Source organism: Oryza brachyantha, chromosome 1, assembly GCF_000231095.2.
Source record: "Oryza brachyantha chromosome 1, ObraRS2, whole genome shotgun sequence".
Classification (NCBI taxonomy): Eukaryota; Viridiplantae; Streptophyta; class Magnoliopsida; order Poales; family Poaceae; genus Oryza; species Oryza brachyantha.
In genome coordinates, this window is record NC_023163.2 from 15,432,813 (window position 1) to 15,488,867 (window position 56,055).

The 56,055-nt window shown below is 41.0% G+C and overlaps 4 protein-coding genes across 5 annotated transcripts in view; 1 reads left to right on the forward strand and 3 right to left on the reverse strand.

The window, feature by feature from the left end:
• LOC107304901 (probable high-affinity nitrate transporter 2.4) overlaps nt 1-2,009 on the reverse strand; it is a 3,930-nt gene extending 1,921 nt beyond the window's left edge. Inside the window, exon 1 of the mRNA XM_015840916.2 lies at nt 730-2,009. Coding sequence (XP_015696402.2) covers nt 730-1,883 — 1,154 coding nt within the window. The 5' untranslated portion in view covers nt 1,884-2,009. The remainder of the gene's footprint in view (nt 1-729) is intronic.
• Nucleotides 2,010-9,248: 7,239 nt separating this feature from the next.
• LOC102721039 (cysteine-rich receptor-like protein kinase 2) lies at nt 9,249-14,370 on the reverse strand. The gene is made up of 7 exons (XM_040525692.1): nt 13,355-14,370; nt 12,324-12,449; nt 12,107-12,243; nt 11,638-11,848; nt 11,062-11,296; nt 10,825-10,975; nt 9,249-10,091 (listed from the first exon to the last, which is right to left on the reverse strand). Exons 1-7 carry the CDS (start codon nt 14,112-14,114, stop codon nt 9,765-9,767), a joined length of 1,947 nt encoding a protein of 648 aa, XP_040381626.1. The 5' UTR covers nt 14,115-14,370; the 3' UTR covers nt 9,249-9,764.
• Nucleotides 14,371-18,147: 3,777 nt separating this feature from the next.
• On the forward strand, nt 18,148-21,302 carry LOC102721327 (polygalacturonase At1g48100-like). The gene is made up of 8 exons (XM_015840964.2): nt 18,148-18,306; nt 18,437-18,565; nt 18,709-18,879; nt 19,033-19,062; nt 19,192-19,399; nt 19,868-19,949; nt 20,041-20,149; nt 20,757-21,302. The coding sequence occupies exons 1-8, from the start codon at nt 18,148-18,150 to the stop codon at nt 21,159-21,161; spliced, it is 1,293 nt and encodes a 430-aa protein (XP_015696450.2). The 3' UTR covers nt 21,162-21,302.
• A 508-nt stretch (nt 21,303-21,810) lies between these two features.
• On the reverse strand, nt 21,811-37,423 carry LOC102721607 (protein MICRORCHIDIA 6-like). Of its 2 annotated transcripts, none has more exons than XM_040521435.1 (19): nt 36,891-37,423; nt 36,737-36,811; nt 36,108-36,142; nt 35,934-36,012; nt 35,744-35,833; nt 35,579-35,654; nt 35,048-35,126; nt 34,823-34,957; nt 34,234-34,332; nt 33,205-33,306; nt 32,960-33,109; nt 31,235-31,327; nt 29,777-29,828; nt 29,570-29,681; nt 26,741-26,931; nt 26,569-26,636; nt 25,828-25,904; nt 24,603-24,645; nt 21,811-22,499 (listed from the first exon to the last, which is right to left on the reverse strand). In XM_040521435.1, the coding sequence occupies exons 1-19, from the start codon at nt 37,279-37,281 to the stop codon at nt 22,404-22,406; spliced, it is 2,043 nt and encodes a 680-aa protein (XP_040377369.1). In that variant the 5' UTR covers nt 37,282-37,423; the 3' UTR covers nt 21,811-22,403. The 2 variants fall into 2 exon arrangements, with proteins under 2 accessions (XP_040377369.1, XP_015688978.2); XM_015833492.2 differs by having other exon boundaries at nt 32,960-33,106; nt 36,891-37,422.
• Nucleotides 37,424-56,055: the final 18,632 nt, after the last annotated feature.

Consider the following 56,055-nt stretch of genomic DNA (forward strand, 5'->3'; position numbering starts at 1 on the left):
ATGTAACGTCAGTAATAAACTCTTGATGGACAGTATCAATCAATAGCAGGAAAATAAGAGAAATCAATCGGACAGATCATATAAGTAAAAAAAGAAAAGAATTTTTTAATCGGACAACTATAAGAGAAAAAAAATAAAAAAGAGTCCATGGACAAATAAATATTGGATTAAAAATTTTAAATAATTAATATTGAGGGAAAAGTTCATCTATAAATACAATTTATGAATAAAAATAAAGAAAAAATAAAAAGAGTATGGGTAAACACAGTTTACAAAAAATCAAATCTCGATTAAAAATTTTAAAATAATTGATATTGAGGGAAGAGTCCATCTATAAATACAATTTGGAAAGATCTAAAATTTTAGTTAAAAATTAGAAAAAAATAAGAGAAAAAGTCAATATATAAATGCAATTTAAAAATATATAAATTTTGAATTAAAATTTAAATATTTTGTAGAGAAGATATAAGTATAAGTATAGTTTAGAATACGGGCAATTGAGGTTCTATGTAACAACATAATTTAGAAAAAAATAAATTTAAATTAACAATTAAAAACTAATTATTATCCAGATAAGATTCTCTATATAACTACAATTTATATCCATGCTAGCTCCGCAATATGTGCGGCTCACGGTTCTATGCGCAATATTCGTGGCCCCTTTAGTTAATTGAGCCAATTGTAAGTAATAAACAGTAATTAATTGAGAAGATTGTTTGATTAATTTACCTTTTGCAGACGAAGGGAACGACGCCGAAGGTGAGGCCGGAGGCGGCCTGGACGAACGCCGCGCACGCCACCAGCGCGGCCACGGTCGCCGCCAGCGACGGCGCCTCCGCGGCGCCCATCCTGCCGACCATCACGCAGAGCAGCGCGCCGGCGCTCTGCACGGCCCACAGCGCCCACAGCCTCCCGCGCACCCCGAACCGCTTCGCCATCTCGTCGGAGGCGACCCCTCCGGCCGGCCGCGCCACCGCGTTCATGGCGCCGAAGCACGCCGCGGCGGCGCCCGCGGCCTCCATGGGGAGGCGGAACCTCTTGCGGAAGAAGTCGGCCGCCACGTTCTCCATGATCAGCTCGACGCCGTAACAGTAGCCGTATGTGAAGCCCAGCACCCACGCGCGGTAGTCGCTGACGCCGCCGCGCACCACCGCCCAGAAGCTCTTCCGTTTGCCGCCACCTCCGCCGGCGCCGGAGCCGCAACCGCGCGGGAGGTCGTAGGGGAAGGCGAGCACGGCGAGGCCGGTGGTGATGAGCATGGCGCAGGGGAGGAGGTAGGTGACGCGCCACGCGACGGTGACGGGGACGCCGAGGCGGAGCACGACGGCGTTGTAGGCGACCGGCATGACGACCTGCACGGCGGCGCTGCCGACGTTGGCCCACCCGGCGGCGACGGCGTTGGCGAGGCCGACGGCGGAGGGCGCGAAGACCCGCGACATCCAGTGCTGGTTCGCGACGAAGTTGGCGAGCGACAGCCCCGCCACGAAGCGGAGCGCGACGAACCCGGCGGGGGAGGACGCGGACACGGCGGCGAGCGCCAGCGCGAGCGCGCACGCGAGGCTGGCCACTCCGGACGCGCGGCGCGGGCCGAGGAGGTCGCACGCGGGGCCCATCGCGAGCCGCCCCACCAGCGTCGCCGACAGCGAGGCCACGGCGGCGGCCGAGGCGTCGGACGGCGCCAGCACGAGCGCGGGCCGCAGCGCCGGGAGGATGGGCGGCGCGGCGAAGGCGGCGAAGAAGCAGGCGAAGAGGGACAGCCACGCCAGGTGGAACGCCTGCGTGTGCGGCCGCGCCAGCGCCGTCGGCCGCAGCGCCGTCGCCCTGCCCTCGGCGTCGACACCGTAGTCGTCGTAGTACTCCTCTACCACCTTTTTGCTGGCCATGGTGGCAGAGGTAGCTCGCGTGGGATTCGTGGTGGAAAGCGAAGCAGTCAGAAGCTAGCTAGATGGGTGGCCAATTAGGGGAGAGGTTTAGATTCCAGGTGGTGGTGCGAGTGTGTCGTTTAAATAACTGTATTCACTTGGTTTCGCCTTTCGCGTGACAAAACTTTCTTACGAAACATAGATTTATATATATGCTAATTAATATTTAGATATACATATAAACTATATATAAGGATATACAAATAAATAGTTAAACTTAAGCCCCCGTTACCTATTAAAGTTACTGAAACCTACTGTAACCATATAAAATTTTATAATAAAGATTAATAAAAAAGAGCTAAAATCTAGTTTAACTTATTCCGACCACATTCGCCACGCAGCTGTGCGAATTGCATGGAAGGATGTAACTGGAAGCGGGTCGCCGCATGCATATGGGAGCGTGGCTCCCTGATGATATCAAAGCGGGAGGGCTGCAATTAGCGCTGGGGCCTAGCGTAATTACCTGATAAATCATGACCGGATGGAGGTTACGACGACATTTTTTCGGCAGAGTTTTTTTTTACGTCTTTCATGAGTAGCATGGAAGCACGGGAAGGGAAAGTATTCTGATCCCGGAAGAGGATATCCTCTCGTCTCTTTCCTGCTATCTAAATAGTTATTAAAAAATTTAAAAAAATTATAAAGATAGATTAATATAAGATATATCACTACACAAACATATAAGTTTAAATATGACTTCTATAATCCATACCAAAAATAACAAATTGAACTCTGAATATTATATGTATAATCATGATCATATTTGTTATTTTTGCTATGGATCGTAGAAGTTATATTTGAACTTACATATTTGTGTAGTGATATATCTTATATTAATCTATCTTCATAATTTTTTTCAAAATTTTTAATGACTATTTGGATAGCATGCAATAAACAAGAGGATATCCTCTCGAGGGTTTAAAATTCACTCCCCGAAAACAATAAGGTTGAAGCTTGAGATAGCATATGCTCTCACCGTTTTAAATGTAAACCATTAAAAATAAATAAAATTGGCCACTATAATATCTCGAATGGAATATTTCGAGTCAACATTAATATTTGAAATAATATAGAAGTACTTATATTTTCCAAACAAGTATAGTACAACATATTGTTTTACCTTACTGACGTATAGAAAATATTGTTCAACATATTGTACTGAAAATACTTTACACATGATGATTTTATTCGTCTCGTCGTTAATTTCTTATCACGTCCAATCCTCTCACTGAAAGTGGCCTGATGGAATGATCGACCGTGACTTGTTAGGCTACTGGCGTGTGCGGTGTGTAGAGGGCGCCAGCGTGCACCGTCCAAAAGTTTGGACGTGTCTACGTCGACCACTCTCGAAAATATCTGTTTATGGAATAAGTATTTTCATGGGTTTGGGTTAGAGTCATGATGCACATGATCATGCTATATTAAATTTTAAATTCTACCATATTCTACCCCTTGAGAGGAGATAAAAAGTTTTTTTTAACTACCCTAGTTTTGTTCGTATATAGGAATTAATTAAGCTGACTTCCCATTAAGACACATACAAAGATATTTATTAGCTGACTCTCTCAATCGCTACATAAGCAAATTTGGTGACGTGAAGGAAAGAGAGGGAAGAAAAGAGAAAAGTTATTGTCATGCATAACAACGGCTTAGAGTCGACTCTTCGCATTTATTAAAGGAAACTTTCTTGCATGAGTGTGTATAAAAAGAAAATTAACGTAATAAAAAATATTTTATTGCACTAATGAAAAAACCACATCTGACTTTACCTTTATACGTATCATTATAAATAGACTCTTGTTGCTGACGTAGCTTTAGATAGAGCCCACAATAAGCTCTACCATTAAACATGTCCTAATCCTTCTGCCATTTTATGTTCAATGGCTTCCATATACAAATAATAAAACTAAGCACTCGCATCCACACAACTCCTACCGCCTACGAAGCACGCTCATAAGGGCACGCACAACGCTTGCGTTGGAGACAACATTTTTGTTAAAAAGAACCTCAGCTTGTGCTGTAGCTGGTCGTCCCGTCGTCTCATCAAGCAACGACGCCGGCTAGTGCTCCAAAGCTGAATAGATGAGTTTAGCTCTATTGCATAGCTCGTAGACAATGAAATTTAATAATTTATTTATAGTTAATCTTAACTATAAAAATATTAAATAACTTATATACAATGAAATAGACTCTGGGTTATACGACTTGTCTTTTTAACTGTCTATATGATAGATTCAAGATGCTTAGAGACAACCCTATACTTGGATTGAACATGGCCTAACGAACTACTATGATTAATTTCAGACACATTAGAACTCGATCGATCAGGTAAAATATCCTCTGCATCATTATTTATTAACCATTTAATTTGGTGATGCAATGATTACTCCTAATAGGTATAATAGTCACTTATTTCGGGACAATAAAGGTTTCTAACAATTAATCCAAAAAACAGTTTTTATTAACCTTCCCTTCCTTCCCCTCGTGCAAATTAATTGCATGGCAAGGATTGCAATCTTTCCCTAGCATTTTGGTTCTTCCATTGAAACTCAAATTTAAACTCCACCATTAAACATAGCTGCTTCATTCCTTGTACATGTTAATCTCCTTTGCAGTACGCATGCATCGTTCTTTGATTACGTAGGCAGCTAGCCATGCATGCACACTATTATACACTAATAATACGATTGGCGTGGGTGCCTTGTCACCGTAGTTAATCTAAATCGGCTGACCTAACGACAGTTGCATTAATAATGGTTTCTATAATCATTAAATAGCTTGCCACGTAAATAAAATAATGGCATGGCAACATAATTAATGAAGAAAGAGACGAAAGAACTTAGAAATAGTTTCCTCAAGAAGAAATCAAGTATTCTCTTCATCCAATACATCAAGAAACCATAAATTATCATTGGGGAGAAACCACTAGTTTCTAATGAGTATGTGTCATGCTCACTGTTGGTGGAAGAATATAGAGTTAGAAGAAAGAAATAGAAAATAATTATTACTCCAAGACATCTCTATTGTGAAAGAACACAGTAAAACACAGACGTTCACACATCCTAGAGAGATTGACGAAGTCACCATAGGCGTCTCTTGGAGTTAAACACAGGGCCTCAAGTGCTACTAAGGCCTTTGTAACCACTAGGCTACATGCTCTTTCACCCCCTAAGAGTAACTTCCAGAACCCTCTTCTCCTCTTGTGCGCCAATCAAACCAGAGTCACTTAATTAATCTCGGATTAAACCCAAGCTAATCAAAGCTGATATATTAGCGCTGCCACGCAGGGCCCCACGAGGGCGCCGGCGGTGGGCCCAGGAGAGCGCGGAGCCACCAGCTCAGCATCTGGGCGGTGGGGCCCACGGGTCTCTCCGCGAGGCCCAGGGGTTGGGCGCTCGGTTCCCCGCGTACTGGGTAGCCCGAGGGGATCTCGGGCGGTCAGGGGATATTTGGACGCGGAGAAATTCCCTGAATCTTTTTGGCTGCTTCCTTCCTTCCCATGAATCTTTTGCTGCTAGCCTGCAACCTGCCTCCTCGGTGTGCCGTTTGGGCAAGTTTACACACGACTTGCTTCATTTAGTCGTGACAAATTATCGATGATGATGAATGTTGGTTTCATCGCCCTTTTCAATCTGGTTTACTTTCTTTTTTTTTCCTATCATTTTGAGTACTCCCCTATAATATATCCATCAATTCAATTGATGGAGCATACAAATGTATAAAGAAAAGAACAACTCTGATGATAGTTTTATTTAAAAAAAACAAGCCACTTGATTTTTTTTGTTTTATAAAAGCAATGATTTTTGCGTGATGTGTGATACGGAGGACGGATGCCTACACTTCTAAACAGTAGAGATAAAGATCACGAGTGAAACTAGGAATATGTTAGCGAGAGGTATGGTTATCTAGTAGTATATATATGTTTAAAGAGATGGAGGACTCTTAATAGATTTATGATCCCAATAAATCTGGTCACTAGTGTATTTGTAATATCGTGTACCATCGAGCTAGGATGGAAGATCTAGGTGTATCGACAATAGATGTGTCTAAAACATGAATTAAGTAAAATGAAACCAAAGTTACCAACAGTAGGTCATTTAGGAACACGGTTAATGACTGCAAATGGTGTAATGACACATCGTAGAGCTCGTTGAAAAGCATGGGTTTAGGACGAGAGGATCATCGCAAGTTAATATAAAAGTACTTTAGAGTTATGTATGGATACTAATAACTAGGGTAGATGAAACCAATGGTTTTTCTATCGTGGTTATAGCAATAACTATAATTATCACAGCGAGAAGCCATCTAAAACTAAAAAAAACCACGATAAATCGTGTTCTAATAGATAGTGGTTTTGAAACTCTTCGTGGTAATTTAAACACGGCTAATAACAAAGTTAGTAGATTAACATGGAATAAACCTCATGACTTGTGGAGAAGAGGTATAATGTAAGAACTTTATTTGTGTAAGTTTGTCATTGGTTATAAAGAAAATGCAAGTATAGACAGTGGTGGATGTAGCAAATGATCTAGGGGTATAAATAAAGGAGGCGACTACGTGGCTACCGGTGTCGAGATAGGGTTAGCGCGCACAGATAGAAAAGCACGTTGCGCGCACGCCACGCGTGGTCGCTGTCCCCTTTCTATGAAAAAAAATAAATAAATTACATTTCAAAAAAGGAAAATCACGTGATATCACCGGGCAGCAGCCAAAAATAGGGGGGAAAAACCTTTATTGTACCATTTTTTCTTATTATAGAAATTTCTAACAAATTACTCATCCAATTTATGATCCGATTACACCTAACAATTAAATATTTATAACAAGATCTCACATGATTATGTTTTTATGAAAAATACAAATTACTTTTATAATATACCTAAATTACTTTTAGATTCCATTAAATTACTTCATAGTCATAAAAGTAAATTTAGTAAAGCCTGAAAACTATTTATATTTATTATACATGTAACTTAAAATAAAAGTAAAGTAACTTGTTACGGTATTAAAAGAAATCTATTATGGAGGTAAAAACATAAGTCTATCTAAAAATTAGATTTAATTAATATATCATAGTTACCCCACAACTGGTTTACTTCTAATGTCATGACAAGTTACTTTCTTTTTGTTTTAAGTTACTTCTATAATATATGTAAATTAATTTTATGTTATATTAAATTTAAGAAGTAACTTAAAATAAAAGTAAATTAACTTGTTACGACATTAAAAAATATGTTACGCAGGTAAAACCATAAATCTATCTAAAAATTAGATTTAATCAATATATCATGGTAACCCCATAATGGATTACTTCTTATATCATGACAAGTTAATTTCTTTTTGTTTTAATTTACTTCTATAATATATGTAAATTACTTTTATGTTGTATTAAATTTATTTTTATATGTCTAAAATATAATTTAACGAAATCTAAAAAGTAATTTGGATATATTGTAAAAGGAATTTATAATTTTTTCATCAAAATATAATCATATGAGATCTTGTTATAAAGTTTAATTGTTACAAACACAACAGCGTACTCGGATCGTTGTTCGGATAAGTAGTTTAAGAGAAAATTGTATTTGGAGCATAGGAGGATTTTTAGGTTGGTTGAATAGCCTCGGTCTTCTGACTAGATAGGTTGCTTTCTTATTTTGCTGGTCTGGCCTCTCGCTCAAGATCGGACAGCCAAGGGTTCGTCGCTCGTTAAGGCTAAATCATGCTCGTACACCATTTAGATTTTACGATAAATAAACTAGATAGAGCTTTAGCCTATTTTTTATTAATCTTTGGTATAAAATTTTAGAAAGAGACCGTGACAGATTTAGCGAATGAGGGCCCGTACAAAGGTGCTTATAAGCTGACTCTCTTAGTCACTACGTAAGTAAATTTGGTGACGTGGAGGAAAGAGAGAAGGAGAGAGAAAAGCTGTTGCCATGCATGGCAACGGCTTAGAGTCGGCTCTTAGTATTTATTAAAGAAAACTTTAATGCATAGCAATGTATAAAAAGGAAACTAGCTTAATAAAAAGTATTTTATTGCATACCGTGATTCGCGTAACTATAGCAACCGAATTGAACCAAAGCTTCTCGTCGCACATGGGATCAAACCAACCCATCAGCACAAGCTCGTACAATCGCAACCGTTCGTGCTCTGCAACGGCGAGGATTCAGCGAACCGCCGGTGTAACGTACGAGAGAGACGGGCCGCGCCAAGAAGAAGATGCGGACAAGCTTGAGGATGGCGGCGCCGCCGCTGCCGCAGAAGTCGCAGTCGACCCGCAGCCGGGGGATTCTGGCGCGAGCTGCTCCTGCTGTGCTCGGCGGCGAGCCACGCCATGAGCTTCGACCACGACTTCGAGCAGTGGGCGCCGAGGAAGGTATTCGTGGACATGACGATCTGTCGGGTAGAGGACCTTGGACTCCTCGACGCGCCGGCGCCGGAGAAGACGCTTCCGGCGGCGAAGAAGAAGCCTAAGATCGTGGGCTCAAACCAACGGGAGAGGGGTGTTCAAGATTCTAGAACGTTCTAGAGGGTTCTGTCCACCGCCTATCGCCTTTGTTTGATATTATATGCATGATTCATGCATATAAGATCAAAGAGCAAAATTAAGGCCAATCTTTCATGGTGGTGATTAGAGCGATTAGGTCCCTTAAGAACCATATATCTTCAAATCAATGTTGCTTAAAATAACTTATAGGTAAAACTTTTATATTTTTACGATACTTAGGAAAGCACTAGTAGTATATCTAAAAAATTTTAGTAACTAGAGATACCAAATTTTGGACCATAACATCCAGAACATCTCAAGGACTATAAAAGTAGTTCCTCAAAAAAAAAAGACTATAAAAGTACCCAAAACTTTTATATCTATTCTATTTATGGTTTTAAAAATAAAGATAGAGACTAGACTAGATGAAAAAAAAATCCTACAATCAACTCTAAAATTAAGTGCTTAGATGTTCTCGAACAACCATGTAGAGAAGATGTGAGAAACCTAGTAAAACACTTGCAGGAACCTGTATCCAACCAGGTAATGATGAGTTGCTAGATCGATTGGTATGCTCTTTAGCTTTCCATTACCTGAAGTTATCTTCACCTGGCTTAAGGGGGTGTTTGATTGCTGCCCTGGCCTGGAACCCCTTGCTCATGCAGGTCGATCCGACCACAAACGAACCGAAATCAGATGCCTGAGCCAGGCGAGATTTTGAGAGCAGCAAGCAAACACACCCTTAGTCACATCCTTACGAATCACTGAATCATATGCCTTATGTGTCAGCTCGAGTGCTCCCAATTGTTCCAAGCAGGTCAATTATTTGTGATTTTTGCCAAAAAAAAAAAAACAGAGATTGTTTGCTGCAAGGTTTCATGTTCCATTGTTGAATCACTTACAGCAGAACGCACGGTTCATCCAAATGAACTGTGTGTTTAGGACCAATACAACAGAGTGTGCCGGTCTCGGCAAAATACAGCTACAGTGATATTCAGAAACAAAGACACCATGTATAGCTGCGAGTCTTCTGCTACTTTAACAGTAATATCTTACACACAAATTAAGCCAGATTGGGTTCTTCATCTACTTCTTTTCCTAAAAGCAAAGCCAAGAACACCAACTTCATTATTCATTTGTGAGTTCATTCATTAGCACATCACAGATTTACAAATATCTGCAAATGACTGAAAACCTATATAGGGATCTATTTGTAAACTATGTACAAGTATGGCAATAAAACATTTTTGAAGATTGTATCCACTACTAATATCGAGAACTTTGGATCACACAAAGCTTTAATTCGTGCTGATATATTCCTAGGAATTTTAATAAAAAGACAGAAGGTGAGTTTATCTTCCACTTTGGTAGGACCGAGATGAACCTGATAGTGAAAGGGCAGAATGCGTGGACAACAACCGTGACTGCTCAGCTTTTTTGATGTCCTCAAAGACCTCGACATCCAAAAATGGAGGGTCACTCAAGATAATCTCCACATCATGCCTGTGGCTTCTCAGCAACTCTACAACCTTTGTCATTGTAGGCCTGTCGCCAGGGTTCGCTTGGGTGCATGACAGTCCAATCTGCAGGACATGAATGAACTCATCCCTGATAGTATCGTCATACATGCTCCGGTCAGCGATTATTTCTATCGTGCTGTTCTTGTAGTGGTTCCATACCTTGAATGTGAAGAAGATACTCACATTAAACATATTGCAATATGGTAGCTTATGACCGACAGAAATTAAAAGATAAAAATGAACTTGCCAATGTCACCCAAAAAAGAACATTGAAAAAGTCAAGAGGCCAGGGTTTTTAATCAGTGCAGCAAGTCGCCGGCGCAACTGGTGCAGCAAATCAAAGAGGAAATTGCAGAATGGCGTTTTGCGGGAGTCTTGCGCGAATGCCGCGAGTAGTCCGCATGAGGTAGTTTGCTGGGCGGCCTGCGCGCCCCCCCCCCCCTAATCTGCCTATAATGTCATGCAATGACTGTACATTCTAAAGCTTAATGAAATTTGGTTGGCCTCCTTTTCGGCCAACCCGGCAAAAAAAAAGTCAAGAGGCCAGCATTAGTGATGGCTGTGTTGCTAGTTTTCACTAAAGTAGTAGACTACATGCACCTACATTTCTTAGTTGTCTGGTTCTTCTAGTGCAGTTGATCCCTCAGTTCTAAACATGATTCTGTTGTGGATTTTGCCACATTTACCAATTTTTCAAACATTTTATTGAGGAGCTGAAAAACAGCAAGTTGAATGCTAAGTGTATTTCTGTATTGATTCATTCCACAGTTACCGTTTCAACCTTGATATCCATATTAATCCAAAAAAAAACAGTGACATTGAATACCAATAGCATCATGTTTTCCAGACCTGAATAAGAAGTTAAAACAATATGGTTAGAAAGAGACAGTACCTTTGTTAACAACATGTGACCTCCATGTGAGCCAATCGAACCGCTACATCTTTGCCCTGTTACAAGCTCAAGAACCAGAATGCCATAGCTGTAGACATCAGCCTTCTCCGTAAGATGGCCATGAGCCAAATATTCAGGAGCCATGTAGCCTCTGCAACAAGCCAACAATCTTCTTGAGTGAGCTTAAAAATTTATTAAGATACAAAGCTGGGCAAGAATATGAAAAACTAGGCTCACAGTGTTCCAGCAACACCCGTGGTGAGATGAGTTCTGTCCTCTGCAAAAGCTCTTGCAAGGCCAAAATCCGTTATCTTGGGCTTGAACTTATCATCTAATAAAATATTACTAGCTTTGATATCTCTGTGGATAATCCTTGTTTCTGACTCCTCATGGAGATAAGAAAGTCCCTCCGCTATGCCTTGAATTATATCAACCCTCAAATTCCAGGTTAAATGTCTGCTACGACTTGCATCTGGGTGCACACGATAAGAAAATTAATTATCATAATTTATAAAATACCCACTCAGATTTTAAGTGAAAGCAAATATCTTATTATTCTGTATTTGGTGCAAGAACAAGAGTGCATTTTCCATGAAATTTATGTATGATAAATTACAGACGATAGTTGAAATACAATGGATAGGACGGTAAACAGACTGAATAATGAAGATCTAATCATCTCAATAGAAACAACCATACAGGATAAAAGCAATTACTTTTGCATTCAGTTTTTTACATTCTCAAAAGAATGCAAGCACATATATGGAAAATGAAGCTCCAAATATAAGAAACAGCATCAAGCAAGAGACTTACTAAATAAAAAAAGATCAAGGCTCTTGTTGAAGTAGTATTCATAAACAAGCAAGCTCTCTGGACCATTTACGCTGCAACCAAGCAGCTTTACTAGATTTTTATGACGAACTTGACTTATGAGTTCAACTTCATTGAAAAACTGATCAACCCACTCCCTTCTATTTAAGAATAGCCTCTTCACAGCAACTTCTTTTCCATCCAAAAGAACAGCCTACAGAGAATGTCAGATGTATCAGTATGTGGAACTACGAAAATTCCGGTATCATTTCTCCCCATTAGTAAATCCAAAAGGTACTTTTTACTTCCTCCGTTTCACAACATAAGTCTTTCTAGCCTTGGCTAGATTCGTATGGATGCTAATAAATCTAGACATATATATAAATTATATACATTAATCAATTGATGATTCTAGATAAGAGTAGAAAATCTTACAATATGAAACGGAGGTAGTAATAGTTTTTTATTGTACCTTGTATACTGCTCCGTAGGTCCCTTGACCAAGTTTGTTTGCTGGATCAAAATAGTTTGTTGCTTTCTTTAACTCTTCATATTTGAAATTTAAACTAGATTGTGCAATTCTGACAGGAACTCCATCTCCATAAATATCTGTAGTTCATTATAAATATGGCAGGTATGAAGAAGAATGCCACTTCAAAATTATGCATGTTTCAATCTGACACACTAACCTATGAATGACTTGGACCTTTTCTTGTTCTTAAATATCTTCTTCTTCCAGGCCAGAAAAATAATCAAAACAATAACAAAAGCACCAAGGATAGAACCCAACACTATCCAAACAACGTCATTGTTTCCTGCACATTTGAGGGGAGATAATTATTAATGGAAGAACAAAAAAGAATGACTCGATCAGTACACGGAGAACCGGAGCAGTTATTTGGTGTGTTTTGGTCAAATTAAGCTATCCAAGGAACATTTCGGAAAAAAATAAAAGCTGATAACACAAACCTGAATCATTCATGGGTGCTCCATGTAGCAGATTATAAAACAACAGCACAAAATGGTGGAGTATTAATAGAGACTCAAAAGCAAATATTCCTTTTCTAATGATCCAGGAAACCAACATGCAAACAGATGAAGAATCATAGCGGACGAGATTTTTAATACCTATGCACTTTTCATATAAATTTGTGTTTTTTTATCCAGCTCTGTATGTCTGTATATGACTTAAATGAAATCTACGAATTTTTTGACAGTTCCATCGAGAGAACCTAGCAAATGATTAGGTGAGGTCAAACTGACCAAAAACCGGTTGGTTTGTTCCTGGTTTTGATAACTGATACTGCCGGTTTTGACATCGGACAAACCTGCGCGCTAATGAATTCTAGACGTCAAAGAAAATTCTGTTTAGCTTTAGACAATCCTAGAGTATTCAGTCAACAAAGTGAGCATACAGATATTTGTTCCTACACTTTAGTCAAACATTCCCTTTTACTACTAATTTAACACTGTAAGCCGCTGGGAATTGTCAAGATTGGGTGGCGTCGAGGTGAAATTCAAGTTCAAGAATGCTGCAAAGTGGCAACCAGAGAAGTCAATTATGTCGTCTGAGCCATCTTTTTCGAAGCCAATGTGGCATGTAGAAGCTAAAGCGCTTGAACAGTGTGACACTGTGACCTTCCGAAATCGAAATCGAAATGGAAAGAATTGAATGAAAAAAAAAAGGAATTTGAAATCGAATCGAATTGCGGTGCATTACTTGATGATCCCGACCCAGTTGTGGCGTTGAGATTCCAGAAGAGCCGCGTGGAGTAGCGCAGGTAGCAGCCGGTGTAGAGCGCGCGCCCCTCCGTGGCCGCCGGCGCGCACCCGGCCGCTGCGCCCGCCGCGGCGCGGAGGCACTGGCCGCAGGCCGTGTCGTTGAGGCTCCCCCAGCACTGCGCGAGCGCGAACGCCGCCGCGCCGCCGACGGCCGCTGAGCCCACCGCGTACCCGTTGCCTCCCGGCGCCGCGGCGACGGCGGTGACGTTGGCGAGCGCGGCGCGCACCGCGTCGGCGAACCCGCGCGGGCTTGGGCCGGTGTAGTTGCCCGCCCCGTCGCCGCCGCACCTGACGGCGTCGTCGGGACCGACGGCCTCGGCGAAGAAGGAGTAGTTGGCGTAGCGGCCGAAGCAGCCGTCGAGGTAGAGCCTCCCGCCGGCGCGCGGGTAGCACTTGGGGAGGAGGGACCTGACCTCGGCGAAGCAGAGCTTGCAGTCGACGCGGGAGAGGTCGCGGAGGCACTGGCCGAGGCCGAAGACGGCGTTGGGCCCCGCTGACCCCACCGCCGACGTGCCGAAGCCGTTGGCGCTGACGTTGCTGTTGAGGTCGTCCATCGCCGGCACGAAGTTGACCGCCAGCGCCGGGCCCGACACCGCGCCGCCCGGCGCGCACGCCTGCCCCGCCACCGACGTCCGCGGGTCCCCCTCGGCGCCGCCGCACGCCGCCAGGAGAAGCACCAGGGCAGCGAGCGCGGCCATCCTTACCCGCTCTGTAACTGCACGCCTACTATAGTTGGGTACTTGGGTATATGACCGCGCGCACCGGAGAGAGACGTCTCTCGGCCGGATTGTGCAGCGAAGGTCAGCGAGGGGGGCCGGTGGAGCGATGGCGACCGACGGCGGCGGCGGGCCAATAAATGAGCGGCGGCGAAAATGATAGCGTAGGACGGTAGAGGGGGCGAGGGCTATGTAGGCGGCGACCGAGCGAGACGTTGCCGGAAACAGAGATATTGTCGCGGAAGAACATGGAGTCAATCCCGAGAAATGGTTTGTCGAAATACTGCTTCACGCGATGGCAACCTTAAAATACCACTCCGAATTCTTACCGTTTGTTTTGCTAAGGCCCTGGTAGATGGCAAAATTTTTCAGAAAATGAGTCACATCGGACCGAATATCGGAAGCCGTTTTCAGACATGAATGAAAAAAACGAATTTCACAGCTCGGCTGGAAACCACGAGACGAATTTTTTGAGCCTAATTAAGCTGTCATTAGCACATATTGGTTACTGCAGCACTTATGGCTAATCGTGGACTAATTAAGCTTAAAAAATTCGTCTCAAGATTTCTCCCATAACTGTGCAATTAGTTTTTTCACTTATGTTTAATGCTCTATTTAAATATCCAAAAATTCGATGTGATGTTTTTGGGAACTAAACAAATCTAACTTGCCTCAATTTTATCCTTCTTTTCACACATTGATTGACGAAAGTGCCCCTAGAGCTACTACTCCTTGTATCATTGACCAGTCCAGGAGAGGCCGCCGCTTTCCTCCACCAACGAGAGGATGCCTCATCTCTCTTCTAACACATAACCAACGAGGAGAGGCCACTACTTTCATCTATCGGCGGCGTACATCGGTGCCGCTGCTTCCCCTTTGCGGCGGCGAACGACAGATGTTGCTGCGGGATCGACGAAGACAACATCGGTATCGCCTGTGTCGGCTGGAGGAGCGGTGGAGGCGGCAGCAAGGAGGAGGTAATGTTGGAGTCCGTCGTGGGAACAACGGAGGCTACGGCGAGGGCACGAGCTACAGACACGAGGGCGGGTGCGGTGATTGTCTTGAACAGTCTCAGTTTGGTCCGATCTTCTAAGATTATTCCCAGTAAATTAAGCAAGATTTTTTATAGATTTTATTTGACTACCAATTGATCATAGCCGATGATCTTTGCCAACCCACATGACCATCCGCCCTCTTGCCGACGGTCCCGGCGGGCTCCACCGACACCCCGGCAATGCACCCATCCGCCACCCCGCCGCCGCCAGAGTAAGCCTACCAATGGATTTCAATCCAATCCAAATCCACCTCAATCCATCAATTTACTAATTAGTCTACCAAACCAATCTGCACCAATTATTTTTCATTGGGATCCAATCCAACCTTAATTCTAGTCTAACCTGCACCAAACCATTTGCTTAAAATGGATCCAACTCACTCTAGCAGAATGGATGCGCCCATTTGGTATGTATAAACTCGACCTAAAATTTTAAAACTCACGTTAACGCTATAAAAATTTATCAAATTTGACTGAAAATTTGGTGAGATGATTTATTATGTATAAAAACAACTTTGTGCAAATTTTGATCATTTTCTACATGTGGGTATCACGTATGTCTATTCTCTTATATATTAGGTACCCAATTAAAGGATTCATTTGTCCTCTACGGGTTAAGTCCATTTAAAACCTGAAATCACCTAACCAAATCCAGTCCATACCAATTCATTTATCTTTATAACCCAATCCAATCTAAACTTTTTGGAGTAATAATCCATTTGCATCCAACCAAAGACTATCCAAATTAAAACCCAACCCGTTTAACCCATTTCTATCCAACCCATTAATAAGCCTACGCCAGAGGAAGAGGAGGAGCACCACTCACTGACCATCGCAATCTGCAGACCTCCCTCACCACACTGATCCATCGCCGAGATCGCAACTCCTGCGCGGCAAAAAGAAAAAAGAAAACACATTACTATACCGTCAAAGCGCTATTCTACTCAGATCCTCAAAAGAACCGGGAGATCTTTTGAACTTCCACGGAAAAAATAACAGATTGCGGACCAACTGTTGCTTTTATCAAATAATTTATCCCAAACTATTGGATAAAGAGTAGATTTTGTTCCATAATTTTTTGAGACTTGCCAAAATACCATATTTGAGTAGATGGTATTTAGAAGCGTGGAGATCTCAACCATAATCCAATGAATAAGGCGGAAAAAACGGGAAAGTGAGATGGATTTGAGACGGACGCGTGCCAAGCTGAACATTGTGGAGATTATTGCGCGTGATTGAATCATCGTGGCCATACTTTCCAGAGACTACTAAACGATATAATTTATTAAAAATACTTATGTATAGGTTTGTTAAAAAATACATTTGTTTAACTATCTAATATTAAACACTTAATTAATCTTTCTCTAATACTATAATTTCAAAATAAATGGTTTATTTTATTTTGTTAGGACAGAAGTCCGATCAAAGATTACTTTGCTAGGATATAATTTGTATGACACAAAATTGATACTGAAAATACATTATACTTTTGTGGCCGCGTTCGCTACTAAGTCAAGATAACTTAATCTACTCGTTTTCCGCGTGCACGCTTCTCGAATTGCTAAACAGTGTATTTTTTATAAAAATTTTCTATAGAAAAGTTATTTTAAAATCATATTAATCTACTTTATATTTTTGATAATTAATATTAATTAATCATGTATTAATCTATTACTATCTTTTTCGTGCCAAGTAAATTAAAGTATCTACCCCTCTACAGAACACATCCTGTATCACATAACTAATATATTAATAAAGTAATATTAATCAAACACTTGTCCTAGTGAAATAATACACACTTGAAATGGATTGAGTAAAATATCTCTCATGCAGAAGGTCAGCTTGGTTGCTCATGAAGAACAAGAGGGACTTAAATTGTGGTCAAAGGTGAAAAGGTATATTTATAAACGAAAATTAATTCTTAAATAAAACTTTTATATATGTGTTCTTAATAATTTAAAAAACAAAGGTTAAAAAGTAAAATATAATAAAAAAATATCAAAATCAACTCTAAACTTGAGATTAAAAATTTAAATTTTAGCTGATAAAAATAACGATAAAGCGGAAAGATAAGGATGCAATACCGCTGAAATAGGCATGCCACTGGTAACAGAAACTGACACCCAAAGACGTTACTAATTACAAGCCACAGTATAGCTTTCTCAAGATAGATTCTTTTTTTTTATGGGCCTGTAGCCTAGTGGTTATAAAGGGCTTAGTAGAATTTTTCAGGATTCTAACAACTTTGTGCTTGCAGTGGAAGACGACGTCGTTAGCAAAGTGCCTGTGGTGACTTCATTATTCTGGAGTTTGCCGGCAGTCTTCGGAGGTGTTCGTAGGAGTAGGATTTGCGTACGTGCCTTCTCAGGGAGAGTGTGCGTGCGTTGTAAGCGTCTGCGTTTTAATGTGTTTAAAGAAAACGAATCTGAGTCTCTTTTCCTCTGCGTGATTAATTGTATATCATATTTGGTGCATACATACTGAGTCTCTTTTCGCAACTCCCGATGCATCTTTCTGCTCCCAATCTGCTACTAATCCCTTTTTGCTCACCAGCATCTCTCACACATGAGGCCCATCGCTGCTGACATACATGCGAAATCGTTTTTAATAACCAACTAATCAAGCAGATCACTTGACACAACATGCGGTTAATTATATTATTATATTTCTTAATTTCTTTGCAGGTGCCAAAGCTGATGGCAGTATGGTACCTAGTATTTGTCTAATGAACCCAATCGCATGCATGCTTGTAAATCAGAGGAGAACGCATGCATGCGACACAATTTCTCTTCAAAGTTAATTTGATCTTCTCCTTCTTTTCTCGTGTTTGTTATCTTCTCCCAACTTTTGCATCATGGCTGCCATGAGCTTGAGGAGTAATATGTATGTATATTGTTGAGCTCAGAGCAGCAGATCGATCGAACCTGTAAGAGCAGCAGCGGTGGTTAGCCTATGGAGAAGATGCGCCGCTTCTCACCGGCCGGCGTGTTGGTCGCCGCCGGTGCAATGCTGACGCTTTGCCTGGCGGCGCCGGCGGCGAGGTCGGCCGGCGGCGGCAGAACGACGGTGAGCGTCTCGTCGTTCGGAGCCGTCGGGAATGGTGTCGCCGACGATTCAGAGGTAATGTAATAATGCTTCTTTCGTCGTTAAGTTGCTGCATGGACACTGACACTGACACTGTCGTCGTGCATGATCTGAAATTCAGTTCTTTTTTTTTTTGGGTTATGGCAATTCGGTTGCCTGCCTGCAGGCACTTGTAAGAGCATGGAGAGTGGCATGCCGAATTCCTCGAGCAACCGTGCTGCTGCCATCGGGACACAGGTTCTTGTTCTCACCGGTCACTCTCCAGGGCCCCTGCAACACAAAACTCACACTCCAGGTTGCTGCTGCTAGTTTTCCTGCATCAAAATCCTGCATTTTTACTCCTGTGTTTTCCTCTTGCAAAAAAAAAAATCACTTTTCTTATGGTTAATTAGATACTACTGTAATTGAGCAATGTGTGTTTTTTTGTAATCCTTGCAGATAGATGGTGATGTGTTGGCTCCTCCAGGTATGGGTTACTGGCCAAGGGCCAGGAGGCCTCTGCAGTGGCTCAACTTCAAGTGGCTGAATGGTTTCACCATCCAAGGCACTGGCACTGTTGATGGCCAGAGTACTTCACTGACAAATCATTCACCGGCTAATGTTTCTCAGGTTTGGAATTGGGTTTCAAGTGAAGCTTCAATGCTTTCAACATCCAGGATAGATATACTGGAGAAATGTTTTTACAAGCATTGAGAATGAGATAGCACAAAATTAATATTTGGCATATCTCATACTATATAACTTTTCTTTTATCTTTTGCAGCACTGGTATGTGTCGGGAGTGAAGCCTACGGTATGACAAGACAACAAACTACAAATTACTATCTCCTTTTCTAGCACCAAATTTCTGAAGAAACACAGACGTACATAGCATGACATGCACTGTATATTTCTTTTTTGTTAAAAATAAATAAATCTGCAGCTCATAAGGTTTTACAGCAGCTTCAATGTGAGCGTGCGCAACATACGCGTGACCAACAGCCCACAGTGCCACCTGAAATTCGACAGCTCCGGCGGCATCACGGTGAAGAACATCACCATTTCTTCCCCCGGCGACAGCCTCAACACCGATGGCATCCATCTCCAGAACACCAGGGATGTTGACATCAGGAGCTCCAGCATCGGCTGCGGTAATTAAACTGCACAACTAAACTTACTCGCTCCAGTTTCATAATGCTTGTTGTTTTGAATAATGATACGGTTTCCAAAATAATTAGCGTCAATTACTATTTCTATTATAATGTATATAAAAATATTAATAAATATGTAATTGTATTGAAGAACATTTCAAGATATATATATATATATATATTATGCATGCTTCGAAGTTAAATATTTTTAAAATCGTTTATGGTTAAAAAGATAAGTATTATGAAACCTGAAGAAGTACAAGAATCTGATTCAGATGCAATGGCAATATCGGAATGTCTGATAAAAGAGTTTTTTTACTATCCTTAAAAAAATACCTTAATGTGCCATCCTTTTCAATGTAAAAAGTGTGGTATCTTGAGGTATCAAAAATTTATACTAAAATTTTTGATATTTTAAGATATTTTTCAAGTATGATAAAAAAAAAACCCCGATGAAAACGACCGCAGGTGATGACTGCATATCGATACAAACAGGATGCTCGAATGTTCACATGAAGAATATCAACTGCAATCCCGGCCATGGAATCAGGTAAGTCATACCATGACGTTTTGGTTTTTTAATGTGACGAAATCTTGTTTAGTGTGTTTTGGGGGTCATTTTTGGGTCTGAATGTTTGCAGCTTAGGAGGACTAGGAAAGGATAACAGCTTGGCATGCGTCTCTGATGTGTTAGCAGACCACATCAACGTGGAGAACGCCTTGTATGGGGTCAGAATCAAGACATGGCAGGTAGAACAATCTACAAATTCTTAGAGGATTTACAATTCTTTCAAAACAAATATCTATATTTTGTACTCCTTTAAAAGAAAGTGGCAGTCCCCCAACTACTATTGTGAATTTTGTAAATTACCCTTGAGCTTCATAATATTAAAAAAACAATTAAAGCAAAATGGAACTATGTTTCTTTCCTATTACAAGATTATGGGCAAATATATAATGTTTTATCCGTAGCTAGCATAGGCATTCAACTAGTTTTTTTTTAGAAAAAAGGAACGATAGCTTCTTACAAAACAATTCTATGGTTTCTTTCAAAAAAAATCTACAAATTCAGATGTACTCCCTCGGCTTTTTTTTTACGCCTCTGACTTTTGCGTTTGTGTTTGATCATTTATTTTATTTAAAATTTTATATAACTATTAATTATTTTGTTATACTTTGATTTATTACTAAAGAAACTTTAAGCATGATTAATAATCTTATACATTTAAAATTTTAAATAAGTTGAACGGCTAACCGTAAATTCAAAAGTTAACGGCTTTAAATAAAGAAGCAAAGGGGTTAAGGGGGTATATTTTTTGTGAATTCACTGCGAAAATGATCCAGCAAAATGACGCAGGGAGGCAAGGGCACGGTGAGGAACGTCACCTTCTCCAACGTGCGGGTGGCGAACGTCGCGACGCCGATCGCCATCGACCAGTTCTACTGCGACGCCGGCCGGTGCGGGAACAGGACCGACGCCGTGGAGATCACCGGCGTGGCGTACCGGCGCGTCGTGGGGACGTACACGTACCAGCCGGTGCACCTGGCCTGCAGCGACGCCCGCCCGTGCACGGGCGTCAGCATGGCCGACGTCCGCCTCTCGCCGGCGAGCGGCTCCGCCGCAGGCGCCCTGCGGCGGCCGCTCTGCTGGAAGTCGTACGGCGAGGCGGCGGGGATGATCGAGCCGGCGGCCATCGGCTGCCTGCAGAGGAGCGACGGCTTCGTGACGCCCTTCACCGAGCCTTTTAACTACACTTGCTGAATGCTTTGTTCCAGCAAGGAAGTGTCTCTGCTTCGCTGACCAGAGCTTGTTTTCAGCAAGATATTTGATCTGTTAATCACAGTTTTGTTGCTACTTTGACACCATAATTTGGCACTCAATGTGTAAGGTGATATTTGGGAATGAGCCTACAAAGCATTACATGAAGGTGACTACGATATCATATTTCAGATCACATTGCTAAGCAGGAAAGCAGGAGCCATGAAGATACCAAACGAGAGATACGGATTGAGCGTGGATTCTAAGCTCTCGAGGAGACATCGCCTCGTCGGCTTTTCGTCTATTACATGCTATCTAAATAATCATTAAAAATGTATAAAAAATTATGAAGATATATTAATATGTGATATATCACTACACAAACATGTAAGTTAAAATATGACTTTTACCATCCATAATAAAAATAAATAGTATGCTTGTGTGGTGATATATCACATATTAATCTATCTTTATAATTTTTTTATATTTTTAATGACTATTTGAATATCATACAATAATAAGAAAACATCCACCCGAGAGGTTAAAACAGTTTTCATGACGGATTACATCAACTTGTCAATAGAAGGACAGACAGACAAATCCATATAAGCAGCAAACATGGTCACTTGGGCAGCGTTTTCAGCTTCTGTAAAAGGGTTGACGTCACAAATTGGCAATGGTTGCAACTGAAGCCTGTAAAAGGGCCAATTATCACAGCAACAAAACAACTTACAGGACACAGGTTAAACTGTGTGAACACTTTCGGCTATATCTACGAATTACGATGCACTGCATCTACATTGATAGCCTCTGATTTATGGAACACAATAATGACATGCCACTCGACAAACTTTGGCCTTAAAAAGGGGTTGTATAGGTGATACACTGCATAAAAATAAATGTTTTTGTTTGCTCAACCCACTATGACGCAAATGGCAGATCAAAATCTACCATTCACTTTTGCAATTGACAGACGAAACAGATGTGTATTAACTGAAAATGGGGAATCAGCAGGTCAACATCATGAAACCACTGCTGTACATACAGATATTGTTACAACAGTTGTACATGCTCAGGCAGCTCAGCTCTAAACCAAAATTGTACATCCCTACCAATTGAAATGTAAGCTGAAGACGTCATTTGTCCAAGGAACAGTTCTTCCATAATCATCACAATCCTCACAAGAACAGTCAGGCAAGAAGCAAGACGAGAAGCACCTTAGCCAAGTAAAGAAGAAACAGTCCACTATTTCTCTGTCTTCACATCTAACGACCTGAGCTCTTGTAATAATTGGTCATATTTCTTTCTTTCCTCAGCAATTTGAGATCGGAGTTTTTGTTCCTAAAGAAGAGAGGACCATTTCATTTATTCTATCAGTCATTCTCAACAATAATTAGTTATAATGAGAACATTGAAGAAATATGTACAAGGGGCATCAAATAGTCTAAAATGTCAAATAATAATGCTTCTGATTGCATTTAGATATGCATTTAGGTTTAAAATTAAGAGAACCTGTATGTGAACTGATTTTGTTTAGTTATGCGGTTCAGGTACCGTCACAATGTGGGTATTGGAGGTTTTTGGTGTTCTTGTGTTTCTTTAAGCTGTAAACGTTGAATGTTTGGTTGCACTTTTTTTCATGAATAATGGGCCATAAGGTGTTGCCTTTCAATTTAATAACAATATGCCTTATTTCTGATTGGGAAATAGTTGTCACTAATTTTCTGAAGAGATGATTAGGTTATAAAAAACATAAGGTCTGGTGTTACTTAATAGGCGTTGGAAAGCCAATCGTTTGGACTGTCGAGGTCTTGATCATCCCAATCAATGCCCGCTTAATAGTGTTAGCCTAAACGGTAAACTCTAGTCGGGCGGTTACCCACTGTCTAGCGTTTAAACGGATTAAACGCCGTTTAAACGGATTAAACATTTTAAACGGTTTTTCTACTTTTTGCACAAAAAATGTCAAAAATACATGATCTAGAACAATATCCTGGATTCAGACCTGGAGCAGCAAGAACTGAACAGAGCAGGGGGGCGTGAAGAGGAACTGGAGCAGGAGCAGCAACACCTGGATTCAGACTTCAGAGCAGCCGGTCGTGAGGAGCAAAGGGGCGGTGCTGTGCTGGCCATGGGGAGTGAAGCAAAGGGGCACCGCCGCCACGCCAGCCGTGAGGCCATGAGGACAAGGCGGAGCAGAGCCGTGCCCGCCATGGGGTAAGAAGCAAAGGAGCGGCGTCGCGCCGGCCGTGGTTAGGGCATGAGGACAAGATCGAGATGAGAAAAAAAGTCGTCTGTGCGAGAAGAGGGAAAAAGTGTGTTCTGTGCGGCGGTTGAAACCCTAGCACCCTCTAGTGCAATTTTTGGCTCCTGCCCAGCCTAGCGCGATGCGCGATCTGGTCATGAAATTTTGGTTCGCCAAGTCGGCGTTTAGTCCTCTCTCCCACCGTTTAAACGGGCCGAATACCGTTTCGTTTTGCCCGTTTAAACGGTTTCGACCCGTTTAAACGGTCGCCCCATTTAAATCAGTGTTTAGGCCCTAAACGAGACAGATTTGCTCCGTCTACTGTTTAGATGCCGTTTAAACGGACTAAACGGCCGTTTAGGCGAACACTGGCACTTATTATGTGATCAGGAGGAAAACATGCAGCATTTGCTTAAGACAGTCATTGGTGGGATTGTAAGTTGCAATAGCAAATATCAGGGCCAGATGAACTCAACTCCATTAATTGGTGCAGAGAAGTGTTGCAGCAAGTAGAAGCAACACCGGAAAGGTTTCAATTCCTTGGTTGTGTTGGTGGCTTGATCGTAATGGAAGCATAGGAATGGATGTCACTATTGAGGGGACATTGCCTAATTGCAATGTTATCATGCAGGACATTAGGGATGAGGCCATATTATGGTGTATGGCGAGGGCCAAAGGCCTTAGTAGCTTTTGACTGTAGATATCGCTGATCATGGTCCTTTTGAATATTTTGGCAAGCCCTTTTGGACTAAACCTTGCCCTAATTGTCTTGTTTGAGTCTTCTTAGACTTTACATGTGGGCTCAGTGGTATTTCCAAACTTTCATGTGGTTTCTCTTTCCTATGCAACCAGAAATGAATATTCTACTGAGCATGGTGTCCACAAACTAATTTCCATGTTTACATAGTGTCGTCTCCCAAAAAAGTCACTTCGTGTGGTGTCCTACAGCTAAAACCGCAAAGTCAAAGATTTCGAGTAGCAAATTTTTCCTATAATGATGCGCAGCTCTCCTGTGTTGAAGAAAAAGAAAGAAAAATGGTAGAAATTCTGCCTACGTTTTCACCGTGAATCTCCCTTCCCCACAGCAATAATATTTTAGAAGCTCGGATAAAACATCATGGGAGAAATTATGCATCCTAATTCCTAATTAATATGTGGTGAAGTCAACGGTGAGACACTAGTTGAATAAAAGATAATACCTTCAGAGCAAGTTGTTTTGCGGACTCCTCGTATTGTAAGCATCTGAAAAAAATTACAGGTTAAACAACATAATATACAAGCAGGATGCGCAGCTTTGTCATTATTGAAACTTTTGTCTCAGAAACCAAACAATAAAATAGTAGTACCTCCTTCACAAATCACAATGTAAGACTTTTTAACATTACCTAGATTCATATAGATGCTAATGAATCTAGACATATATACAAATAATATACATTGATTAATAGATGAATATAGACAGCTAAAAAAGTCTTACAATACAAAACGGAGAGAGCAGTAAGTATTTGAACTTATATTACACAGAAGAACAGTAGTAGACAACTGGACTTTTCCAGCGTGCAGCTGTTAAGCATTAATTAAGCTATTATTAAATAATCAATAGGTAATCAACTGACTTTTTACACCTAAAGCAGGTTACATTAGCAGATTTTACTTTGTAGTGTTTCTTTAAGAGGTAGTTTGAACTTTGATGAAGCCTCGTCTTTTTGTTCTCCCTGCTGGAGTTGGTTGCTCAACTCTTCACTCTATTTGTATCTCCCGAAGAGTACATTCTCACTCTAGAGTCTAGACTCTAAAGCTCGCTGCACACAGGCACTAATGCAAAAGGGAAGGACCACAAGGGATGGACAAAAAAAATATCATTTTGTCTGTTACTCCCATGCAAACAGGCCAACAACTAAACAAGTGCAGAGTTAATCACTTAACAGACAAATGCATGCAGACAGCAGCTACCTTGATTGACTTTCTATGCCATCAATGCTATTACATGCAACATGAAGTGCTCGGTTAAACTACCAAACTCGATTCTATCCTATGTATGAAATGTACTCGCATGAATTCAAGACAGAGACCCAAGCTACTCAACAATTCCTATATCTGCATGTAAATCAAGAACAGCATGCAAGAAAGAACAAACTTAGCATATGAATGTGTGCATCGGATGAAAGGATCATGCACTGACTTAACAAAATGTGATAAGTTGATTCCAAACACTTCTGACAGCTTTCCATTTCTCCTATTGGTAAAGGGTTCATGGGTTCATATTCCTCAACTACTATATCATCCATAACAAGATGAACCATATGCAGGCAAAGACCTGTAACTCAATTGCTTTTAATGAAGTACTTGTTCCTTAGAGAATGGCAAAATTACAATACAGCAAAAGGAAGCACAAAATGTGCAAGTTTGGGATATTGTACTTACTCGCCACGTAACTTGTCATTCTCCAGTGTCAAAGTCCTGTATTCGTTAAACCGTCTCCGTTGAGAAACATCTGAGGGCTGTCAAAAGAGGACAGAAAATTAGTTGTGTAACAATATTCAGCAATTTATAGGCATTCCTGCCCGCACACTGCGTATGATTAAAAAACTAGTAAAGATTTTTAGGTTTCTCCCACTTGGTTGGGATGGCCCATATCTCCTTGCTTTTCTTCTTCTCTTCTTTGGCTTACCAGATTTTTAGTGAATTTGGGGTGTTCAAAACCTGTAGCTTAACATTACACAAGCCCCCAAAACCTTGTAATTTGTGAAATTTAATCTTAAAACAAAACCTGCTTCTATGATGGTAGAAAAGCTGGCAAGCGTAGGCACAGTCCATGGAGTGTTATGGTACTATTTAAAATCTCAACTTCAAGCTCAAGTGTTAATCAGACAAAATATGTCAATGGTTTGATGCATTTTACTTTTCTATTACCATTTACCATAATTTTCACATGTTAATGGATTTGAACTTGAAATTTATTTTGGGAATGTGTGTTGTTACTTTTCAACTTATCTAAGCAAGTTGCATGATTACACCCTAAGAGTGACTTACACCTCATATGACAACATAGTGTTTTCAGGTAAGGTAAAAGTTTTCATATCTAATCATAGTTAACCAAATAAGGTTTAGATATTCAATAAATCATCAGTTAATAGTTTCCACTGCTTGTCAGCTGATACTTACAACTCCATCTTGGTCGGCACTGTCTGTCTTGGATCCAAGGGCATCAAAATTTCTCTTTAATCCCATTTCTGTTAAATGTCAGAAAAACATTGACACCACAATGGATAATTAAAGGAATGGACCTGAAAAAAATCAATTATTTGCTCTTTTGACACCAAATAAAAATTATTACGTTTTTGCCTTAATACTGGGTTCATAAATGTAGGGACAGCAGATCTGCTTGTCGGAATATCAGCAGCCAATAGCTGACGTGGAGCACTTGGCGGGGAACTGCCAGCATTCATCTGATTGGCACGATAAAGTGCACGGGATGCTTTAGGTAATTTTTTGTTGTCATAACCAATACGATGGCAATGCAGGTCCCTACAAATATAATTAGTTAAGAGCATGGAAGTCTGAGTGACAAAAATCACCATTCCAAATAAAGAACTACAGCACAACAGTAACACACCAAACACCAATAGATAAATTAAAATTAAGAGATTTCATAGTAGTTATCACAAAGTTGTATAGAAATCCCAGAGGATGATATCAACAACTAGTGGGTGTTGCATCGCAAATGAATTATTTTTTGGTTTTGTTCAATATTGGAGCTAAAAATAGATGTAATAGACTATTGGATATTTTTTTTTACATGACAGATAGCTGCCTATCTCTACTACTTAAAAACGGAGTCGTCCTCCTTCCCCTCTTTCTACGCACGGCGCGTGTACTCTCAAAAAAAGAACGACACACAAAAAGAAAATAACCACACACAGCAAAAAAGAAAAAAAAACAACTGCCCAGTGCCCACCAAAACCGGAAGGCCTCTACGGATGCACGCACGTGCATGGTAAAAAAGGGGAAAAATAATTAAAAAAAGAACGAAAATGCCCAACAAATAAGGATAATTAAAAAAAGAACGAAAATGCCCAACAAATAAGGAACAAACAAACAAATCGCATACCATATATCCAAAAAAAAGTACGAATGCAACTGCCAAAATAAACCCACGTAAAGAAAAAAAGAAAAAAAACGCAGATCACATGATTCTTTCTCATCCCTACCCTTCTATGCACAGCTGGTGTTCATCTAAAATAAACCCATTTTGACACAAAAAAGAAAAAAAAAACAAAATAATCCCCATATCAAGGGCATATCGTAGTTGTCGATCCGAATGAGGGTTGTTGTCTACCGTTGCCGTTTGGAGTTGTGGCAGCGGCATGGAGTTCCACGGTGCCATGGCTACCAAAGCTGCACGATAGCTTGCAGGCAACGTGTCGCCGCCGTCGCCATCAATCTGATCTGGAGGAGCTCCCTCTCAGGTGGTGTGCCGTCAATCATCAAGAGGGTCATGTCCACCTCTTCATACGATTGCTTCTTTTTACTAAGAAATTCTATTATATATAGTATTAAATGATATATTTATATTATATGATTGTTTATGGATGTGAAATGTTTTATATGTTATTTTTTGTTACATATTATCCATATTATTTTTCCTTTGTGTTATAAATTTATGCTTTGAGTAAACTATTTCGTTGTTAAATATAGCCCCGTTGCAACGCATGGCATGTAACTAGTTAGGTGAAAACAATAGTGCTGTGCCCATCAGTCTCGATCCCAAGTTTAGTTACCTGATTATTTACTGTCAGACCCATGGTCCTGCCACCTTGCAGGACAAATATGCTGAAACCCTGCTGGGCATACATTTTCTCTACTTTAATGGTTGTGGGTAGTTCAACTTTATCACGTAAATGTTAGTATGCGTTAACAAATATTACTACTATAATTAAGTAAAAGAGCAACTAGCCAGCCTTTGGAAAGGGCAAGGCTGGTATTAAGGAAGTTGGTGAAATTAAATGGGAGGAGATTGTGATTTGTTAAGAAGAGAAAGTAGGTGGGAAACTTTAGTGGTGAAAGTTTGTGATTGGATGAAAAGAGAATGTAGGTGTATAATTAGTTATATTTTGGGATAAATTTTTGAATGATAGAAGTTACTCTCTTCGTTCCATATTGTAAGGCTTTCTGGACTTGTCTAGATTCATCCATTGGTCCATGTAAATGGTTTGTATATGTGTCTAAATTCATTATCATCCATATAAATCTAAATAAGGCTAGAAAGTCTTATATTGTGGAACGGAGGGAGTATATAGATTTACCACAAATGAAATTGTTAATGTCTCAGCAACCATATGATGGTAGCAATCCCACTGGACTAAGTATGACAAGAAAGCAATTTTGCAGCTGTGGGTTGAGGATTTAAAATCTTGAGTTAGCAGTCAAATGTGAGATTGCATCTCAGAAATGGAATTATATCTCTGTGACTGCAGAAGTGGTAAGACCTTAATATTTTGAGTCACAAATGTCCAGTATGAATTGAGCATGAAGATGTGTGCATTTGTAGGTTTTATTCATGACATCATGCACCTGCATGTGTGTTGTAAGCATGCCATGTACAGTGCACACTTGCTTGTGAGTTGTGAGCACATCTGTGAACTGCGTTTCTGTGTATGTACAGCCATAGAAGATTGATGACGTGGACTTTGATTCAAATCCAAATAACTACCATGCAAAGAAGACCAGACAACATGGCTTGTGTTCATGGATTAGGTTTCTCAAGAGAAACATAGATGGGACATGAACATGAGAGGCAGGGGATACTTCATTATGTCTTGCTTGCCATAACTAAATATTTGAGATAAGACCTAACAGAAATAAGATGAAACAAACTCTGAGTTTCACATGGACTCAGAGGGTCATGTACTCAACCAATAAGCATGCAAACTTTTCATCTACAAATAATCCTAACATAACAAAACTCAAAGGGCAGTAACACTATGCAGTATTCCCTCATGCATCGTTGTGGCATCGCATGCTAGTGCTGTGCACCACTGACATTGCTCATGTGCTGTTTCATCTCTCACAGCTTCTTAGAACGACTAATCAAACCCCAAAGAGAAGTACACCAACAATCAAGAACATGACAAAGTTGAAATAGTTAAAAGAACAAAAAAATTACCAATATTCATATGTCATTTCTTTCAAGCGGTTCTCAAGCCTTTGGTAAAGGACCGACTTCTCAAAATCTTGCTTGTCATGGGTAGGTTTGATAAAGTTTGCCTCCAAAATGCCTGAAAATGCCAATAGAAATTAAAGCATACCCACCGTTATTCTTCTAATATAAATTACATTGACCACCCAGCTTTGGATAGAAAACATCTCTTACCCACAACTCCGCGGCCTTTGCCATATGAGTTATTCGCAACCTTCCAGAAAGGCTGCCAAAAATTTGGAAGTGACTTTTACTCAGTAAAAGAAGCAACATAGATTGATCCAGAAAATACCATTGTGAAAATCATATCCAATTAATGGCGGCCTATGGAAAATCCGTATCAAAGTTAAGTCGAGACAGATAATTTGTTTTTTCTCAAATATCTGGAAAATAATCCAGCGACAGCATTGGAAGAGTTCTCACAAGTGTACTATTATACAATTGGAGGGCGGGCAATGTCAGAATAAATAAAAATTCAAGGCAATGAGTACATCACATTTACTTGCTTTTGAGATGTCATCTGTACTGACTACCAAACAATGGCCAGCAGCAGCACATTCAATGAAAATCCCTGTCATGTTGACAGTCAACATGATTCCACGGACCACAAAAAAGAGCATAAAAACTAGGGTGGAATCATAGGTGATAAGAACTACTACTTCCATCCCAAAATATAGCTACTTTTATTCAAATTTTGTCCCAAAATATAGCTACCTAGGACATGTAAAAGGTGGCTTTTACCCCATTACTCCCCAAGTCTCCATACTACCCCTAGTGGCCCCTATTACCCCACTAGCACTTGAGACCCACACCCCCACCCATACTATTCTCAATCCTATCAAACTCCATGCACTAACAAGGGGCATCTTAGACCTTTCACTCCAATCCTTAATTTCCCCAAAACCATACTAGGTAGCTATATTTTGGGACAGGGGGCAAGAATAATCCAGTATAGCTGACCATACACTAAAGGTGTGGTCAATGAGGAAAATGAGCATCCATTGATTTAAAATGTAATCAGTAGAACACAGCCCAGAGCTATCAACCAACTCAAGGGAAATCATCAATATCAGATGGATCAAGTTTGGCCGAGTTTAGCTAAATCAGGATTAAGAAATTCCATATACTGACGAATACCATTGTTCCAGATGGCGGTAATTGTCAAGTCAATGATGGGTCTAAGACTACACTTACCATTTAAGTGGCCATGAAATGCACAAGCTTTCAGGCAAAAAACAGAAGATACTTCGTAGCATGACAAGCGATAAGACATCATGTTGCATTTGTTAGGTGCTTCTGTTTTTGTTGCAACAATGGACATCTATTGAGATTGACTCAAAATAGGTGCTTCTCAATCAGTAAGGCAATAATACCAAAAGTTAATACCGAGACAATATACTTAGCTATCTTTTGCAGCGCCAATATCAACATGTCAATGTGATGAGATAACTGGAATGCAAGGCAATATCTATGTATTTGAGTTAGCCTTTTTTTTTAATGGAAACAATTTGTTTGTAACATGGCGCTTAATTGTGTTCGTTCAATTCATCCTATCAAATGCAGAACTAGCAATGAAAGAAAAGTAAATCAAACAGTATCCATCATGTGCCATGCAAAGAAGAAAGTCCTCACCGCTATTAAACGATTCTTGTGGTATACATTAAAGCCTTGTACATCAATGTCTGGGGCGCCTTTGACAAATCCAATGGTTGTTATTGCAGATAGCTAAATATGAACGATACAAGGAAGTTAATCATAGAAGAATTTCTGCAAATTCAAACTTTTACATCCAGCACATTGAAGATATAGCCTAAGTAGAGTATTGTGTAAAATAAGAGGAAAAAAATGTAAACATGGTTGTTAAGTCGCACGATTAATCGTGATTAGTCGGCGATTAATCGTGATTAGTCGGCGATTAATCGTAAAATCATTCAACCCCCACGACCAAAAGCCTACGACTCGACCAAATGAGAAGTCATGCGACTTCTTCAACTTGCTGTCGACTTTCAACGAATAATCGTGCTCAAATCGAATAAGCCGGGCGACTTTGGCAGTGACAGGGCTATTAGCCCATACATTGGGTGGGTACTGGGCCATATATTGGCTGGCCCATCAAGAAAGGGGATACTATAGCAAAGAGAGGAGGAAACCCTAGCCCCACTCCCACAGCCAGCCGCCAGGCATTGAGTAGAAAGAGCAGGGGCGTGAGACTGAGTGCCGCCATGGGCGTGCGACGAGCGCCGGCTGCAGATCTGCGCCTCCAGTGGTCCAGCCAACCTCCTCCTTCCCTCTTGCTCTCATCCTCTTCCATCTCCTTGGCTTCATCTTCTCTCAAATCACTTGTTGACTTGTTGTCTTGCTTGGTGCATTAGAAGACATAGTTTATACTATATAAAATACTAAAAACAGTATAATAGTAGTACAGTCTATATAGTCCATCCCTGATTTTTGGCATAGCAAGTTGACAGACTAGTCGTGGACAAGTCGATGACTAGTCGTCGATTAGTCGACCAAGTCGACAAGTCGTTCGAGGCATACCTCGACTCGACTTTATGACTTAACCATGCATGTAAACATTTTGGTTGATTAAAAACCATAGAAGTGCCTAAGGGTTTGGGTGATCCATGCTATAGCTTTATCCAGAGGTAGCATGTCAGGTACAAAAATATCAAAAAAGTCATAATCTTGTTTTACCTAGCAGCTAACAAGATTGTGTTAGGAAAGAAACTTGCACAACATAGAGCATTCAAGCCAAACTAGACATGCATGACAACCCTTTTAGAACAGACATAAATAGGACTAATGGTGGGACTCCCTCATGAACCATGATGCATGACCATGTCCATTTCTTAAAATATACTATAATCACAATCAAGGTAGCTACAAGAGATATCTCCCACTTCCTAGAGATCTGCAAAAACAGATTATGAACACTAGTATTCAGAAGCTAAAGAGAAGCCTGCCTAGCCAACACCTAACAAGAATGTTGTATTTTCGCACTTTTTGGATATGAGTGATGAGAGATAAACCACAATTCTATCAAGATAAAGTTCCCTTAGTTTGCAATTTGTTTTCCTGCAGTTGGACACTTCTATAAGTGGTGTCAGTTGCCAAATGCAAGTATCATAAAACAAGGATACGAATAAGAATTCAATAGTACCAAATCACCAACTGAAATAGGTTATGATGCTCATAGGAGCAACCAGTCAACAATATAGAGCTAAATAAACACCTGAACAGCCAGAGAGTAGTTAATGGATGGAACGAGTTCATAAAAAAGAGTTTGTTGAGTAGTATTCCATTGAGCAGAAAAGGTGAAAATGAACAATATGCTTCACAAATATGAATTGCACGTACCTCTGCAAGCCCAGCAATTTGTGGTTTATACAACACGCATTCAGGATACATTAAATCATTTATTACATTATGTGATTCTACGTCATGTCCACGCAGCACTATTCTGAAATTATCAGGAATGTGAAGATACAAGACAGATGTGTATGCCTGCTTTAATTCAGACAGAAACGAAAATAAAAATATCAGCACAACAAAATAAATAAAAACGATTTTAGCAAACCAGTAAATGGGGATCAATGCTTAACTCTAAGAGAATAACGGAGTCGGGTTGAAACATAGCTCTGTGTTGCAATCTTCTCTGCCTTATTGGTTTTCACCTTCTTGTGTGACCCAGTAATGAGGATATCCTAAAATATTGAATGCAAATGATCAATTACAGTTTAACATAATACATGCAGATGATGGTATAACTAGTCATATAAGGAACCCAACACACAGCTAGAAACATGTTGCATGTAGGATGAACAAACACTTGTAGTAGGTAGTATGCAATGAGCATTGAACATGACAATGTATCAAATCTGTGCCAACTCTATAGAAGCACCATACCATGTTTATGGCATGTTTCCCATTCAGATTGAGATGATTATGTCTGCCATGTTAATCAAGCTGATTATGGCCGCATTCGTTTGGCTGGGTAAGTAACCCAGATTCCTTCGTTTTCACGTGCACGCTTCCCAAACTGCTAAACAGTGTGTGTTTTGCAAAAATTTTCTATAGTAAAGTTGTTTTAAAAAGTAATATTAATCTATTTTTTATATTTTTATAATTAGTAATTGATTAATCATGTACTAATCTATTACTACGTTTTTCGCGCCGGTTACTTATCCCACAACCGAACGTAGCCTATGTCTTGTCATGTTAATCAATAGCTCTCTTACAATACAAATGGTGCTAAAAGATGATTTATGAATAGGTTTGCCTACTACCATAATGATCATACATTCCCCAATCCATATGGCCTCCTGGTTCAAACCTCACATGGAGAACTGCTATATGAAAGTTGGAAGGAGGAAGGTGTAATTTAAACATGCCCAAAAATGTGCCATGTGATTTGGCAGAACGAGAGGAACACATCCACTTCATGAGAAATGCTTCCATTCATGACACTTCAATAGGTGTTGAACTACTTGAAACACTCGATGAGTGGAACTTGCCATTTATTCGTGCATTACAGCTTGTCTAACTCTCAAAGAGTGAAGCATAGAAGCTCATAAGCACAACATCGGTAGGTAGTACCCAATAGAAACCTAAAATAGGCCAGCATTACTTACCTTCTCATCAGAGTTGAAATCAAGCTCCATATCCCCATCATCATTGAACCAGAGGTTGAATACAATTATCTTTGTTCCATGCTCTCCGATATCATCGAACTGTATCATGCAAAAACCACTTGAACAATCTTGAAAGATATCTCAAATAAGACGATAAGTTGGTTCTAAACAATCTGCCAAAATATATATAGTACATGCTCTAGAAGGAGAAAAGACATTCACATGAACTAACACAACTCTTTGGTTAAATTTCAGTTCCATCAAATTAAATCTTTTGCCAAAAGTAATAGTCATCATTTTCAGCATAGCATAAACTCATACCATGTTTCAGTTCTGGTCTATGTACATTTTACTGAATAACTGATCTTCAACCATTTTAATACTTTATAGTACCTAAACTTCCAATAGTTTCAACAATTAGCCAAATCATTTTGCAAGTCGTTTAGGAGGCTAAAATATTATTGAGTATGTATGCAACTCTGTTTGTAATATACATGCTACTCTGTTTCAGCCTGATATATCTTCCATAACACATCCATTATTTATAAAAATATCGGTACATGACATTTTGTAACAAAATAATACATACTTGTTTAAGCAACTCGGCTTCACTAGCAAAAGGAGACCATTTTAAGAGGATTGCTAAATTTGAAGAGAAGAGCTTCTGATCATGACGCAGCATCTGAGTATATGAAGCGGTTGTCGGATCGTACTGATAATCAACCTGCACAAGAAAGAGAACATCAAAAGAGAGAATACATATATTGACTTATGAAAACTTATAATAAAATGTCAGAACATATTATGAACCTACCGTTGGAACCAAAACATCATCACAACCAGTTTCCATCAAAAATGTGTATGAAAGAAGACCAATGCTTCTTGTTGGCACCCTACAGAACCAAGGTGGAGAAATTTTACATAATAAACAGGCTGACAGAAGGTTTAGTGGGATCGGATGAGCTTAAGTGTTTGTCTTGTCAGCAACATGCGGAAGTAACATATAAAATGCATAATTCTCTTATTAAGTTTCACTTATACTTGTTTCCAGATAACACAAAAAAGGTTAAAATCAGCATATGGCAGCAATTTCTTCTAGAACCCACAGTTACAATGAAAATGTTGCGAAAGGCACGAAGCCACGGACATTTATTTCCTTTTACATAAGGTTTGCACGCTTATAAGTTGCAAGTGGTGTCTGGTTTTGCTTCTCTTCTATCCCTGAGCAGTGCTGTTAGAACTTTCTAAGATAGATCCTCAGAGTTTATTACATTACAAAATATCTTCGTTGCTTGTTGTGTAACGATGAACAGCCAAACTTCCAGAGTTTGAAAAGGATGAATACCAGTTATTTTGGTTTTGTGTAAAAACAATCACATCTGCTCCAAGCCTCATTGTGCTAGTTTTGAAGCCATTTCCATCTGGTACAACAAAAAACATTAAATCCAACAGAAGGGCCCCAGATATCAATTTCACAAAGAACTGAAAAAAAAAGTACACAAGGCTGTACATTGCCCAATGAAAGCATCGGACTGCTTATCCGAAAATCCAAAGCTCATGCAGCGTCTCAACCCCTCTGGATCCATTCCCCCTCCATCATCTTGCACAGGTGGAAAAATAAGACATTCTCACTTATCCAATTAAGATTTTCTATAAAAATAGAGGAGTCACATATATTTTATATAATTGAATCTGCCAACCTTGAATCAACAATGAGGGGTTCCCATCTCTTGGGTTTGTAAATTCATCAACACGAACAAATGTTGCCCCGGTGTTAACCTGATATAGATTGTGCAATATAATAAATCATACAGTACGTATATCAATGTATTTTTAGCATCAGAAGTTTGAAACGGGATGTGCTTGTTAATTACCTCATCTATTGCATTATCAAGAAGCTCGGCAATGGCTGAAAAATGATAAGCCCAATATTAAACATAAAATCAGCGGAAAAATGCCATATAATGTGATGCAAAGTGCATACATCATTATTCTTTTTCAAGGGAATAATAAAAAGGAACCGCAAATACCTGCATGACTAGTTAAGTCATAAAAGGTAATATTTTATCTATAGATACACGATGAATAAATGTGTTTATCAAGGTTGTGAATATAGCGGACCACATATTTGTTATAGTGACGTTCCCTGACTCAAAGCTCAAAAGGTACAGTCATGACAGTAGTGATGGGCGTCGCAGCATTTTAAATTGCAAATGATGTTTTCAATCCTCAAAAATAATGAAAGCATTCACAATTTCAATTTGTTTATATTGAAGATAGTACTTCCATCAGTAAAAGTGTTCTTGACTTGAGTGAATGCATGTTTACAAGCATAAATTGATTAATGCCATTGGGCAAACAAGAGATACGATCCAGCAAAACTAAATGATTCCTTACTAAAGGAAATACAATTAGTAGAAACTTGGGTGCAATTGTGCAAAAAATAATTTTATTGCCTAAAAAAGGACTAGTTTCCACTAAAAAGATTTGGAAAATCTCGTACCACCGAAAGCCCATTTGTGTGAAGTAGCATTCGAATGGAGGAACTTGGGATTAATCCGTAGCCGGTTCCGCCCACCTGCACACACAAATCGCAACTTTCCCAGTCAGCTTCCTCAAACCGTCAAACGAGAACCCTAGTTGCTAGCTTAGCTTACCGAGGGCATCGGTGTCGGGGTTGCGCTGGGCGACGACGTAGTCCCCCGACTTCCAGAACTGGCGGCAGAGGCGCGGCGGCGGGAGCGCGGGGACCCCGGGGGACGAGGAGGCGCGCGCGGCCAGGAGGGGCACCGGCAGGGGCAACGGGAGCTCCTCCTTGACGGGCACGAGCGCCCCGCCGCCGCCGCCCACGCCCACGCCCACGCCCGGGGGCTGGAGCGGGTACAGCAGGGCGGGCTTCACATCGACGAGGGAGTTCGGCGTGACGTCATGAGGGGACGCGGGGACGACGCGGCGCGCGCCGCCGCTGGTGCTGGGGGCGAGCTCCTCCTGCCCACCGCCGCCGTCGTCGTCGCTGGAGAGATCGATCACTTCGGCGGCGGACCGCATCGCCGCCGGCGCCGAGGAGGAGGCGGCGGGTGAGCGGTGTTTTTTATTAGGGCTCTCTCTAGTCTCTCTCTCTCTCTCTCTCTAGTCTCTCTCTCTCTCTCTCTCTCTCGCCGTGTGAGAAAACGGAAACTCGCATCGCAGGAAGTTTTGGCGACCATGCACACTCATCTCTACCTGCCGTTTGCCGCTCAGAGAGTAGCGCGCCGTAAAAAATGGAAATTGCTTACCGCTTTTCGGTTGCCACTCGAAACACCGAAAAGAAAAGGCAAAATGGGTCTTCACTCTTCGGCTGAAATTTTTGTGTTGCGGGTTACGGAAATAGAAATACTATACAATATAATAATATACCATTTTAACCGTATCTACTGCGCCGTGCGCCGCGCTATAGACAGATCGATGCGGAAAGCGAGTATGGTCGAAGTCGAATTGGTGTGCTTTTTTTTGGTTGGGGTGTTGTACTATGTTGCATCGTGTTGATTCTTAGCAATCTCCTCGCCCACTCCCTTTTTGTTTCTTGGGTGGGCTGCATGCATGCATATGTATAATGTATGGTACATGTTATACTCCCTCCGGGTTTTATTTAATATGTTGATTTCTATCTACATTTAATCGTTACTTTTATTTAATATAGAAATAATATAGCATGGTCTACCATTTCAACGGAATACAACCCGGCGGCTGCTCAAATGACGGTGGCTTGTGCAGCGTCAGTGGCCTTCTAGTAGTCGAAGCCGGCGGCGCGATTTGGCCGTGGCCCGTTCGGGTACTTGCGGCCTCAATGGAGAAGAAATACCACGTAACAACTCCTTCGCGTCATACAATGTCATTCTTGCATGTATGGATTAGATGTGGGGCGGTGCTTTGGCTCGCGAATCAAAGAGAGAGAGTTTGCATAGGTGAGTCAACGGAGGACTTACTCGGCGATGACGACGATGGTGGCGGCCGAGAGGAGCCAGCATCGGTCGACGGCCGCGGCGGCGATGACGACGATGACGGTTGCTGGGGCGGCGACGACGACAACAACAACGACAAGGATTTAGTAGCTTTTGGGTTGTACTAACTGAGTATTAGATGTTACTGCACTTGTATCACCTGGTATGCGGTATCAGATCTGATACCAATGAGGTATCAATGAGGTATCATGTTTGATACCTCATCGAAATCACTCTGTTCCGGTATTTCCAGTATAAGATCTGATACTGATGAGGTATCATGTTTGATACCTCATCAGAATCATCTTGTTTTCAGTATACCAACGAGGTATCGTGTTTGATACCTCATCGGAATCATCTCATTTCCAGTATCAGATCTAATACCGATGATGTATCATGTTTGATACCTCATCGAAATCATTTTGTTTTTAGTATTTAATTTGATATCGACGAGGTATCGTGTTTGATACCTTGTTTGATACCTTGTAGGAAAAGGAGTGGACAAAAAGCTCGGGCTTGGCTAGATCTCGCGAAGCTTGGCTCAAAAACTAAATGAGCCAAGCCCAAGCTACCTCCATAGCTCGTTTGCAAATCAAGTCACTCGGTAGGCTTGTCGAGGTATGGAAAAACGGACCTAACCCATTAACAAGTTGTCTGGCCTAGGAGAAATAGAGAAACCCTAACCTAGTATGCTCTCGCACAACAGCAACTCTCCTTCCCTTCTTGGCTTCCCACGCGGCCACACTGTCGTTACATCGAGACCGAGACAGTGAGCATGACTAGGCGGTAAGGAGTTACCGTCAGCTGCGGTGGCGCCTCCCCCTTCATTGTGGCTGCGCCGGCTCCGACCTCCCTCCCTGGTGCCGCTCGATCTTGACGCCCTCCACGTCGTTGGCGCCCTTGACCAAGCTAGCTCGAGTTTTGAAACAAGCTGAGCTGTCTTTTTTGCTCGTTTTCTTTATCAAGTCAAGCCAAGCCTGTCCTTGACCAAGCTTTCACGAGCCGAGCCAAGGCTCGTTTCACCCCTAGTTGGGGAGGGAGGGGAGAAAATTGCATATCTAGCTAGGATAACTGGTGGTTTCACTAGAATAATATTGATTAGATGGGCAGTTAACATGGAGCAACAAGCTGCAATGTCATTTTCTTCCATTTCATATTTTGATTAATGTTTTTGGGTGTTGTCAGATTTTTCAGACGGAACTGCCCCTGGGTCCATCTAACGTCCTCTCTCCTTCCTTGTTTTTGTTAACTAGTTGCTTGGGAGTCTCCTTGCTTGAAGAGGAAATAGTGTCCAACGACGTTGCCCCCCACCACCGGGATGTCGCGCACATCTCCCTAGCCATCGCGTGCCCGACGTCGGTTGCCGCGCTCCCTAGGCCACTTTTGGACATCTTCATTGCCCCGACACCGACGTACTCGAGGCATTGTGGCCTCGACCTTGCGCAAGAGACTCGGCCACCACCGACTGTGCACGAGAGGCTTGATCGCCACCCTTGCGTCCATTAGGCCAAGAACTCCCCTTAGCGAAGGCCGTCACATCGTGGTCCACCGACGGTTGCGCCTAAAGTCGATGTAACAAGGAAGCAGACATACGGCTGGAAGTCTAGACCAGCAACCTTCCTCTGATCTGTTGTCCCAAGTGTGGTGGTGAAATTGTTGAGTGCAAATCATGAAAGCATAGTGGTAGTTTTTTTTCAAATGCAAGGACAATGAGGAACATTTAAGTACATGTTTCGTTACATTTTGTCAAAATGTAGAACATGTAATCGCAAGAATATGATGTGATGAATGCTGAAACAGGTCCCAAACTAGTGCACTTTCTTCAAGTGGATTGAGGATTATGTGAAGATGGTGAAAGGAAAACATGAAGTAATTGGTTGCACTGAGGAAACTTCTGAAGGTTTAGATGGAAGGAGGATGAAACAAATGGTAGCTATTGAAGCAAAGTTAAAAAAAATAGTTAGCCTGGTTGAGAGATTAGTGTTGTTACATGTGGTTGTAGCTATGATTTTTTTTCTATGTGTGTTAGCGCAGCTAATTCGGTGAGGGGATTAGAATGGGAAAATACTTTTTTTATCTAGTTGTAAAACATGGAAGCTACGTGGAAAATTGCAGTTATCTATTCCCTTTATTGTTGTATTTAGTTTGTATTTGGCATGATGAGACTTGTGTGGTGTTATTGTAAATTTTGTTGCTGCATGGGCTAATTCTTTCATCATATAAGCAAATGGGTCATATATGCCGGTAGATATTCAGCACAATAAAGCAGCAAGTATCTACTCAAACCTCTCACTTAATCTGCCAACGAAAATTGCAGGTTTCATGCTATGTGAATAGATGCTATTGTCGAACAAAAATAGTAGGCTCCAAACTGCATGGTGACCATAAAGGAATTTAGTTGCATTTATTTACTGAAGTAGTAATTTAGCTAGTTCATCCATCGATAGAATTGATCACATAGATAGTACAGAGTTCAAAAAACAAGTGGTGTTGACTATTCATGTAGTACAATAGCTGCACACAGTATAGAGTTCAAACAGCATACATGCTAACCATAGATTTAGTACAATAACTGCAATAACTGATAAGTAGTAGCACTAGTAAGACATAGGCATGATCCCACATAGAGTACGAAATCTCAACAAATACACCTAAGACGTTAGTTGTAATTAGGTAGGCTTCTTCAGAGTCAATTTCCTTGCACAATTCCGCTTGGGAATAGGCTAAGAGCATGATGGTTTTCTTGGTCGTGTCACTTCCTCTTAGTTGTCTCTATGGTCAATGGTTGAGAACTTGATTCTCCTTGCTCCACCAACATAGCGAGTCTCCTGAAAAAATAGCCACAACAACTTATTAGTTTAAAGTAATTATGAATTGGATGTGCTCATTAGTTTGTATTTATCTCACCTGTGTGTCACAAGATCAGAGCTTTGCTGAATGATTTTTTCAACACTACTTGGCCTACTTGGGGTAGATGGCTTCGGTTGGGGAGTGGGAGCCAGCCCATACCTGGTAGTATTCCATCATGCCTTCCTTTTCCTACAAGTCATATAACACATATCACATAATGAAAATGTGTGCTAAATAATAAAAATCAAATGTTGGAAAGATAAGTAAAGGAAGCCATGCATTTTCTTTTTGGTACCATTTAGCTTGCACTTGTAACTAGTTTCTCCTTATCCTAACTCGCCACATCCCTTGCACTTCTTTTTCCTTCTAGTCTTCAGCCTCTCAGTCACATTGTTTTTATTTTTCAGCGTCTTCTTCTTGCCATCACCTTCCAAACAATATTTAATCCTCAGTTTCTTGTACCTTCCTAGGTCTCTTTTTGAAAGTGGTGTTGCAACTGTTGTGGGTACATCGACCTTAGGCCACCGCGACTTATAAGGGAGTGGCTCAATAATTGAGTTATATACACTCCAGAACATGCGTATAGAGTAGTACTCATGTACATAATCCTCCAAATGCACATCTCTAGCATGCTGAGATGTAATAAGGGCTAGAGCGTGCTGACAAGGCTTGCCAATGTGTTGTCACTCCTCACAGTTGCCGTACAACTCTCCATTTTTCACAACATGCCTACAATTGCCGCTATTGTTGTCCCAAACCTCAGCATTGCCACTTGCAGGGTACACAACTGACAAGTGGCCTAACCCACTAGTCCTAACCTTTAATTGATGCAACACGACTAGTAGAATCCGCCCTAAGAACTATACAATCATCAGCCTCCTGTTCCGCAATTTCATAACCAAATCCCTATATTTATCAGCAAGATCACAAATAGGCAAATCTTTTATGTCCCTAATCCAGTTGTTGAAACACTCTGGCAAATTATTAGTGACATAGTCACATTTGATATCAGAGTTGAATGAACTTTTGTACCACTTCAATCCATGGTAAGTGTCAAGCTAGATACCCACTTCAGGACACTTCGACCTAATAGTTTCCATATGATCGTCATGTACTTCTTTCTTATATGATATAGTAGTGGGATACATTTGTAAACAAACACTACCTCTGTACTTCTTAATCGAATTCTGCATGAGATGGTTGAAACACTCCCTATGTTCAGCCCAAGGAAAAATGGTATGCACAACACTTTCCGATCTCTTGCACTCATCAGTACAAATTGCGAGCAGTGATACATTTCCCATGACCTTATGCAGCTGACTCATGAACCATGTCCATTTATCTGTTGTCTCGACATCTATGAAACCAAAACCTAGCATGTACATCTAGTTGTGACCATCTATAGCTGTCGCGGAAGCTAACTACCCATTTCAGTGACCATTAAGTGTAGTTGAGTCTATGCTGATATAGTTTCTACAACCAGTTAAAAACCCAGTAATATAAGGACTATGGGCATAGAAAAATCTAGTGAAATGAACGTTGATGTCTACCTCTTAGTATCAATTTCAATCACACTACCAGGATACATATCCAAAACTGCAGCCCTCCACCTAAACAACAACCAAAAGCTCTCCTCCCATTTGCCATGTAACTCAATCTGAGCTAGTTTTCTACCTATTTGGACATTGTCATAATTTATAGTGAATTTTATGTTCATCCAATAACTTAAGTTGTAGTTCTTTAGATCCCATACCTGAATCCTTCCTGGTATATTCACAGTCTTGGAAGCCACTCAAGCACTAGTTGGAGTGGTAGTCTTCCTTCATCCACTCGAAGTGCATGTATGATCACCATTAAACACTGACACCTGCACAAAATTAGTGAAGCAACATACATCAGCTACAAACATATTATACAAATTGCAAGCGAAACACAATGTGAATGTTTAAAATTCAGTACCACGACTATTGTTTGATCACTCTAGATACGGGCATATACATGCCAGGGACAATTCTTTGCCCTTTTGTATCCTCCTATATAGCATTTCTTATATGTTGCCTTCAGATCTAGTTCAAAATCTGCATTGATAGCAAATTGTCTCACTGCCAACCTAAAGGCTACCATGTTCGGATACATTGTGCCAACCCTCAAAGATGGTTTATTAACATCATAAACCATGATCCTTTCTCCCAAAACATCATCGTTGACAGAAATGGATGCCTCATCCATATCAGCGTCCACATTTATCTCATGGACAACATCTTCATTTTTACCATCTTCAGTTCTAGCATGCGCCGCCACGCTGGCTTGCTCGACAGCTCCATCTTCAACCAACAAACGCAATGCCTTATACAATTGATCCTCATCATTAATCTCTAACCTTCCTTCCTCATCATGTCTTTCATCGATCCGTAGACTATCCCAGTCTATACTCGGTGGCGCCTCTCCCTTGGGAAGAGAATAGCCCCTAGCAGTTTCATTGATATACTATATGCATGCTAAACTAAAATCAGACTTCTCCCCGAGCTCGTAAAAATTCAAAATGTTCAAAGCACAAAGTCAGAACTTCCTGTTCCAAACTAGGTGCACATTCTTCTAAACATTGGTCGGATTGTGCACTACAAAATCTACACTGCAAGCAAGTGTGGAGAAAACTTTATACCTGCCAACTTCACTCTAATCTAGCTCATCCATTATTCTTCAACTAGAATGCTAACACAAATCAACCAAATCGGTTAGGCTATGGTATGTTAGAAATTACAATCAGAACGATGTGGGGCAAAAGAATGAACTCACCTGATTATTCACATCTGAGGAGGGGACGACGCGAGAATCTGTTGGCCAATGGCTAGGGATTGAAGTGATGGCCAGTCCTGACGGCACGCCCTAGTCTTCGGCTGCTACTAGCGGCGTCGACGGAGGTGGTGGCATGTGGAGTGTGACGGGGGAGCCACGTAACGCCAACAGAGATTCGGGATGTGGAGGGAAGGAGCGCAGTATGAGGCGATGCGAGGAGGGCGCGAGAGATTGAGGCGACCGCCGACGGGGAGGCACATAGGAAATGGCAGGGCAGGGAGGGTGCGGGAGAGGCGACTGCCAACGGGATGGAGCTAACCCTAGCTTTTTCTCTCCGTGAGAGGTTGTAAGAGGAGAGAAACTGAGATAGCTTGTTCTTAGAACATTACAAATGGACCCTAGGGCAGTTCTGTTCGAAAAAAATCTGACAATGCCCCAAAACATTAATCAATATATGAAATGGAAGAAAATGACATTGTAGCTGATTGCCCCCATGTTAACTGTGTTGTTTTAAGGAAACTCATCCAATCGATGGTATTATGGCAAAACCACCGGTTACCAATGCTAGATATTGAATTTTCTTGAGGAAGGGTGAAGGAAATAAGAACATCATGATTACTTGAGGGCTTTGCAAAAGTGGTGGTAGGTCAACCGAGTCATAATTATGTGAGCTTTTCATCAATTTTTTAATGTAAATTAATGATGGTTTAATTAATAATTAATAAATAGGTTGGGATAGCAAGTGAAATATATAGGATGAGAGTAGTTGTGCTTAGTGTGCAGTTGTGGACGCTATACTCAAGTTCGTTTAGAGATGGACCCTATTCGTAACCACGTCCACCATATGGATGCAGGATAAATTGAATCTCTTCTTCATGCCTTGACTATCGATAGATATGCTATTGTCTTACTCGCTACTACGTCCTCACATCAGTTTGCTGGCTGGTATGGCTAGATTACACATTGAAGTCTTTCAAGGCTTTAATGGGATAAGCAAAGAAAGCATGCACCATCCACTTCGTCAACTAAATTATCATACATCTCGTCCTCCAACGCCTAATCCCCAGGGAGGCGGGAGAGGTGAGGCTACCATCAATGGCTCAACCCTTGGAGGAGAGCACCATTGGGTCAACTGAATAACGTGTACTTGTACCTCTCAGCGTTGATACTTAGCTCTTTCATGTCCCAATTCCCCTTTGTTTTGCCTGCACTCAAGCCTCCTCTTGTCAGCTTTTCGATTTGCAAGGTGAACCTATTACAATTACTACCAATGAGATTTGTAAATATTCATGTGTAGCAAATTGACTAAATGATGTATGTAGACGTTTTGATGTGATTAATCCATCTGTAAGAAAATCTAGTCATGTATTGTCATATAGAAATAAGTTTGCATGAGTATCATGTTTGGCTTACTAATGATAACGGTACCAATGCCACTGTCAAGTTAATAAGTTATTACCATGTTATTTGGCATCTTTGATTAATGATGTTGGCTATCCATCAGTCTTCATCAGTACTACATTTGTGCATGATAGCACAATACTTGGCTTAGGAGCATGAGGTGCAACGATTAGTAATCGTGCAGACATCTGGCATTGTGACTAAGCAATACCGAACGAAAGCGAGAGAAATCACAATGTCAGTTGTTCGCATGGTCTAGTTCCATTCTACGATACATTTAGGCAAGGCTAGTTGATGGTTGAGCCACACCAAGATGTGGACGTCGGTGCAAAGAGTGTCCTCTTTTGGGCGTTGTTGTGAACGTCATCCACACCTAGACACTCTAGCAAACAACATACTTATTTTCTTAATACACATTTGATTTACTATCTATTTAATTATATAATTATTAATTACTATAAATTAAAAATCTATTTTCATAATACCATGTTGAAGGATAGAATAGAGACGGCAATGGGGCTCGTGACCTAAGATCGATGGGGATTTTACTTTATTAGAAGACATATATTCCCTCTAGAATTTTTTCTTTAGCCACCCATTAAGAATATAGAAGGCTGGCGAGCTGGGCGGTCGCTAGGGGGTGCCACGTAGGATTTTTCCTGTTCCTGGAGCAGTAAACGTCGCTGTGCGCGGTCGGCTCTTCTTTTTTGCTTTGTGTGCCTATGGCCTTGCGTGTTCTGCGGCTATCCTGTGGGGTCGTCTTTGGCTGGGGCCCGTGTGTCAGAGGTTGCTTTTGCGTTCCCCTTCTCTTCATCCCGCCTGCTTTTGCTCCTTCTTTCTTTTGCACTGGTTTGTTTGCCCCGTGTTCCACTGCCTTGTGGGCCTACCCTTTGTGAGCCCAGCTTGTCTGCGGGTGCTTTTCCCTGCCTGTTCTTTTTATCTTGCTTGATAAAAAAACCTTCTTGTGTGTTTCTCCGCCGGAGTGGGTGGTGGGCCCTCCGGAGTTAATGTATTTTCATCTATCACTTGTCATCATGTGGGCTCATCTGACATCTTTTTCTGCTGCATTTATGCTCTTCATTGGTCTCTGTGAGGCCCTTCTTGCTACTTCCGCCTTGCTTTCTTCACGGTTCGGTTCTCTCTCTTGATTTTCTTGCTCCTTTTTCCTCCCAGTTCGGTCCTCCTCTTGATTTTCTTCCTCACTCGGCTCCTTCCTCTCGACCGCACCGCCTCTCCATCTGCTGCTTTCTTCGCAGTCGGAGTAGAAGCATGGAGGCGGAAGAGGAACGAGGAGGAGGGGGTGGAGAAGGAGAAGCCCACAACTCCCGTCGTCGAAAGGTTCTCTAGTAAGAGAGAGAGGACAGCTCCACCGTTGAATTGACAATTCCACCGCCGCCCGCACTTGCAGCCTCCAGCCTCCTCCTCCGCTCGCGCCACCCAAACCCAACACCCACAAGGAGGCGGCGGAGGTCGGGCACCATACGCGGCGTGAGGCCGACGACGAGGCGCCGCTGCTGCTCGGAGTCAACGGTGGTGACCCGTGCCATTGCGCAGGGGGAGAGGAAGGCAGCAGCCTTGGCCTGCGCCGCATGCCGCTGTGGGGGACAGGCTCGTCCGCGCCCACGGCGGCCTCGCCCGCGGAGGGCAGTGCTGCCAGACCCGGAGCCAGATCCAGAGGGGATGCGGCCCGCAAGTTGTCTGGTGGGGGCGCCGCTACCATTCGTTCGCTGCTGCCCACCCATCGCCGCCTGTGGCGCAACCCACGGCTGATGTCACCACCGACAGCCGCCAAGGCGGTGGCGGACTATGGAGGAGGCAGATACTACCATACCAAGGAGCGGCCGATGTCGGCGTGAAGGTGGAAAACGGCGAAAACCGAGGTGGTGGGCACGTGGAGGTGAATGGTACTGCCATAGGTCGGGTCAGCCGAGGTTGATGCGACAGCGGCTTACATCAGAACCTGTGGCGGCGGATGCGGTCACTGCGTTGGGGGGACATGGCCGGTGTGGGGTTTGACGTCACAGTCAGAGGTAGCGGTCGGATTTTTTGGCGGAGGCGGATACCGCGGCGCTTGCGGGAGGATGTTCTCTATGTTTACAGCATGGGTTTGTAGGTCGACATGGCTGCCTCCGGTGGTTGATTTCATGGAAGTTCTCTCGAGGTTATCTTTTTTACCTCCTATGTTTTCTTATTCATCCGAGGGTGATTAGGGTTTCGTTTGCGAAAGATTAGTCCCTGCTTCCGAATGCTTTTTAATGCCGCGGTTGCTCAATGTTTGTCTTTCGTTTCTATTGCTGCAGAGCGGTTCATCTTCTAATCATGGGTTGTGTTTAAACACTGACATACTGACGTTAATAGTTTGGGTCTAAGAAGTAGCGTGGTCTTACAAACGATAATATATTCAAAAAAATGTAATCACTGAAGTACTGACGTTAATACTTTAATGGTTGATGAATTGCAAAATATGACAACTTCTTTCTGCATTTCTCATTAAAGACATCAATGATTTTTTCCAGAAGAAGCCAGGACATGTTGAGTTAGCTTAGTGGCTTACTGTAAGTTGCATCCTTTTTCTGGATTACATTTTTTAGGTGTATTACCATTTGTCTGTTCACTTTTGCTAATGATATCATGATATTATCCTTGCTTTTTGTTTCTTTTAATTTAATTGAAATTGCATGAAATGGAAAGCTAAGCAGTTATATTCTTTGGTTACTATTTTCCACTTTCAAGTGAAGGATGGTAAACAATTTTCTGAATCACAGAATCAGGTTATATTCTGAACCAATCAGTCAACTAGAGTGGACATCACAAGAACAGAGTGTGTGCCTTTTCAGGCAATGCAAAAATCAATGCTGCTTACAACTAATTCGTTAGCATTACTGCTACCATTGTTCTATTCCATGATACTCAAAACATTGCACCTGTTAATGTAAAGCAGCTGGTTCATCATAACAAGACAAGGTGGTTATACTGGACATTATCCATATGTCGACACATTTGGGAAAATAGCAAGTTTGTTTCGTCTTTCTTTTGTTTGATTTTTGCCAGGTGAATATCCAGTTCCCCAAAATTTCCCCTAGGCTAATTTCCTAGCTTACATTTCAGGTTGGCCTCCTAGATCCCATCAAATTTGTCTATTTGAGCCAAGTTTGTCGTTAGGGTTATCTTGTTGTTCCACATCAAGGCACTAGGCACCAGTGTATGTATAATGGTTATTTCTTCCCTAATTGTAAGCAAAAATGAATTATGTCACAAGGAGAGCTGCATATACTGGTTGAAAAAAAGAGACCGCGATAAATAAAATCAAGGTGAGTGAAATAGCAAACCCATTTTCTGGTTGTAGTAGTACAATATGCATTTTCTCAGGATGAATCAGTTACAACAACATGATCATTTCACTCAAACGTGTCAATGTGAAGTACCATGTATGGTAAGTTCTTTGGTCTACCGCAGAAAGCTAGGGGACTTCGTACTCTTGATTTTAAATTTTATTGCACTCTATAAATATGATTAGTTTAAGGTTTTTGACATAATGCTTTCATGGATGCATCAGGACGACCAAGCTGTGTAATGATCATTGCAGAGGGAAATTCTACATATTAAACACAATGTTGGGTTTGGTCTAAGCAGTGAAGGCTACCTCGTCAGTTGTCACCTCGATTTATTGAGTGTCGTTGGTAACTGAGGTCGTCAGCATGGGTGCCGTCGAATTTCAACATTCAGCCTTTGTTATTACCTCTATTTTCTTCCCAATGTGCTTCTTATCATGTAAAAAAGGAGGGATATTGAAGCATGATTTCCATGAGCGTTTCTTCTCGATTAATTTTGAATAGAAATCTTCATCTATTTCTCCTCACCAGACTCAGTATCAAGAATACTGATTTTGTAATTTAGTTGCGCTAGCATTGTACTTGTGCTCATGCCAGTGTAGTGCTGCCATGATTCTACTTCAGCTTACCCTGTCTTCTTATGTATGTACTGTTATATGCCTGCTATGATTTTTTAACTCATTTTTGCTTCTCAGTATTGGCTTGTCTTCACATGATAATGTTGCACTGAAATATTTGATGTATTTCCTTTTTAGCTGCTTGTACGGTGAGTTCCTTGAATTGACAAGATGGTGTTAGGGTGTCAATATATATTACACATCATATATCATCTTGTCAATCCATGGAACATAAGTTGCTGCTTATACAGATAATAGGACATCATTATATATCACCGCTGCAATGTCTTTAATGTCACACCTTGTAGCTATTAATAATAATGCTTAGATTTATGGTGAAATATTTGTATTTCATCAGGTCACATTGGACCTTCATAACCATCTATGTTTCTTTTGAACAAAGTTTTCGAGTTGTCGGTTGGAGGTGCCTCTATTGCCATGGATCCTGTAGGATGAAGCTATATGAGTCATCAGGTGGGGGATCTATTTTGGTGCGATTAATTTTGTTTTGCTTAAAGCATATGTTCTATTTGTTTTTATAAAGTTATTGAATTGCTAAAACGATGTTTGTAGCTCGGATTAAGGTGTATGGATTTTGGTTTGATCCGGTGATATGGATTTTGGTGCTGGTGTTGTGAACAACATGTAGAGGAGATATAACTATATGAGTCAATAGTGGTCAAAACAGACAAATCTATTCTGCTTGCCACAGTTATTGTAGAGTATTATATTAGCTAATCAGTTCCAGTTTAGTTACCATGGTCCTACCGAAATGTTCTTAATATAATCTCAATTTGCTAGATGACCAGCAATTATCTATGTGTATCAATTGGTTGTCTATATTCCCTTATATGTCTCAATGATGTTTTGTTTGTTAAAGGTAAAGCCTAAGGGAAGTTTTAGATAGCCGAATTGTGATGTTACTAATAAAAGATACAAAAGTAGTGCAAACCATGTTCAGATTAGGATCTTTCGCTAGATGTCGTACTGTACACATATGATTCTTTGTAAAGTAGTTCCACGTTGAGCTGTAACGTACACCTATCGTTCTTTATCAAGTACTTCCTCATTGATTTTTACCAGAGGTTCAACTTCTCTTATTTGTTTGCTGACTTGTCTATTTCCTTTCTAACTTGCAGGTTGGAGCTTTCAAAGTTGTCTATTTCTTTTTCAACATGTTTACTATTGCAGGCTTCTTAAAGCAAAACTATCATGCAATAATTCAATGTATAAATAAGCAATATTATGTGAAACATTGTACTTTTGTGCTACTGCCTAGATATATGCATATGTACATCTGTATTTTATTTCCGAAGAAAATACGTCAACAAGAGATAATTGATTAATGTAAAACGAATGAATGGGTGTAAAGAGTGAATGATAAAAGTGTATACAGGTGGCCCGCACCAGTACAATGTCAACCAGAGTAGTTGCGCAGCAGCGCCTCAATGACCAAAAAAAAAACTCGGTGCGCAATGCGCCACAAGCGCACAACCATTCGCTTCGCCTGCTCACTGTTATTCTCTTGTGTCCAGGCGGCGCACAAAAGCGCACCCCGACCTCTAGTATCCATGATAAAGAAACATTGCATGGCTAGTCATTGTCCTAATCCAACTATATGGAGTTATCATATACTCCTTCCATATTTTTATGTATGACACCGTTGACTTTTAGAATCACGTTTGACCATTCGTCTTATTCAAAATTTATATCCAAATATGCAAAATTATAATGCATAATTAAAGTTTCTATAATAATAAATCATATTATAACAAAATAATTAATAATTATATAACTTTTTTGAATAAGACGAATGGTTAAACGTGGACCTAAAAGTCAACGGCGTCATATAAAAAAAATGGAGGGAGTTTAATTTTTTGGTTTTGGAATGTGATTGTATGTTTCACTTTCTTTTGATTGGTAATGTTAAAATCGATGTTAGCTGACATGGTGTTGATGGTTGAATCCTATAACCGTTTCATTGTCATGCAACAAGTGCTATAAGTTATTGTTATGGGTACGGGTACCCATCACCTTCATTGTAATGGATATGGGAAGAATGAAAATGCAAAAGGAAAATAAAAGTGGATAACTAGTTGGTTAGAGAATGGTAGAAGAAAAGATGTGAGTCGTAGAGGACTTTTATTGCCTTAGACAAGATGCCACCCCCTAGTTTAGCATACCATTGAGGTCATCACATATGTCATCTTCAATGAAGATATCAGCTCATACATCAACAATAAATGAATTTATACACTAACTTTACTCATTGCTTGCAAACTAATTTACTTAATAAGATCACTTATTCGTCACCAAACAACCCAAATTCATTTACCCTCAGATCAAAAGACGAGATTGCCACATGCACATGTTGCCACCCGCTCACTCAACCCCCGGGTGTACACTCCCTATATCCCCGCCGTCATCAAACCCTTACTTTTTTTTGAGAAGTCATCAAACCCTTACTTAAGATCTTCTTTTTGGCATGATGACTAATTGACAATGGACAACATTTCATATATAGTTTCAATTAAGAAAGTTTGTATAAACAAGATAAACCATTTCCATATAATATTAGGGGTTTATAAAAGTAAAGGTATACACTTTCTAATAATATAGTTTTTATAATTGTGGGCTATCTATATTTGCAAGCATTAATCTGGAGGCAGGTTGGAATCTAGAGTCTGGCAACTAGAGTCTAGACGACGGACTCTAGCGCCTAGAGGTTGGACGCTGAAGTCTGGACATAACAGACCACGTGAGCAACATCAACAGTTTGGACGCCGAAGTTCCTACGCTACAACATGGCTGGTTGGAGGCATACTGCCTAGAGGCAACGATTGGAGGCTGGAAGTGCAAATCTGCTAGTGGTAGCGGCTGGAGCACTGGCTGGCGGCTAGAGGTGATAATATGATTCGATTATTTTCTTGATCATACTATCACATTATGTAATGCTCGTCTTAGTTGTCTCCCTAAATTGTTTAAGGCGTCCAACTTGACTATGTTTTGTAGACCTACTCACGGTGCATTTGGTTTTCTAGCTTTGCTAATATTTGACTACTTATATTATACACCAACCTTATTTTGCTGGTGCCTGACAAGTGCAGAGCAGTGTACCAAAATCTTGTTTGATTTGATGAACTCATTATAATATAAAAATCACGGTTACTGTTTAAAAAGTTTGATTATATCTTGCCCTAACCAATTGTTTTTGAACTGAAACTGGCCTAAAACCACTCTATAATTCTTATTTGTTCATTCGCATACTTTGCATACATTTATAAGAAAAGTCTTCTATTATAACAGTAACACTAACAATGTCATGTGCTAGTTGTTTATTTCTTTTTGCTTGTGAGTAAAATGAGCCTTTCAATAGTCATATCATCACTTATTTTCCACATTTGGTTGTTTATTTATTGTAGATGGTGCAACAAAGGTGGTACCGAAACCTCCCTCCCATGGGCGTATCCAGGGGTAGCCCAGATAGGCATGTGACTACCCCAAAATTGACCCAGTAACATGACCCACTAGCAACACGGCCCAGCTCAGTAGAAAAAGAAGATGAGGCACTGAAGCAGTGATAATGGCAACTCTTCCTACAGACGGTGGCTATGCGCCCATTACCGGTCGCTCGCCCCGCCTCACCAACCGGCGCTTGACGTCCCTGTGGGTACGGCCAGCCGCTCGCCTACTCTGCCTTGGCTAGTGTGGTTGCGCCCGACTCTCTACCTATGCTTGGTGCCTGCCCGCCCCTCCCACCACCCGACGCTCGCCTTCTTTGCCCTGCTCCTACACATTTGCGACCCATTGGCCAGTGCACGGTTGAGCACGGGGGTTCTTATGGAAAAAGATATCATGCTTATGCTGACTTTATGGTAAAAGTAGGTGTGATATCTAGACGTCGTGATATCGACAGGTTCTTCCTCGCTAAGAGATATCAAGAGTTTCACATCCTTCATTACCTAAATCTGCTTAGTTTAGACATGCCAACGAGAAATATTTACAAACAAATGTTTGTTTTACAAGGAAATCAGAAACAAACACCCCTTTCGGTCCATAATGATATAGAACTAATTCTATTTTTTATTCTCTAGATTATTTTGCTTGGTACTATGTGCACAAGGTAGGAGCCGTATGAGATGAAAACCTCATGCACGGTTTTGGAACGAAGATTTTTGAATAGAATGAACGACCATGACAGATGTTGGCTCAATCCAAAGGAAAGTATCTGGAAGCTTTGCATAATTATCACGAAGCTACACAACTTATGCACCACACAATAAAATCCGTTTGATTTTGTGTAACTTGGATCATAATACCTAGACCAGACTTAACTTTAAAACTTAAAATTGAAGTTGATTTTGTGTTTTTTTTATCATAATTTATTTCTGGACTTTGATTTACATAGTTAAGAACATGCATATAAAAGTTTTAATCCTATATTTTTTTAATAATTAACGAGCCATTTCGCTTATGTTTAATTCAATGAAACAACGTGTCCATTAGGGTTTTATGAAATTTACTCTAAGAAATCAGATAAGCCCTTTAACTTGGACACATAGGATATGTGAAATCTACTCCATCCGTTCCAAAATGCAGCTACCTCATACGATAGTTGATACGTTTGGTACTATTAGGCCATGTTTGTTTTAGATTAGGATTATTATAATTTGGATTATAAAAATAATCTGAAATAAAACATTAGATTATTGTGCTAGCTTATTATAGTCTAAAGCCTAGATTGCTATAATATAGTAAACTCCTCTAAGGATGCTTTTTCTCAGGTTATGAGTGGCTAGAGACCCACTACCTTTAGGTACTTTAAATTAATTATTTATCTTACTATACATTATCTATTTCAGCTTATAATAATTCGGTTTATAATAATTCGCCTAAATAATATAAATTACAATAGTCCTAAGTGAAAACAAAGATGACCTTAATCTGGACAGAGCAATATTTTAGGACTAAGGGAGTACTATAGTCGTTCCAAAATGTAAGTATTTATGAAATTTGAATCTTACCAAAGCATAAACATTTTTGGCACTAGCAACATTCCTGCTTATGCAATCAATTACCTCCCATTCAAAGTTATTATTATTTTATCCCCATATATTCTCTCACTCACATCCATTCTTTATTTATTAAGGATTTCATAGTATTTTCTTCTTAACTTTAATCCCTACTATATAACCTAAGGCCAGTCTCACTGAGGTTTCAATCTCATTGAATGATATGCCACAAAGGCAAAACTAACGATGTGTCATAACATTTATAATGAGAAATATAAGTTAAGTCTCATATGGATAAAAGGATGGCAATCCAGAGATGGGTACCGAGTACCCAACCTGACAGGGACATGTACAGGTATGATTTTTTACCTGCGGGTAGTACCCGTACCCAACCCGAATTGACACGGGTATGAGCACGTGTATTTTTGCCCACTCGCGGGTAACACGTCGGATACCCGAACGTAGCCTACCTATTAAATTTTGGCCTAACCCATTAAACTAGTGTCCCTAATTCCTTTACTCTGCCCCGTCCCCACCAAGACCTATTAAATTTTGGCCTAACCCATTAAACTAGTATCCGTAATTCCGTTACTCTACCCCGTCCCCATCAAGCTCCAGATCTCATCTCCCTGCTCGTGCAGCTCGGCTGCTTTCTCCAGGCTCCAGATCTCGCCAGGCACCGGGAGCCAGGCGCCGCCACCCTTGCGCACATAGAAGTAAACTTGCTCAAAAAATAGATGAAGGATTGATGTGCATGCAAGCTTGGTCTCGAGCTGACATGTTAGGTGATCAATCATGTTTTATCAATGCACCAATGACTTGTATGGAGGATGAAGAGGAAGAATTGATAATAACCACTATCCCACTATTTCTACTTGATTCATAATAGCTATTCATTGTTGTTTCTGCACTAATATACTTTCACTCACCGTTGCTACTTGGTACTTTGGTAGGATGATTCTGAATCAACTGCTATTGTTTGAAAATGAAAACTGGTTGACAAATGAAGACTTCAACTTCAAGTCTTCTATTGGCATCTTATGGGCTATGAAATGGAAAGTTGTCTTCAAGTGTATTACTACTTATTATGCTATTCATGTAATAATTTTTGTGATATACCCCTTTTAGCTAAAAACTTTGATGTGACCTATTTTATTATGAGCAATATGTTGTTTTTGTTGAACTTTTCATGTGTGATGCAGCATTATATTATGAGAAGTATGTTTAGTTTGTTGTATTTGTTGGATGATTATTTTGATGTGCTTTTGATATGTGAAAAGCAGACCCAACGGGTAGGGCTGGGCAAATAGCTCGGGCTCATGAGCTCGGCTCGAATCCTAAACGAGCCAAGCTCGAGCCTGGGTTTTAGCTCATTTGGGAACCGAGCCGAGCCCGAGCCAGCTCACGAGCTTAATTGGCTCGGTTTGCATAGATAGACTTCTGGCCCAAAACAAGAAAGCCCATGAATTATCTAGCCCATTACATGAATATATTAGGGTTGTCTCTCTATCGGTGTCTCTGATAAGGTCGTAAGCTCAGCTGTGCCATGTGCGGCTAGGAGTCTAGGGTGGCGACGCGACGCAGTATGGGACTACAGGGCACGTCGTCAACGCCAAGAGCCCAAGGGCCGAGACCACCCTATCCGAGACCGAGAGTCGTCGACGCGGGAGACGCTGCATCGGACTCCCCACCTCCCCATCTGCGCCTTGGCCGTTGCCCACCACTTGCGCCAGGATCAGGGAGACGCCGCTCCGCCACTTGCGCCTCCGGCCCACGGCTAGCCTGCTGCCCCCGCCACTCTGCTTACTGCCTCATTGGTATTGAAGAAGTAAAG

Excerpts from the sequence above, each read along its gene's own strand:
- LOC102721607 (XM_040521435.1), bottom strand. The coding sequence starts at position 37,281 with ATGCGGTCCGCCGCCGAAGTGATCGATCTCTCCAGCGACGACGACGGC. Across the intron at positions 36,013-36,107 it reads TTGATAATGCAATAGATGAG|GTTAACACCGGGGCAACATT; the intron begins GTAATTAACAAG and ends AATCTATATCAG. Across the intron at positions 33,307-34,233 it reads ATTTCAACTCTGATGAGAAG|GATATCCTCATTACTGGGTC; the intron begins GTAAGTAATGCT and ends TCAATATTTTAG.
- LOC102721039 (XM_040525692.1), bottom strand. The coding sequence starts at position 14,114 with ATGGCCGCGCTCGCTGCCCTGGTGCTTCTCCTGGCGGCGTGCGGCGGC. Across the intron at positions 12,450-13,354 it reads AACTGGGTCGGGATCATCAA|GAAACAATGACGTTGTTTGG; the intron begins GTAATGCACCGC and ends TCAAATGTGCAG. Across the intron at positions 11,297-11,637 it reads CCTTGATCTTTTTTTATTTA|ATGCAAGTCGTAGCAGACAT; the intron begins GTAAGTCTCTTG and ends GTGTGCACCCAG.
- LOC102721327 (XM_015840964.2), top strand. The coding sequence starts at position 18,148 with ATGCGCCGCTTCTCACCGGCCGGCGTGTTGGTCGCCGCCGGTGCAATG. Across the intron at positions 19,400-19,867 it reads GAGCTCCAGCATCGGCTGCG|GTGATGACTGCATATCGATA; the intron begins GTAATTAAACTG and ends AAACGACCGCAG. Across the intron at positions 20,150-20,756 it reads TCAGAATCAAGACATGGCAG|GGAGGCAAGGGCACGGTGAG; the intron begins GTAGAACAATCT and ends AAAATGACGCAG.